Consider the following 72089-nt stretch of genomic DNA (forward strand, 5'->3'; position numbering starts at 1 on the left):
TAGTAATGTAGAAGACGTGTAACCTATTTTATCACTCATATAACATGCTAATAAGTATAAGAACTGGTTTAAGCTTGTTGATCCGACAATTTTCTGTTATAACCCGGTTCGGAACCGAAAGTCGCAAAACTTTGACTTTTGCTTTGACTTCAGTTCTGGCCCAATATGGTATGATTTAGATATGCCTTAGAGCTTCCTTAGGATCAAGTTACATGATGGTATAACCCTCTGTGTTTGGTCCGTTGATTGCTCGATTCGTTTACACGGTTCCGTTAAATGCCTAATGTTAACCAATATGCCCTTTTGACCATAAAACGAGAATTTTGGATATGTGAAAGGAACATAATCTTTGTTACTGATTTATAAACATGTACCTAAATTTGCACATCAGTTCGAGGTCCAGAATAGGAGTTATGCTAAATAGCGCATTTAAGAAACTTTTTGTTAATTAAACGGCGCACTTAGCATAAAGCCTATCTAAACCCAGTTTCGACACCAAACCTTTTACACACTAATGTAACATAATATTTTACGATTTATAAAGATTTTTAATTATTTTTAAACAGCTCATAACCCAAGGTTATGGCGTTGATTCGGTAAATACCGATTATACCCTTTTTGGTTATAAAATGAGTTCTAAATAGTATTTTGACACCAATCCAATTGCTACTGATTTTATATAATAAATGTGGTATTTCGAACCTTATAACCTGATCAGAAAACTAAGATTTCCGGTATGACCCGGAAATCGCTTAAAATGGATTTTTACGCATATTAAACACCTAGTATGGGTTTTTAAAACCATTTTGTCATATAAGACTTATCACCAACTGGTATAACCTGATAAATGAAGATATTTTTCTGATTATTTCAGACCCGAGTCTCAGAATTTAAATTAATCTCGTTTACAATCTTCTAAATGACCAAAATACCCCTTCGGGGCTTAAATTAAGATTTAACTCGTTTTGGGCATATCGGAAGTTATCCTACTGATATCACAACCTATTCAAGGCATATTAACTTAGGAAACCTGTAAACGACTCTCATGGTTACCCGTTACGCTTCCTGCGCGTTCGGTTCGGTTTATGTAACTAGTTTACATAAATTAGCCGAACGGGTCAAACCTAATCATTTTGTCTCAAAATCCAGAATGTGGTTAGATTACCCATATCATACAAGTCTTCAAACTTGTCGGGTCTAAATCACATTCTATTCCGGTCTTCGCTTAACCGTGCGGTTGAACCGTATCTTTCCTTAAAACTAATCGGTCTCAGTTTAGACTTAATTAAAGACCCATTAGGATTCTAATAGGTTATTATAAACCTTCGTTCCAGAATAGGAGACCCGATAAAAGCTACACGCACTTGCTATTTGTGATTGATACTTGCAAAGGTAAATACTTTTAACTTATCTTCCCTATACGGTTTTGGGGTATGGTATATAAAATACCGCTTGGTCGGACATTGAATCTTTAATCGATTAGAGGTTAAATCATTGATATGCTCCGTTATGAAATGTTTTGTTTGCTTAAAGCCTTTGGGGGGTTAATGACCATGTCCCGGATATCCTTGGCATCATTTTACGAAATGGCCACGACCTAAGCACGGGGTGTAGGCGTACACCCGTCAGTGCCAAAAATAAATAATGTGGTGCGTCTATTGATCTTTAACCCGGTCTACGGATCGGGCTACTGAACGCATAAGGAACATGTAATTCTTTTACAAGATTATATACAAATAATTATCCCAAGTTATAAAAAGTTTGCGCCTCGTGCATTCAAATCAATTTTATTAAACTTTTCAAAATGAGTCGGTTGAATGTATTTACCAGTTTAAACTGACGTATTTTCTCAAAAAGGTTAAGTGCAGGTACTACGCGAACTAGGTTGACTTTCTCCTAGCGCCCACAATAAGTCTCGCAAGCTTGGATGTTAAAACTGTTGAACAATGTTTCCTATTTATTTTTGATCCACCTGTGGATTATTTTCAACTATTTGCGATACTTGATATTACAAGTATATTCGGTTGAAATATATCTATCTTTTGCTTCTGCTGTGCATTTAAATATTGTGTTGTTTGACTATAATGTTACCAACTATGTCACGATAATCCCCCACCGGGCCCACCGGTGAAACGTGGAAATATCGGGGTGTGACATCGTATCGGTGTAACAATATTCGTTGCTTGACGGAGGAAGATTGTTGATTGAAATTGAGGATCGTTGATGAGTTCGTTGAGGATTAGTATTTTATGAACAAGAACAAAAATGGAGTTCAACCATGGAAACTGTTGGTTGTTGCTGCTCAGATTCAAGGTGGGAGTTGTGGGTTTGGTAGATGGTGGTGTTAACAGTGGCGGTGGTAGGTGGGGGCTAGTGGCGCCGGTGGTGGTTGGGCATAGATAGAGAGATAGAGTGGGGTGGTGGATGGTGGTTGCAGGGGTGGCCGGCGGGGATGGTGGTTGCAGTGGTGGATAGTGGCTGAGGCGGTGGTTGATGATGGTAGGGATAGAGATAGAAACAGAGAGCTATAGTGAGTTGCAGAGAGAAGAGGAGAATCAGATGTATGGTATGATTCATATATATAAATAATAGTAATAATAATAATAGTATTTTTTTAATAATAATAATAATATTAAATATATAGGTAAAAAGACAAAAATACCCTTGGGTGACCAGTTTTAACAAAAAAAAAATTAACTGGGTAAAGGACATAACGTGCAAGATTTTGAAATATGAAGGACAAAACTCATCAATTTTAAAGGTAAAGAACAACGCCTGAAATTTAGGACAAACATAAACGACAAAACATGTAACTTACTCTAAGAATTAAAACAAACCAAACTCAAGTTTGAGTAAGTCGAGCTTAGCTTTACGAGTACGGGATCCCTTAACCTTTTTGAACATCTTCATCAGCTTCAAATGAGGATGTAAGAATACCTCCATATTTTCTATGAAACGAACCGATACGTTTTCGGTTTATGAAGTTACCGTTTTTGGTCTTTGGACCAATCGACAACAACATAACCACAATCACAATTACATCCGCTACTCAAAGGTAAACCATCTAACGCCCGATTCTATTCATCTAAAGTCGGTTTCAAAAAGGCTAAAACGATTTATTTCAAAAGGTCCATATTGGGCCGAACCCATTTTCACCCTAACCCAACCCAACATATCTGTTTTGCCAAGCCTATTATCCACTTGAGAATCATTGAAAGTTCAAAATGTAACCACACAAAACAAATTTAATGAACTTAAGATATGAATTTCATATGAACTATTTTACTAGAAAAACAATATATATCATTAGCTAGTAAAAGATTAACAGAATTAAAACTATACTCCAAACTTAAAAAAAAAAAAAAAAAAAACCAAGTACTGAAAGTTCACTACTAGTGGAAGGAAGATTCATCATATTACAAACTCGTATTCTTGTAAAAGGGTTAATACTCAATTACTTGATCCAGAACAATGCAAGTAGAATTTAACCAGAACCATCAGGAAACGCGTCGAGCGCGTCTTGTTTGCCATTGAAGTAGAATTCAACAACTGCTTTCATTCTCGGTAATTTATCCGGATGGTAATTGATATGGACAATAACAGGCTTTAACTTCTTCAAATGAGCATCTTTCCTTACTTCCTTAAAAAGAGCTTTACTGTTCATAAAAAGATAACGATCCATAGTTCGTTTAGAAGCATGAAGACCGATATAACCAGGATGAGAAGGAAAGAACAGCTCCTCATTGAACACCGCCTGATCCCAAGCTGGCGGTGGATGAGACAGCCTGTCCGCTACGCGATCTAAAAGCTCAATTGCAGGTATGGTAGGCCTCAAATAAAAAAACCCAGAATTATAAACCCATATTCGTATCGTATGGGCGTATCTAGCCCAACCCATTGCAGGCTCATCGAAAACATCGTTATACCCATAAGCAGTCATGTTATCATGTCCATCAGACATAGACTCCACATCTGAATCCCTGTATATGTGATCGAAAGGGTTTTGTATGTACACGATATCAACATCAGACAACAAAACACCGTAACCCAATTGCAGAAACTCCCTCAAGATTCTAAATTTTAATCCTGAAACAGCATGATTACCTCCTGTTTTAGCAACCGAATCAATACCCTCGTCAGGATCTCTCATGTAGAACGCTACATCGTTTTCTTTGCAAAAATCAACAATCCCGTCATCTAAAGCCACAACAAGATAATTGGTTATGCCTGCTTTCTTAATGCTAGAGACCGAAACCTCTAACATGGCTTTTACGTTAGAATTTGCAAGCGAAACTATAAGCTCTTTTTTGACTGCAACCTTTTCTAATATTTTGGCTAGTCTTGGGTTAACAGTTTCATCGGGGAGAACAGTAGGGTTAGTTCGTATACCCTTAACGGTCCCGAAAGGCCCAGCTTTTTGGGGCTCCCCTACAACTACAACTTGCTGCTCGGCTTGACCGTTTTTCTGCTCAGCTGCCTGCAACTTTTGGGTTAATTCCCTGATTTGCTTCTTTAGCTCATCATTTGTGCTTGATAAATCTGCAATGTCTGCTTTCAACATGCTGACTCGCTCTGAAGATTCACATGAGGTCGATCCAATCTGAAAAAATAAGTTTAATGCATAAGGTCAAGCAGTTGACTTGAAAATCGGTACCCGATTAAAGTTAACTTATTCAGCAAATATCCAGAAAGGATTCCTGAATACCTAAATATACGATCAAATAATTAAATTAAACCACATTTATGAAGTATCAACAAGAGAGAAGTCATATACTGATAAAGGGTTGTTCATAAAGAATATTACAAAATGCCATATACTGTTTCTTAAGTTTGATTTCCAGCAGCACAGGTTTAATATAAGCTTAAATAAATAACTAACTTAGAGTAAGTAACAAGAAGGTCTAAATTAATAGTTAGGTAAGTCAACAACAACAACCATAACCAGTAAATCCCACAAATAGCAAAGCTACTTATAGGGTCTGGGAAGAGTGGGATGTAGACAGACCTTGCCTCTATCCCTAGGGATAGAGAGGCTGCTTCCAGAGAGACCCTCGGCTCCAAAACGAACAACATGCCAACACACCAAGTCAAACAATATAGAAATAGCATACAACATCATTTGGACATAAATAGGTAAGTCATAATAGAAAAACAATTTCAAGTTCTTTCTTACTCTTCTTTTTTTAGAACAGCGGTGTTCTTTCTTAGTTCTTACTCAAATTAACAAAAAGTTTGAGCGCGTACAAACATTCAAATTGTACCCTTAAACAAACATAAATCTATGATTGTGATTTGTGAATTCATTTATACTAGTAGTGATAACGACCCATTTCAATATCCAAACAAATCTCTAAAAAATCAATTCAGGTAAGTTTTACGTCTAACTATAATATACCCAAAAACGCCCATTATACACGGTTGTAGGATACTTAAATCAGCTATAACATAAGTTGAACACAACTTTCATATCTAATACACAATCCTTTAAGACTTTAACCATAAAACTGTCCACATTTTGAAGATCAAACTCACTTACCCAACTTACCAACCCTAAACCCTAAGATCCAAATGAATTTTAACATGTTCAACATCAAACACAATGTGAACCTAAACAACATCCTAATTAAATTAAAAAAAAAAAAAAAAAAAACTACAAACAAATCACATAAATCAAGATAAAAACACGTGATCCAATAAAAACAGTCAACAAATTAGAATATACGCAACCTCACAAACTAAACATAATAAACACATAAACCCTAACCTGAAGATTCGATTTCGTTAACCGGCGATTCTGAAACTCAGAACCGGAATCAGAGTCACCGGAGAACAAACCGTGAGGGTACAAAAGCGCCAAAATGCATCCAATAAGAACCCCGATGACGATTGCAACGACGATTCGAGATCCACGAACAGGTTGTGAGGCGCTTGTGGATCTACGACTTATAGGGCCCGCCATTGTTCACAGAATCGGATCTGTGAGGAATGTTGTGCAGTAGAGCATGCGATTACGAAGGTTTTGAAACCCCAACAATGGTGGTGATTGTTGCAGTAGAGAAGATGCAACTTGGAAGCCAAGATGTTGTTGAGTTTGACTCTATATGTTGTTGTTTTAGTGATTGGTATTTATGATAATCTTGCATTTATTGGTAGTTTTTTTTTTTTTTTTAACGGCTAACGAAATCAATCCCGAGCATTTTCGGGGCACCTACTGACAAACGGAGTACTCTGAGAGTAACCCGAGTCCACCACCAATTCCGGGTAAAACCCATTTGGCTCAAGGATCCAACCCAGGTTTGCATGGGTCTCCTAACATTGTCCACCAGTGTCTCACTCTGTACCAATGTGAGAGTTAAACCTGCATCTCTCAAAAGAAATGCAAACTCTCCACCACTTGATCTAGAGATCATTGACGCATTTATTGGTAGTTTTAATTTGATAATAACTTTTCTTTGGAATTTATCATATAATTTTTATCAAAATAAAATTATAAATATGTTCAACTATTTGATATATTTATACATCGGGCTATGGAGGAGTGTTTACTTCCAAACTATTATCATGAATAAAACTCTAAAAACTGAATAATACATTTGTACATGTTACCTTAAAGTGGTCTTCAAGAGATGACAATCGGGACAAAGCGAGACCTCACCGAATTGGATGGAGGGGTTTGGGAGAGTGAGAGCACCGGATGTGATATACTGAGATCTAGCCTCCCGGCAGGACTATGGGATGCATTCCGTGTGATTAATTAACATAGTTTTTTGTAATAGATGTAAATGTTGTTGATATGAATTTAAACTAGAACAATGGATTAGGATCAAATACAAAGGTTTCTAAAAATAAGAAGTGTACAAATGCTCCTAAAAACCCATTTAAAAAAAAAAAAAACAACATCCATCACCACCCAAAAACCTAAACCCCCACCCCCACCCCCACCCCACCCCCACCCTCACCTCCACCCACCCCAAAAAAAATTAGGGGAGGGGGGGTTAGGTTTTTTGGGGGGTGGGGGGTTTTGGTTTTTTGATGGTGATGTAGTGGGTTTTAGGTTTTATGTTATTGGACACTTGTTACTCTATAAAACCTTCGTACACTTCTTACAATTAAGAGTCTTTGTAGAATAACTTAACCCCTAGAACAATATATTTAGTTTGTCAAGGTAGGGGAAGGTTCATTTGAGAAGAAAATTTAATTGAAAAGAAAAAGAACAAAGGGTAATTTTGTAAAACATTAGATAGTTTTTTCACTTATCACATTTATTATCATTTTTTACTAATTAATTAGTCATAAACACTACTATCCTCCACACTAACTTTTTTTGCCTACACACATTAAAAGTTATCCTACATATTTCGAAATTCATCATACACGTTGAAATTTATCCTACACAATTTGTAATTTATATTACACAACTCGTAATTTATCCTACACTGTAAATTATTTTATTTTATTTTTTAAAATATATATATATTTTGAAGATAGGTTACAAAAAATTTAATGTAGTTAGCTATTAAAGAGGAAGACTACAAATTAATGATATATCTAGATTTACCAATGTACCCTTATAGTAATATTAAATACTTATATTAAATGAAGTAAAATAAAGCATTCTTATTGGTTGAAATTTTTTCTTTTTTATTCTTACAAAAAATTTCTTCTCATTTGAACTCTCCACTTTCAAAGTTAATAATAGTATCACCCATTACATAAACTCTAAAAACCTCAAATACATTCCTTCCACCCCGACCGTTTTTTTTTTTTTATTTATTTCATTCTCTTTAGCACCCTTTATCAACTCGCAATGATAATTCACCCAAAACTAATAAAAATAAGTACAAAGTGATGGATCAGTTTTGAACAAAGTTTACATAGAAACTATATATATATATTATAAAAAAATTTAGAAACTTTTTATATATTATAAAAGTTATAATAGTTCAGTATTAACCCTAAAAAGCAAAACTGCAAAAAAAAAAATCGCACTTTTACCTAAATAAAATTGCAAAAAAATTGCAGCTTTCTCTGTTTGTTTCTTAATGGATATATACACATGTCTCAATCTTTTCACTATACATATATGAATATACGTGTTTAAAATTGAAAAATATTATTGTACATCTATCTCTAAGGGGAAAGATTTAGTTTTAGCTTTAGTGTTTAGCATTACTATTTAGGGTTTAGTTTTAGTGTTTAGCATTACTATTTAGGGTTTAATTTTATGGCTTAACTTTAGGGTTTAGGGTTTAACATTAGAGTTTAGGTTTAGGGTTTAGGATTTAATTTTTATGTTTCAACATAGGGTTTGGCCTTAGGGTTTAGTGTTTAGATTTAGATTTTAGCATAGGTGGCACAGTTTATGATTAACTGGCATCAGGCGGCCTATAGTTCGTACAATCGTGGTCAGCAAGACACGTACGATAATGTGTCTGCATTGATTGGCGAAGCACAGGAGAGAGAAGAGCAAAGGCTAGCAAGTGAGAGAGAATGGAGAGCGCAACAAAAAGCGCATTTGGCAGCTCAACAAGCCTACTTGAATGAGCAATAGGCCCATAGGTTGGCAGAAGAGGTACGTTAGAGGGCATGGAAAGATGAGCAAGATAGGCTCCAGGTTGAGAGAAACACATTGGATGATAGACGGTGGATGGCATTGGGCACTACACAACAGTTGGCAATCAAAAATGCCCACATCCTCCACGATCAGGAACGACATGAAAGAGACTTTGAGGCAGGTCATGGTTATCAGGTTTATGTCTCGTGGACGGACTACTCAACCATTCGGACTAAACCCGAATCTGTTCAGAGGTCGGTTCATTGGCCTCAAGGTGTTGCTTCTAGTTTTGTGCCCATTCCTATGCCACCACAACCTGATGGAGGAAACCCGTTGGATAGCTACAACGAGATGATGTCGGCTCTCACTAGCAAACCATACCCACTGCGAGATGAGAATGGACGATATCAACGATAGGTGGTGAGGTATGTCATTTGTTGTTGTTGTATATTTTATATTTATTTTTCTTCTTTTGTTTATTTTCTTTTTATTTCAATTTTAGTAGTTAAATGAACATTGTGGGTGTGTTCCCGATATAATCCTCACGAGACCTACTCGTCCTCTCGAGTTATTGGGAGGTTTAAAGGGTTTGCGTGCATATGCTAAATGGCACCGTGATTTCTATGAAAGTGAGTTAGGATTGTTATTGTTGTGAATTATTTTTCCACAAAATCGAAGTTTAAAAAAACGAATGACATGCTAAAATTTTCATAAAATTGTAAAAATGAAGTAACTAACCATTTGGTCTTTTGTCATGGTTAATTTCCGGAAATTAGCATGAGGGGTATTCAACGAGAGTTTTTATAAGGAAATTGCGGGTGCTTATTTGCGAATAGTCCGCCTGAGAAGTTAGTCATGTTATGCACATCACATATCATACCATTTCCATGTAAGATTTTGAGCCATTTATACATGATATACATATTTGTTTGGGTGTTTGGTGTGCCATTATTACGCGTATTGTAGAACTTGCAACTCTTGATGCGTTTAAGACCATGGACCGATTACGAGCACAAGAATGATTAAGGCACTAGGATAATCCTTTGTATTTTTACACCATTTTATATCAACCTTACCTAAAATTAATTATGTAGTCGCCAATGTTTTGCCTAAACCTTTCGTTTGATCAACTCATATAGCCCTTGACCCTTTTAACCTTTTTGTTCTTAAACCGAGTGATGAAAATTCGATTTTAGGTTGTTTTGTTTAGTAGTCTTTATATTTCATCTTAAAAAGAATCCAAAAATACGATGAAAATAGTTGAAATCATTCAAAAAATACAAAATGAAGTGTTAGTGGTTCACTGAATATAGGGTGGAGTTTTTCCTTATACTTGAATGTTTATTAGTTTAGTTTGTTTGGATAGTTTGATGTAATAATAAAAATCGATTTTTCATCACCTTAGCCACTTTCAAATATCCCATTCTATATCCTTAGCCTAGCCCCATTACAACCCTTTAAAGACCTTATGACTTGTGTCTTGTTTTTGTGTTAATTGGTGGAGAACGATTGAGTTGCAAGCTTATGCCTATACGTGTTCTAATCGGTTGAGTGTCATTATAAAAATACTAGTGCATCATTGCTAGTTAAAAATTAAACCGAATGGAGAGAATATTGTGAGGGATGTGTATGATGTATTGGCCTTAAGGATGGATTAATCTTGGGTAACCCTCTCATGTGTTTAAAATTGTAATACCCACTTAACAGTTGAAATACTGTTGATTGTGAAAATTGTGAACCGGGTATGACATTAGATCTTAACTTGAAATTCTGGGAATGGGGAGTATATCATTTTTTTCGACCCACGTGAAAGTGAAAAACAAATTTGCTTGAGGACAAGCAAAAGATAATTGTGGGGATGTGATACGTGGTCGAAATTCCGGTGCTTTACGTATTTAAGTTTACATTTTTACGTGAATTTGGGTTTCAAATGATCTACTTTGATGTGATTTGTGTTTTGCAGGTCTCATGGAGTTTAAAGAGCAATTCTGAAGCTTTACGGAGTATCGGGATGTGGCTAAGACCACCCGGATGAAAGTAACAAAGAAAAACGGACAAGAAACTGATCAACATGTCGGCAACAGCCTAGGGCTGCGTCGTCGACGCACTCCGTTGATCAGAAAAGCCCGTAGGTAGAAACAAAGTGCGTCGGGCGAGTAATTGCGTCGCCGACGTCGGATTTCCGCATTGCCGAGCCGGCTACGTGAATCTAGATGCTGAATTTCAATTTTTGTTGACTGTTTGATTGTGTTGGAGAGTATTATTATCACTTTGGAAGAATACTGAGATCAACATTGAATCTTGGAGTCTAAAATAGTTTTCAAAACACCTCTTTATCATCTTAATCTTACACACATCAATCTAACCTGTCTCCTAATCTTCATCACCATCACCTATCAATCATCCAATCCATCATCATCCAATCATTACAACAATCAATTATCAAATCATTATCAAAAACCCTAACCCTAATCCTTTATCCATCACTTTCAAGTTTCAAGGTCAAATCAATATGTCATTCGGTGTTCATGTTCTATTCACCATGAGCGGCTAATTCTCTCAGGTTTCACCCCGGTGTAGATTTTTGTAAGATTTCTTGGGTTTATAACATTTATTTTAGTATTTGATTTATGACTAGTTGTGCTTAAATGTTTATAACTTATGTCAATTGTCTTGCATTTGTATTGAAATTCAAAAATTGTGGAGTGAGTTATGAAATTTGACTTTATGAAATGAGTATGTGCAATTATGCTTTGCTATAGGTTAGAGATTACATGTTCTTGATAACGAAGTGCACTGATGTCCATTATTTATGACGTTGATAGCTTTTGGCACCTATGTGACACCTGTGTCACTACGACTATCACACAAATGCAAATCCAATGAAATATTATGTTTCATACTTAGGGATTTGTATAAATATGTGTATCATTTGCACATATCAATTCTTGTTCGATTTCGAGCTTTAAATCGCTTTCTGGAAAGTTATACGCACACTGGTGCGTAAACGTAATCAGTTTAACGCGACAAACACTCTGCAATAGTGAAGTAGGCTTAACATACCTTAAATAACCTTTACATAACTTAGAAATAAGTTTTAAAGGGTTTGGTATGGCAAAAACAAGTTTATTCGCTTACAGGGACTATTTGCGTCAACTTGCAAAAGTCTGCTGTTTCGTAAGGCAACGTACAGTCCGGAACTTGATCATAAGCTAAACATACCATAAATAACCTAAACATAGCTTAGAAATAAGCTTTGAGTGGTTCGGTGTGCAAAAATATGCTTAAATGATCTTACAGGGACTAAAAGTGTCAAAAACGGCGTAAGTTTGCATTTTCGCGCATATCTTACGTTCTGACCACATCTGGACATCCAAAATTTTTGTACACACTAAAATATTTTTATTTTAGTGATCGGCATGCAAAAATACCATTCGTCGCTTAATTTGGTTCGTTTTCGCGTCCGTTTGAGTTTCGTCGTAATTTAATGAATAACGCGACCGTACGACCAAACGAGCCGACATCCGAGAGTTTTCCGAGCACATTTTGAGTCCTCTAAACTTTATTGACCTTGTAGAGCCTTGAAAATGGCTTAAACGGGGTCAAAAGGGGCTGGAATGGGCTTAAAACAAGTGCAGGGGCCTGAACTGTAATTATTTGAAACATTTGCTGATCTGGGGAGGCCAGGTGGGCCGCGTAAGGATTCCCCCATACCTTACGCGGGCCGTGTGAGAGTGCCAGCAACCAGAAACTTGTTTTCAGCAACTGTTTGATAATTCAGGGGCCAAACTTGCAATTTCTTGGTGTGATGAGCAAGTTAACACCTCCCCAAGGCTTTGTATCTACTTGTGACAATTTTATGGCCTTGATTTTTCCTTGGAGGTTACACAAACACTTGTCATAATCTTGTTCTTCATGCATTGCTATAAATAGCAAGCCATTTCCATTCATTTTGCTCACACTTGATCTAAAACTCTCTAAGTTGGGGTTTTTATAACTTCATACCTGAGAGTTTATAAGATCAAGTTCAAGCAAGGACCTTTTGTAAGCCTTCTTTCATTCTTTTATTGCTTTCTAGCTTAAAAAGTCAAACAGTGTTTGACTTTCAGTTTGACCAATCAATGGTCGATGCAAAGTTCGGTTGAACTTTGCAACGTGATTGTAATCACGATGGTTATAATCCTTAGTGATTATACCTACTGATACCACGTTAACTAGGTGTAGTGACGAGTCAAAGTTTCGGTCAAAATGTGTTTTAGCACGCATTTTGCCACGGAACTACTTTTAGGTATCAAAACACTTTGTTTTGATACCAAATCAGTTTTCTAAGTAGGTTAAACATGTTTTGACATGTTTAACTCGTCACTATTAGTTTTGTGCTTGTTTAGGGTCGTAAGTTAAGCAGTCTAAACAACCGCTTAGACTTTCGAACCCGACCCGTTTGGTCGATCATTAGGATCCGACCAAGCTTGCTTAGTGATCATAGTTGCATAGGGAATAACCTCTGAGGTTATACCTTATGATCACTTAGGATTGGTTAGTCATTTGTTAGTTAACTTATATGCCCATAGGAAATGACCAAAACGCCCTTTTGAAGCATAAATCCGTATTTTGCATATGTGATCAACTTTTTGACATATAATCTGATTTAGTAACATGTTTAGGCATAATTGGGCATATAAGACTTGACATAGCACATAGTTAACCATCCGACCATAGTTTTACGCAAACGACGCATTATAGTAGCTTATACTACCATAATGGGTCGAAGCGGGTCAAAAGCACTTAGGTAGACTTCCAAATCAGAATGTTAGCTCTATTAAATCATACCATATGAGTGCAAATACTCATTTGATTTATAGAACACCATTCTATTCTATCTTCCGATTTAGGATCCGATTGTATGACATAGTGATTCCATACTAAGTGCCATTTGATTTCCCAAGCTTCGTTAGGACACTAAATCAAGGATACTTGCAATCTCAAGTGAGTACATAGTCCCCTCTTTTACTGTTTTCAATTGTTTTGGGGTGAAACGTATATGCCTATTTGATATTTTATGATTTTAAACTATATGATTTCATATGCATAGTACCTATTTCTTTGACAAATTAAACGATTATATATGGTTTTAAACACTGATTTTCAAACTTGTAAAACAAATTGTTGGATTGTACTCATTATAATACATTCACCAAGCCGATTGGTAGTACGATATAGCGCTATAGAACTAGACACCCCATTCCTGTTGTACGGAATGTCAGAAACCAAATTTTAACCAAATAGAAATTGCCTTTGTGGTATTTCTATAGTCTCCAAAGTGTAGCTTGATGCACTAAGGTTTGAATGAATCCAAATCACAATTTCTTTTGTATATTTTGATATACTACCAAAGTATAGCTTGATATACTCTCAAATGTGATATTATTATCCAAAGTATAGCAGTACTGAAAGCAGAGTCAAAGAAGGTGGAAAAGCACGCGAAAGCTTGTGAGGATAATCAGCATCCCTTTGTCCCCCTGGCGTTTGACACGTTCGGCTCCTTGGCGCCGGAGGCAGTTCGATTCTTGTCTAGAGTTCAGCTTGTGGTCCATAGCAACTTTTTGACCCCTCAAGGGCGGGGCTTTGTTTTTAGTAGATTAGGGTTTTCTATTTAGAAAGGGATGGCGGCGTAGTTCGTTGCTCGTCTACCTGCTATTCTTATGTAATTTGCCCTGATGATTGGAATGAATTTATTTTTGACTGAAAAAAAATGTACAAAATCCAACATATGTTTTAACATGCTACTTTGTTATAAACCAAAGCATAGTTTGATATGCTACTGTTTACTAAAGTATATTCTAATGTACTACCAAAGCATAGTTTGATATGCTATTTTCAAACCAAAGCATAGTTGATATGCTATTTTCAAACCAAAGCATAGTTGATATGCTATTTTCAAACCGAAGTATAATTTGATATGCTACCTATTACCTATTTCAAAACTAAAGTATATTTTGATATACTACTTATCCGGTCTTTTCTAAACCAAAGTATATTTTATATACTACAAACCTTTTATCAAACAATGCATTTTAGAAACAAAACTTTTCATAAGGATTCATGGTTATTTTTTGGCAAAACATAAAACCTTTTTCTTATGTTAACTAAAGCCATGAATCTAAATCAACAAAACCTATGTTACTCACAGGCATTTTTATGCTGACGTACCTATTTTCATATATGTTTCAGGTACTGCTATGTGATGATTGTTGATGCATGCTACACATAGGATGGACTTGTGCCTTAGCGACTTTAAAACTGAGAAACAATTATTTGTATTATCTGAATTGTAACAAAACATTGAGTTCAATAATTCAATAAAACAAAACTATTTGATCCATGGTTGTGAAACAATGACTCTGTTACATCACTCCCCGATGTTTCCGCCACGATTTGTTGTTTTACGTGGTCGGGGTGTGACAACCTAAGCCATGTTACATGTGACACCTTGGGTTTTCCCTTCACGATTCACCTTACGTTGTAACCATGCGAGTATTAATAAACGTGAATTATTATATTTGATTTCTCCTATACGTGTATATGTATCTAGATGTATAACTGATAATAAATATATTAACAAGTTATCTTGATCGCACATCTCTTTTACCCGTACACATCACCACGCCTCGCACACTCTCTTCATTACACTCTCTTGGGTTGCACATTTACTGGACCTGGCCCAATTACCAGCCTACAACCAACCCTAGGGAGCCAAAACATGAATTTCAAATTACAATTCAAAGGTCAGATCATAGAGAAGCTGATGAGAAATAAAGATTGATCAAATAAATATTTGTTTTGACATCATCTGTTCTAGAGGGAGATTGTTGGACCTACAAAAGAACAGATGATATTCAAAAGCCAAAACATGACTTCCTGATAAAGAAATAAACAGTTGATGAAGCATTCTCCTCCCAAAGATAGTGAATCTTGAACACTAATCCGAACATATATTGAAGACTTTCAAAGATCTGTTTGAAGCCTTGGAACCACTGTTGAAGAAGAAGAAGAAACCACTGATCAAGGCCAAAACTCTTTTGAAGCAAAGCACTGATCATGAAGACCAAACATCTGTTATGGCCAAACAGATGTTTGATACAAGCCAACAACAGTTTGAAGAACAAAGGTTTATTCAGTGTAACAATATTTAACTTAGAATAGGAAGGTGATGTTTCTCCTGATGAGCTTGGAACAAAAGCGCAACGTCGTGACTTGTTGGTCTACGTAAGAACTCGGGAGCGTATATACTACATATTGTTTCGCAGAAAAATTCTATACATTCACGTGAAGTCCTTTCGGACATATTTAAATACTTGTCGTTCTTGTCTGGAGGGTTACCGGTTGCAAGTTGTTTAATGGCCGATGTAACCTTTTGAAACAGTGTAAAACTCTTCTTCATTCTCCCATCCATGCCTTCTTGAAACCACGGATTATTCGCTTTCACATCGCTCGCAGTTTTTAAAAACAACCTTTTTGACATACGAAACCTATGACGAAAAAAATCATCAATGTATTTCTGCTCCTCGAAAAATAAAATGCCATAAGGTTTTCATGGCCTTTCTCCCGATCACGACGGACATATTTTTTTTTTACTAGATGTGTTCGTGTCTTCTAATTCGGCTTGTTCGATGAGATCTTTGAATAAAAAACTAAGCTACTACCGCTTGAGAAGAAATCATCATCGCTAATGTCGGGTGGAATAAAAAATGGTATTTGATCCACCATTTTGAAAAATAAGGTATAAAATGAGAAGAGAAATGGCTTGGTTTGAATTGTTTGGCTAAGAAGGGTTTTGGTTTGTGAGTAATGGTTTGGTTTAAATAATAAAATGTATTTTTTTTAAATCAACATTCAAGGCATCAAGCCTTTGGTGACTCCTCCCCGCCTTTATACCTTTACCGCTCGATTTTAGGCAAGCCTTAGGTGACACCTCCCCGCCTTTATACATTTAATGCTCGATTTTAGGGGATGGAGGCGGTGATACCGCATGGTAACCCTTCACCGCACACCATCCCCACAAAACACCCATTACGCCCTTAGTCGTTTGCGAGTGAGTAAATTTAATAATGTTTAATCACTTTATCCGATTACAATTGTTTAAGATTGTTAACAATGGAGTTAACAAATGGTCCAAGATAATTCACCACTTTCATACTTGCTAGTCTGATACATTAAAAAGTAAAGTTAGTTCAAATAGTTGGCACCCTCTATATTTTAATCTTACCCACCCCTATAAAGGGTAACAAGTAAAGTTCGTTCAAATAGTTGGCTACCTCGAATCATGATGTTATTTTGTTGACTGATGGCTATTACAATGTTGTTATTATGTTGATTGATGGCTATCTTAATGTTGTTACTATGTTACTAATCTATCCTTAAAACCCTGATATGCATCTGTAGCTAATAATTATTTTCAACTTTAACCAAAAACACCATCGAATTGATAAATTAAATTCAAGTTTAACCAAAAGCTTTCGCAACTAAACTGCATACATATAACCATTGGGTGTCAGCCCAGTGGCCACCGACCCCCACTTTAAACCGGCTTGAGGATCCATAGAGGTCACGGGTTCGAAACCTGGTAACCCCAGGCTCTTCAGTTCCCCTCGAGTTGGCAGGGGTTTCTCCGCCGGGTCGCTAGCTTGGGAAGTGGGATCACTTCCGCGGTCGGGGGTACCTTCATACCTTTTTTTTTAAACTGCATACATATCTCCAAATCGTATATGTTTGGTTCCTTCATACCTTGAAATCTTGAATTGAATACAAGTACATAATTGAAAAGGGAACAAATCAAAAGTAGACAAGTTGAGATAACTTTTAGATGTCACACCATAAGATAACAGTAGATAAACGGTCAATTCATGACATCGCCCATCCCTCCTACGTAGAATACAATTTTAAATTCAACTAAAGATTCATAGTCGTTGCGTAATGAAACATAATATAATTATGTCAACTTGTCTTTTCGAGCCAAGGTAAGGCGTATTTATGGTAGATGGTAGGGAGTATGTCTCCGTGAGTAAGTGAGCTTGACCTGACCAGTAGTTGATTTGAGATAAGAACAAGATACAAAGAAACAATTGTATACCTTCCCATATATACAGCACAGCTAATGTGAATAAAAGATTATGTTTCTACAATTCTACTATCAGTCATATTTGCTCCATAAACTCATATTCATGAGAAATTTACCTTACAAAGAAACTGCAGATGTATCATATAATCTATTGAGGAAAATATATGACACATTCTACTGTCTTCATATAATCTTTTGAGGACAGTATATCAACATTCCATTGTCGTCCAGCGGTTAGGATATCTGGCTTTCACCCAGGAGACCCGGGTTCGATTCCCGGCAATGGAACCTTTCTTAAGTCGCATATTTTTTGTTCAAGTAACTATTTTTCAACTTTGCATCGACTAACTAATATGTATTTTCTGCTCCCTTAACTTATTAATACTCATTTTTAACCTTGATTATGATATAATTGCTTTACAAAAAACCTTGAAACATTTCTCGTTCCGTCCTTGAAGTCTCATTTTATCCAATGCCAGATATACAACTACAATTGCATGATATACAAGACACTTGAGCCCGCAATTACCCGTCTATAACATAGATCAAAAGAAGTGGCATACCCAAAAGTTTATTTTACTAGCGCCATCATGTTTCGATCTTTAGATGTCCGAAAAATATTTTCGGGTCAAGTAACCAAAATTCCAATAAAATTGTATACTATAAGATTAAGAAATATATAAAGTATAAAATAGCTTTAAAAATGAAGCTATATTTATTAAAGTTGGAGTACACTTGTTTTTGTTTTCTAGTTGGCTGATTTTGGCAACAACCTTTCTGATATGTTTTTTTCTTTAGGTATTGGATACTTGTTATTATACGTGTATTAGAGTTATATCTGATTCTAAATGTTTAGACCTTTAGTTTCTCTACTTTTTATGATTTGTTAGTATTATTAGAATCCTTAAGATGTTAAAACATATTTGAAATCACAGAACATCTATACAAGATATACAATATTCGTTTATAGAAAATGTGTTTATAAATCATAGAACATCTATACAAGATATACAATAATTTACATATAACTCACTCAAATCAGAATTTGAGATTAGATTTGGTGTGATATGCAAGTTAGATTTTTATTTTTGTACTATGATATGTAGTGTTTATGTGTTTGCCTTTTCAGATGAAGTGATTGTTTTTTCACTAGTGAAATCCAGGGTTTATGTTGATTTTTATAGAGCTATTTAGAAAATTTGATTTTTTATCCCCCTTCCCAAATTTTCCTTGTTTCCACCAAATATGATAAGAAAATGAAACTTTCTGTTAGGATAAAACAACTGGTGGCTGTAAACTACTAAGGAGATGTTTGGTGTTGCGTTTTCAAAATAGATTATGCGTTTTCAAAATAGATTTTGTGTTACGTTTTGAAAAAGCATGTAGGTACATGCTTCTCCAAAACTGCGTTTTAGAGGCAGATAATCACTTTTTCATCCAAACACTTTTTTTCGATTATTTATGTTTTACAAACGCAATAATCAAATAATCACTTCAAAACGCAATCCCAAACACCCTCTAAACCGTGTGGAACAACTGATTTTTCTTCCTTGTTTCCACCAAATATGATAAGAAAATGAAACTACTAAACCGTGTGGAACAGCTGATTTTTCATTAAAACTAGGTTCATACCCACGCGCGCGTTGCGGCGCGCTAAACCAAATCGTTCTCGATATGAACATTTTGCTTATGCCAATGAAGTTTATACGCAAAAGTTGCTGATGTGAATTATAGTACGGTTTTAACATAGATCACAAAAGTTTTTTTTTTCTTCATGCGTCTGGTACCTAGTCTTCTTTGTGGCGCTAATGACACTAATGCCTTCACTTGTATATATTGGCAAACCGAATAACCTCTGAAACACCCAATAACATGAGAAGTGTTGGAAAAGGATTTACATTACCCCGGGCCATGGTGTTGTTTTACTTGTTGATTATCTCAAGTTCACCCGAATACATTCCGCCTCCATCCTCTGTAACAATAGTTCCAATATTTATTTTAGCCAACAAATAAAATATTAGAAAACCCGGATATCATAATGAAAATATAAAATAAGTATTTGCATCATTTAAGTTTGGAGTCAAAACACATGTCATTTAAATCTTAAAAGTCAAAAGTGGAGTTTGATTTCACGATGGACAGAGTAGTTTAGTTATAAATTCATGCCTGAAGCCTCTAAAGAGGTTTTCATAACAAAACTAAGTGTTGAACACATACCACTGTACCAGTGAAAATTCAAAATAGCAAAGTAAATCAAGAGCTGTCATAGTAGTGTTCCATTACTGAATATTTTTAGCTTTGAAAGTAAAAAATGAACTTGTTATATTCTAATTCATACTCCCATATGAGATAATAAACCCCTTACATCCTAACTCAATTCATCAATATATCGTGCCTTTTGATGCAAATGTCTTCATGTCAAGTAAACATTGTTATATATATAGATACATAAGAAATCTGTTTTGACTCTCAAACAGGTAAACTTGACATTGGGTACCAGTTATGGTAATTGTACTACAAAAATGAAAATGAGAACGTGATTGATGAACTCAATGTACCTGATCACCAGAGAATCTATCGGAATAAGAAGACATGGATTCGCCCGAGCTTTCATCAATGGGGCTTTTCTCCAATGACTTCTTCGGCCGCAGCCAACTTATGTGATCCATTGTTTTCAAAACAGATTGATAAACAAATACTAATACCCACACACACTCACCACCCCCACACTTCAACAACAATCCTATCAATCTTAATCATTTAAACCTAAACTTCATAACTTCAAGTGTCAAAACTAAATTATAATCACACATAAGCAAGTCATCAGATATGAATTGCGTCTAAATTGGATCAGTTTGTGAGGATGAAAAAAAATATTTTAGTACTTTATTGAATAAACTCTTTCTTAACATATTTGATTGGGTTTAGATTCAGGAAATCTGGCGTTTGCTGAATCACAACACCCCAACGACTGCCAATTGTAGTCATTAAAGTTATATGAAACCGTTTTTTCCATTTTCTACCAATTCGTTTATACGGATGATTCACTCACTTTAATGAGGTTGGTTACTGAACCGGAACTCGTTTTGGTTTGTTAATGACTTGTAGTTGACGGCTCAGAATCAGTATTGAGGTTCTGATGGCTGCATAACAGGTTGCTAGTAGCAAACAGTGCACTCACCATCCTTGCTATGCAACATCATACCTATTTTTTACCAAAGTCATCATAGCCGGCAAACGAACTCGGGATGTAACGGCCGAATATAACTTTCAGTTCCATATACCTTTAATTCCAACATGTCCGGTAAATATAACTGGGTTGATAATGGCTGCAACGGGTGTTGCAAAAACAACGACTAACTTACAAACAGTCCCCATTTTGGTTACCAGATCGAAGTCAGACCCAACCGAACCACATTAAATGGGTTTAGACTCATGTATTTAAATAGGGATAGACTTGATTGTTTTCAATCTATTTGCCGGTACAGAACCGTAATCCCAATTTCATTTCCCAAATTCGAACAATAATCCAACAGAGCCAAACATAAGTCACAGAACCGTGATTAACCTAGTGACACGAATACGGTATCACGAAATGGGAAAGAAGCGCGTAATCCCAATTTCATTTCCCAAATTCGAACAATAATCCAACAGAGCCAAACATAAGTCACAGAACCGTGATTAACCTAGTGACACGAATACGGTATCACGAAATGGGAAAGAAGCGGGTGACGTGTGAAGAACTGCCCAAATTGCCCATTCAAATCGAACCACGACTCAAAATTCTATTCATTTAAGTTGTGTTATTAACAGATATATCAAACAACAAATCTAATTTGATTTCCAATCAAACAACAACAACTTGAATCAAACCATGAAGAACAAAAACTAAATCAGAAATTGTATGTAACTTACCACCGTGAAGAACAAAGCGATCAAAACCTTGAGAATAACCAGACCGCCATTTTGAAAAAATCGAACTTAATCATTTACCCAATTTTCTCATCACTGCTTTCTCTCTCTATCAGACTCTCACAGTCACTGACCCAAGAAGACAACGCCGCAACACACACGCCACCTAAGGCGGCCGAACATGACCACTGGCAACGTGTAGGCATGCGTTTCTCTCCATCACATCCACCTACAAAAGCACAAACAGGTTCAAGAACATCACCGGATTTCGTATCATAATAAGTTTAATCCATTAATTCAACAATAAAAACAGATTTCATATCATAAAACTACAAAAAAAACACACAAGAAAATGACGCAAGTTGCTAATCTTACCTGCTGGTGACAGAAAATTAGGGTTCCGACAACTCGCGTTTCGGCAAGAGTATTAATAATCGTCAAAAGTGGTGGCTCGTTGAACAATTGTAATCGGAATCATCGTGTAGATTCTCAAGCACGAAACAAACAGAATCAAGATTATGATTTATGAATCGCATCGATATAATTAAGAATTTGGGGATATTGGAAACAGTTGTGTACCGTGATGTGGGATTTCATGGCTACATGAACCAAATCAAATCAAGAATAAACATCATCAATATGGGAAGTAATCTGGTTTTATGTGTATATTGAGATCGAAATCAGTGGTGGAAGTCCTGGATGATCCAAAGCAGGCGGTGGGGGAGAAAAGGGGGTAAAAGGGGAGGTGATTAGGAAAGAAGCGGGGTGACGTGTGAAGAACCGCCCAAATTGTCCATTCACATCTAAACATGACTTCAAATCACTATTCATTTAAGTTGTGTTATTAATAGATTTAGATTAGATTGTGAACATAACAATGGTAGAATGATCCTGATTAATATTTCATTTATTTTGTTTTAAAAGTAAATTACAAAAACTATCCATTATGTTGACATCAGATTGTAAACTGTATCCTTTACCTTCAAAACGTACAAAAAAAAACATACCCGATGTTTGAAAACTCTTGCACGTTACGTCCTTTAGCCTCACGTAATTAATTTTCATGGTTAACTCTAACCAATTGAATGCCACATGAGAGTATTTTCGTCAAATTACCCTATATATGTATTATATAAATATATTTCTCTCTCTTTCTCTCTTTAAATCCAGAAATACTCATCTCTCTCTCTACATCCATAAAAGCCCTTCAGATTCAATCTCTCTCACTCACTCTCAATCTAGAAAACACTAAGGGGGTGTTTGTTTTTTGTGAAAAGCACTTCAGAACCTCTTATGTCTGCCCCACGCAGACCACGCGCAGACGTTTGAGTCTGCAGCTTGTTTGTTTTTTGTAAGTGATTTCATTAAAAAAACCTCTTCCAAACCTCTTCCTCAAACAGACCTGGCCTCACATCTTCACACCTCTTCCAAACCTCTTCCTGCTCTTTCAAAACGCATCTCAAAAAAACCCTAGCTTGCTTCTTCTCCACAGCGACACCTGCCTCACGTCGCTTCTTTTCCACAGCCTGCTCCGGCGACCCTCATTCTTCCCTTCGATTTCTCTGTCAAATCCGTGATCATTACGACCTGCAACTATTTAGCCATCACCTTGAACCCAATGATTTTCCAACCAAAATCAAAGGATGTCCTGGGTACTTGGCAGCAGCGTTTCTTACGATATCCGAGTGAAACCCAACAAGTTTTTCGGGCTTTGGAGCGGCCTTCCTTCTATCATTAATGTCTGCCAGACACAGATAGTTACACGAGTGAGAGTTTTAGATAAAATATGTGTATGAAAACTCACATGGGTAGTCAAAAGTTACGACTTTGACAACGTTTAAAGCGTTCGCCAGCAAGTTCTTCCATCTGCATAAAACTCAAGCTTGGTGTTCAATAGAAATCTTGCTGTAAGCAAAAATAAAGATATGTGCATACATCTTTTTGCCCATTCAGTTTGTGCTGCTCTAATTTTTATTTCAAATTGCAAAGTTAAAACAATAAGTTTTTGTATTCATATGTACGATTTGAAAAATAACAAACATATTCAGCATTGCAATAGATAAAGGGTTTAATTTAGCCGTTACCTTGAACCCAATGATTTTCCAGCCAAAATCAAAGGACGTCCTGGGTACTTGGCAGCAGCATTTCTTACGATATCCGAGTAAAACCCGACAAGTTTGTTATTTTTCGCTGCCTCTGGCGACCCCTCTTGTCTTTGATTATTATTATTGTTACAAATTTCTGAAAAAAAAGTATGCTTTCTTGTATGTTTAGGCGCCAAAGAAGGAGAAAGCTCCCACACCGTCATCAAAGCCGGCCAAATCCCATTGCGGAACGCAGAAAAAGGTCAATTGTTGTATTTTTTTTTTTAATTTTCATTATGCATTTGTGATCTGTTTTGAGCTACAAATTGAGTGGCCAACACAGTTTGAGAAATGTTGAATTATGTTTGTTTATTTTGGCTGATTTAAAACCTGTATGTTACATGATTTGTGTTTGTTTTTAATGAATGGAGATTGCACAACAGGTGTTTGTTTTTTATGTGATATTTATGTCTTTGTTTTTAATTAATGGAGATTGCACAACAGCTTTGTGTAATTTGGATGCCATATTGTTTTTGATACAGTTGCTTGCTAAATGGTTAGTTTAAAATGGAGCTTGCAGAAGTTAAAAAAACAAACAGTCTTCTTCTTGCAGACTGCAGAGGTTTGGTCCACCTCTTCAGCTGCAGATATGGTCCGCAGACTGCAGACGTTTTACCTCTGAAAAAACAAACAACACCTAAAAAACACTTTATTAAAAATGTGTATGATGTATTCATCTTTAAAAAGCCATTTAATTTGTTGTTTTCTTTATTTCTAGAGTAAATTGCCATTTTAGTCCCTGAGTTTTGTCCAAATTTGCCATTTTAGTCCAGATAGTTTTTTTTTCACCTCTGGATCCCTGACTTTTCCACTTTGTTGCCATTTTGATCACATTGACTAACTTCGTCCAAAAACCCCATTTTTAACCAGGGGTATTTTAGGGATTTTCAATTTAAATCTTTCAAATTGCCATTTTGATCCATTCTTTTTTTATTTTGAAAAAATAAAGAGTAATATATAAAAAAACCTTTAATTTCTAAAAGCAAAATATTCAATAATATATATTAAAAAAACCCCTTTAATTATTATAACATATGTATATACAGATAACTCAAAACAACCCTCACCCCCTCTCTCATCAACCACAACAATCTCCACCGTGCACCACCACTGCCACCGCCATTCACCACCACTCACCACCGTTCACAACCCCACACTCTCTCTCATGCCGCACACGTTCTCTCTCTCTCTCTCAACATTCCACCACTGTCACCACTTACCCCACAACACCTTCAACACCTTCCACCACCATCACCACTGCCACCACTTACCCTACAACACCATCTCTACCTTTTTCGGCCAGATCCACCACTACTCCCCGCATGCCACCATTAATCTCAATGGAAGCTAGTGGCACATTGTTGGCTATATCAACCATTTTTTCCTCTTCACCGGAACAAAACACAGCTGACATGTCGAAATCAAAGGAGAGGAACCGGATTCAACGATTGTCGTTACCACCAACCCCACCATCACCAACGATTCCGCCGGGATGTCGATTAGTATGTTGTTCAACATTAATTTTGATTTTTAGGGTTTATTAGGGAAGATTTGGGGAGACAGTTGCAGACTTATGGGTGATTTTGGTGATTGGTGGTGGGTTTTGGTTGAGTTCTCTATTTTGATTAAACCCCCAATTCATAATCTCATGTTATTCAATCAAATCCCTCGATATATGGTTCAAGAATAGAGAAGGAGGTGATGGTGATGGTCAAGAAAGAGAGAGGAAAAGTATATGTGTGTTTATATAATATCAGTATATATAATTGTATATAATAATAAAGTATAGATTATAAGAATAATATAATAATTATTATAAGAATAAGATTAAAGGGGTTTTTTTAATATATATTATTGAATATTTTGTTTTTAGAAATTAAAGGTTTTTTTTATATATTACTCTTCATTTTTCAAAATAAAAAAAGAATGGATCAAAATGGCAATTTGAAAGATTTATATTGAAAATCCCTAAAATACCCCTGGTTAAAAATGGGGTTTTTGGACGGAGTTAGTCAATGTGATCAAAATGGCAACAAAGTGGAAAAGTCAGGGACCCAGAGGCGAAAAAAAAACTATTTGGACTAAAATGGCAAATTTAGACAAAACTCAAGGACTAAAATGACAATTTACTCTTATTTCTATAAAGCCTCTTCTTCACAATTTTAGATCCAATTCGTGTCAGTGTTACGTGAATCCCCTAATCAACTTCATATCTCCTTTTTCCTTTTCTCAAGTTCATGACACCCATCTATCTCATCGATACAAACACTAACAACCCATTCGCCATTCTTGTGACCACCTGCGACACTGATATTTGGATTAACAACAATCGCTTCAGGAAGCTTGGTGAGGGTCTGTTTGCGAGACCACCACCACAACGACAATCACTTCAGGAAGTTTAGGGGTCATACATAATTAATCAACCCGCAACCACCGTGACGTCCACCACATCCATCCAACCTTTCTTCTCCTGAACACTATCTCCTCTGATCAGATCTGTCATATTTTGGTGGATGGTAAGTTCAGATCTCAAGGATGGTTGGTTTAGAGGGTTCGTTTTTTAGATGAGGGGGTGGTGGCAGCTAGTGCTTGTGATGGCGGTGGTCGGATTTGGCAGTGGCAGGTAAAGGACGATTATGGTGGGGGTGGTGGTGGTAGTTTTTTAAAGAGAGAGAGAGAGAGAGAGGAGAGCGTTGTTCCCGAGTCTTATTTAACAGGGGAAGAGGAAAGAAAAGAGATGAAAATATGAAAAAAGCATGTTCCCGAGATTTTTTAAGAATAGAAGGGAGGGGAAAGGAGGAAAAAGAAAAGAAAATTTGTTAATATATTTATCCTTCCAAATCGGAAAGATTAGGAGAGAAAATCTTATTAATTACTAAATTACCCGCATATCTAATTAAAATGTTTTATGTTTAAAGGATATAATAGTAAAATTGTTCCTTTTTTTTTCTTTTCCTCCTAACTCAGGAACACATAAAATGCTTCATTTCTTCTATTTTCCTTTACTTTTCATTAAACTCGAGAACACGAAAAAAATCACATCTTTTCCTTCCTTTTCTCTTTTAATTCACCCCCCCCCCCTTTGTTAAAGAGAGGGCGAGTGGGTGGTTTATTTGTACATAGATATGTAATTTTACATTTTCAAATTGTTTTATTTATTACTTTTTATGTTTATTAAATTTAAGTAAATAGTGTAAAATACCAAAATAACCTTATATGGGGTCCACTTGGACATACATAATCATGAAAATTAACTAAGTTAGGGCTAAGAACATAACATGTAAGGATTTACAAACATCTTGTACTTTTTGAAGGTAAAGCATACATTTTGCCATCTGGTATTAACATAAAAGACAATTTTTGGATTTTACTCTTGTTTTAATTTGGAGCTCATCAGTAGGGCTGCAAACGAACCAAACGTTCGGCGAATAGTTCATGAACCGTTCGGTTGGAAGTTCATTTGTGTTCGTTCGTTTATTAAACAAACGGACACAAACAAGAAATTCTGTTCGTTTTGTTAAATGAACAAACATGAACAGAGTTCTTTCATTTATGTTCGTGAACGTTTGGTAACATGTTCCTTTGTGTTAGATAGTTCATTGGTGTTTTTAGCTTTTATATATTATTTAAATACTTCAAAATTCCAACAAATAAAATATTTAATCAGTGTGAAATGTATTAAATATTTTGTTCATGAACGTTTGATTGTATTTGTTTGTTACCATTTGTATTCATGAAAATTAGTTTGTGCGCATTTGTGTTCATCATCGTTCGTTTTCATTCGTTAAATTAACAAACGAACACGAACAAGTTCATTTCCTTAACAAACAAACACAAACATAAAATCTCGTTCGATAAGCGTTCATGAACAGCTCGTGAAGACAAATATTTCTTAACAAACGAACAAGGACTTGTCCGTGTTCGTTCAGTTTGTTTGCAGCCCTACTCATCAGCTACAAATTTGATTTTTGAGTCTTAAAATATGTTTTTATTATAAAGTTGTTCATCTTGGTTTCTACTCATCTTATTTTAACATCATAATAATGTGCTCATATTATCTTTGCCATGTATTTTAGACTTCATAATTTACAGCAAAATCTTTGGATTAAACAAGAGACTACACACACTTTTAAAAAAACAGTTGACAAAATGTTTCATCAATATCACGCCTAATTCATAGGAACAGATCATATCAGAAACTAAAACTAGTCAAATTCAATAACGCATATTAAACACCGGTTGATCCAAACCCACCTGCACCTCTAACAGTCGAATCCAGATCATCAACCTCAACAACTTCAGGCATCACAATCTTCTCAATAATCAACTGCGCAATTCGATCACCAACTTTCACTTCAAAATCAACATCAGAAAAGTTGAAGAGTATTACACCAACCGGGCCTCTGTAATCGGCATCAATTACACCTGCCCCAACATCAATAGAGTGTTTCCATGCTAGACCAGACCTCGGAGCTACAAAAAAGTTACACACGTTAAGTAACGGAAGTTCAAAACCATAAACTGAATACAAAAGCATTTAGAAACTTACCAATGCGGCCATAAGTTCCTTCGGGTACTGCTACGCTTAAATCTGTGGGAACCAATGCTTTGCCCCTTGCAGGTACTTTTGTGTCGGTTGCACTGAATCAATTAATCAAAACATAAAAAAATGAATTTACCCTAATCAAATGGCCACGTGAATATCTATTATTATTTTTTTATGACAACTCTTAACTTTCCCTCTGATTTGGTCCCTTTAACAGGCCTAGTTCAACTGTTAAGGGTCCTAACCACTAACAGCAACTACACCTTTCGTAAAAAAAAAAAAAAGATTAGCAAACATTCCAGAAAAATCTTTACGTGATAAAGTTACTTTTAATTTTATTAAAAATATATGAATTTAAACTTTTTAAATATACATTTTCAACATATTCGGTTTCTCAGCGGGTGCCAAACCATTAAACCCGGTTTTTTAAAGCTTAAACCGAACCGCTGCACTCCTAAATCAACCAAACCAGCCAATTCAAAGGGGTTTTAAGGACCAAGAACACAGTTGAATCAAGTTCGTTTTAAGGGAATTGGTACCTCGAAAGATCGTAACCTGCGGCGAGAGACGAGCCTCTGGAAGGTAAAACCGCTTTCTCCGAGAGCTTCTTCACTTTGAAAACAGGAATTTGGTGATCTTCTACTTTCTGAACCTTTGCGGCCGGTCCTTCGGTTTCAGGGTTGCCGTTGATGCTCTGTGCCATTGCTGAAACGAATGATCCAAATTGATGAAAATGGAGATGGGGGTAGGGTTTATAATTGGCCGCTAAAAGGGGAGAACGTGTAATGGCGCCAAGAATTCCCGCCATCTTTAAACCCAACAACATATTGATAGTGGGATGGATATGTTGAATGTTTTTTATATGGTAACCTTATAATTTACTTAAACTAAAATGTATACTTAATTTTGAATTCTATATTCCAAATTTATAGAGTAATTGTGTATGTTACATTATTTTGATAAACTAGTAGAGTAATTATGTATACTTTAATTTTGAGTTGTATATTTTTTATGAACTTATAGAGTAATTGTACATGTTATGTTATTTTGATAATTACTCTACGAACAAAATAATTATGGAAATGTCACCGTATATTTTTGTTTTCCACTTTATTCGTACGTTTTGTACGATTGTAGAGAATCTTTACTCTGTTAAAAATACACTTAGGAGTAAGTTTAGCCGGTTGTTTCATACATGGAGAATTCAAATAAACTTCTCAACCCGACCATTTATCTTTTCACTTTCCTGCCCGACTAGTTTTGTGCATAAAACATAAAAGGCATACCAAGAAACAAAAAAATGGTAAAACTTCTATAAATTAATTTTCGGTAAATTAATGATGTGGATTCGCTCTAGGATCGATTCCTTAACCGTTGAATGCGTAGAACATGAATCTTGTGCGGAATCCAAGAACGTGTGTAGATTGAACACCAAGAAGTAATTAAACTATGATTTCTATTGATTCTAGAACGTTACAGAACCACGAAATCAAACTGACAGAGTTTCCCCTCTAAATCAGCAAAGTTACCATGAACAAGACCCTACACTCCTATTTATAAGCATAGAACATCCTTAAGTATGTAGCTAAGAATGGACCTCCATTCATACGGATGCACAATTACGAATGGACTTGAATGTTACGGATGGACATGAACCTACGAATGGACCTTGAAAGTTACGGATGGACTTGCTGATTCGTCTGAATGGACTCTATGTGCATTCGTACGAATGGACTTTAACATCCTTGAACTTTATAGTTTGCTCAGTTCAGCACTAGTCTTGTCTCATCTGATTAAGCTACGATACGTGATTGACGGAAACGATAGACATATGCACTCACAGACCCCCCCTTGGATATTGCTGCAGTCAATCTCGTAGCTTTCTATCTTCTCTATCTGAGTCTTTTAGAAGCTTTGACATCTTCAGCACCACATGCTCCTCGTTGCTCTACAAGCTCCTCTTGAATCTGCTTCCTGCTTCAGCAGCTCTTTTCAGTTGACTCTCTTTCCAGGCTCCCCCTTTCATTAAGCTTTCGGCTTTTCAGGATCAACACCTGGTTCTACCCCTTGCTTTGAGCTTTTCTTTAGACTCCCCCTTAACCTCAGTTATCAGGATCGTAATCTGGTTCACCATCTGAAATCACAAGTATTTAACAGTGAAAGCTTTTTAGGTCACCTAGAATTGGTAACCTGGCTTTAAGCATTCATACGTATGTGCTTTTTAGATTACCAGGATCATGAACCTAGTTCTATGAAAGATTGACAATATAAAACTATTTTTGGTTCAAGATCGTTTCCTAGCCCTTTAAAAACTATTATCTTCCAGTATCGAACTCTGGCTCAAAGAAAACCATTTAACAGTTTTAAAACTCCAGGATTGCATCCTGGCTCTCTCCCCCTATCAAATAACTATATCTGACAGTAAAGCATCCAAAACCCTCAGTTGATCATCCAAGTCCAAATTAATGACCTTCGAGATTTTCACAAACTGGTTTTGGATTTTTCGATAAAAACCTCAAGTTTCAAATTAATGAACTTGTTTATTTTCAGAAAACTTGTTCTGCATACTTAGATTTTGAAACTCAGCTTTCCAACATCGGTTGTCGAAAATAAAGTAGAACAAAATCTTTTTGAATGTTTCAAAGTTTATGCTAAAACTCACTGAAAAACTTTTTGTATATTTTCTTTAAAGAAATGCAGTAAAGAAATATTTACAGACAATATTTTTGTTTGAGTTCACGTCAGAGGATCATATCAGTTTATGACAAATCACTAGCACTGTTGACCTTTTAAACACTTTAGGTTCTAAATGATTCACTTACATTGTCAGTATACTGGTCCACTTAAATTTTCACACAAACTTCTATTGATTCAAGATACTAGATTTAATATTTTAGGAACTTAACTTATTCGCGTGTTCCACCTCAGAATATACTCCTGCATCAAGATTCCCTAGATTCAGTCTTACAGGTGAATATACCTAATTGATATTTATCTCTGGGTTAGTGCGAGGCCTTGAGAGCTCAGGTATGAACTACCATTCAGTCAAAGAGATGAAGGCTCGACTTTAGGTGTGTTCCACTTAGGAATCTTCTTTACAGCTGCACTTGATTTATATCTTTCGATATTTTTCAATTTTTATGCAGAGGGAAAGCTTTTTAAGCACGCAAAGTATTATATGAGGTCTAGGCCATTGCTGACACAAAATCAGAAGACCAAGTATAATACCCCGGATATCAATAAGTATAAAGACCTAATATCTCATAATCAGACAATCTCTCAAACGAAAGTTCGGAGTACTAGGTCCATATATCCGAGAGATGTTCCCCACGGGATAAGAAAGTTATTGATTTAGGTTTATATCTCAAAATCAATTTACTAAGTGTGTAAAAACCTACTGACATATCATTAGTGAGACCGTTTATCACATTTGAATTTTCATTTCTTTAGCATGCTATGATTGTCTAATGATGTACTATCATTTCCTCTTTTTACTCCCCCTTAAAATCCAAAACATTTAAACAATTTGACAAACCGATGTAGACAACTTTGTCTTGCCATCCATTTTCTGCAATAACATGCTCTGTTTTGCATAAAGAACCCCCATGATTGACAACACAATGATATTTAACAGTTTGAAAGCCATTTTTAACCACTTGTGAAATTAATCATGTTTGTTCAACCGTGAGGGTTTCGGCGTATTCAATCAACATTTTTTTTTTCAAATTTTTGATTTTTTAACAAATTTAAAAACAAACATATTTTTTCATTTTTCAATTATTGACAAAATTAAAACATATATTTTTAGTTTTTAAATTTTTTTATTTTTAGGGTTTTTGATTTATGTTTTATTTATATACAAAAACAAACAAACTCCCTGTTTTTCATTCACAAGGCATCGCCTCCTCTTGTGCTAGGCTGCTCCTCTCTGCTTGTTGACATTCAGCAACCTTCTTGAGTACCTGCACATTCATCTAACTCAATTACTTGAATAATGCAACCCAGGCCTGTTTGACCTTGGGTATTGTGGCACAATATGAATCATTTAACTTCGGAAAATCTTTGTCATTTTAAACAAACACTTTTTCGTTCTTATTTTCAACCTTCTTGGTTGAATCGATTTTCCGTTTGTTACTCACAGAAGTCTGTTTCTTGACCACCCACATTTGTCCTTTTAAACATTCCTTTAATAAAACCTTGATTCATTTTGAATGTTTTGTTTTGACAAATCAGCTTTAGGTTTCCAACATTGGTTTGGCTTTGTCAAATCAGCCGTTGATTTCCAACTTTGTTTTGTCTCAAATCTGGGTGTCTTTGATTTCCAAGTTTGTTGTGATTCAACCTTGGATGACTTCCAAGTTTGTTTTGATCCAAACTTGGTTGACGATGTGTGCAAAATGTAACATATAAATTACATCATATGAGGCATAAAACTAACCCTTTTAGTACTAATGTTGGAAAAAGTGTGTTTTTGTCTTCCTTTTGAATTTACAGGACCAAATGAGCTTAAACGAGCAAAATGTCACACCCCTTTCTGCGGCGGAAGCACGAGGTGTGATCATGAAAGGTTCTCATTGCATACGAAAGGTAAACATACTACATGCTCATAAAAATAACTTCAAATACCAACCATTCATAATTTGAAAACACAAGTTTAGCGTCTACATCGCGACGATGGCATAAAACATTGTCTTAAAAGTTTACATCTTTATTTAATCATAACATAGACGACATCCATAAGCATGAGTAGGACCGCGCGCACATCCACCTTTAGCTACCTGAAATACATGTGAGATTTTGGAAAAACGTCAACAAAATGTTGGTGTGAATTCATGCAGTGATTGTTTTGAATGTTTAATATACTCTAATGATAACATAGTATGAATGTTTGAATGTAACTTGTAAAACGTATCTGTAACTGGGTACTATGACTGTTTGAATGTGTGAGGCTGCTAGTGGTTTGCAAGGCCACTAACATATGTTACGACATAGGAAGTCACCAAACCTAGGCATTTTTGTCAACTTTGACTGAGACACAGAAGCACTCATTGGTAGAAGTAGGCCAAGAGTGGGGTTGCCTGAAACCCATTAGATCTAACCTTTTGTTCCACGGTCTGAATGTATACGTTGATTAATGGTGCTTATTGATGGGAAGTGTGAAACATGAGCCTTAAGTGTATTAGATTGTGTGATTTAATGTGGTTTATGCGATTATATTCGTTGAATATAGTAACTACGAGCTTTTGTGGTGTTACAGGTTAATCGGCATAATTCGGAGAAATTAAAGTGCTTAGAAGCGAAACGGAACAAGCACAGATGATTATTAAAGAGATATCATGTTAAACAGGATTGGTTTCGGGCCAAATGATAGCTTGGAGTTGCGAGAAATATAAAAGTCTGAAGCCTACGGTCTAAAATGTAAGCTACGGTTGACGGAACTTAGTAGCGCACATGTAAGGGTTTAAGGTATTAATAGAAATTGTGAAAATCTAAGCTACTGGCTATCATCTCCTGGGCGATTAGTGGAACACATGCAGCAAACACAAACCGTAGGTTACGGTTACGTAAGTGTAGCCTACAGTCATGAAATAACAAAAGAAACAGAATGTTGATACCGTAACCTACGGAATGTAACCGTATGCTACGGTGGAATGAGATAAGTCAGCGCATGTGTTGTTTGAATTGAGAATTAAATGGGGTTCAAAATCTTTATATATGGGGCCGACATGAAGGACTTTTGGATTTCTTTGATTTGGCCGCCACACAATGGGGCACATCACGTGACCAGAAGGTAAAACAACATCATCATTATATTAGTGGACTTCTTATTGGCAGCCATATTTGGTTTGGGGGCCCAATATTAATGAGATTCACGTGAACAAAAATTAACAACATCATCAAAGTGGGTCGCTAACAAGAATTAACAACACCACTCATCACATCTCACGCAGCCCAAGAGGGTCTTGGGGATTTTTTGGCGGCTGAAGACACCATCAGTTACGTGATGGGCCGCACATGTGGGCCTGAGTGTGGACGGCCCATGCAGGGTACACGCATACAAGGGTTTCGAGAAGCAACATTTTTTTGACGACAAGGGGAGAAGGAAGTCAGCACTTCGGAAGCACACGAAGATCAACCGAACGAGATGAGCGGCTAGTCTAGTGGTTTCCTCCGGATGGAGGGTTTTGTAAGTGGATAATTTTATGTGTTTGTGACAATCGTTTAACTCGGTGATCTAAGCATTCGATGCTTTTCACCTTTGATTTGATGTATTGGTTGTAAACAATTGCATTTATTTAAACCTTAATTTCTAAGCATTCAGTTCCCGAGAGTTCTAGTAATTGGGATATATTTGACATGGGGTTAGGGTTTGTAATCGTAATTGATAATCATTCGATAACCTCCCGTTATGTATTGACTGGAGTACTTAGTCGTTGGTTATCACAATTGATGAATTAAGTTAAACACTTATGTCTATGTGAGTGTTTCGATTAAACACATAATTGAATCTAGCTGCAAAACCTGAAATCTGGAGGAACCATTGTTCTCTCCAACTGTTTACAACCTCGTATTTTCGTAGTTTGTTAGTTAATCAAACAATCAAACCAACAACTGAGTTTTACTTTTTTTTACTAGTAGTTAATTAAAACTGAGCATTACACACTTTCCACAATCCTCCTCTGGTTCGATATCCGACTTACCCTAGCTATAGAGTTAGTTGGTTTTTGCATGTCCATAACGACAGACATCACTTATGGTACCCTATTCGAGACACGATCTAGAATGTTTCACTTGAATGTTTTCGTACCCATCATAACACATGTAAACATTGTAAAATTTTGTAACATGTATTTCACCCGCGAGAGTTATAAAACCAAAAACAGTTAAAGAAAAGGGGGAGCACGAACTCACAACTTTCCATTCCTTGCATCGTAAACTTCACCGGATTTGCTTATAGTGCGTCGTGACCTAAACGTGTTTTATTATCGTTAGTCACTAGACTTGTATCGTACAAGCACAAGTCACTATCTTTTGTATATATATTGTTGTGTTAAAAATATTTTATATTTTTAACTATGTATCTTACTTATATTATTTTCTCAAAAATTAATATAAGTATCTTGTATTTTGCACTTTGCACCCGAATTATGTATTTTGTTCAAAACTTCATTTTATGCCCATAACTTGACCAAGTTATTTATTTCTATCAACTAATATATTTACACAAATATATTTTCTTGTATTTGTCTAAGTATGTTGTATGTGTATTTTTGTGTTTTTACTCCTCAAGAGTATTTAGTGTATTTTCAAGTCCTAATACACTAGCACGTATAATACATACTACATACACTTAGCACAAAATTTGGTGATAAAATAATATATATATTTTTCTCAAAAATATACATACTTAATGTCATTTTTTTTCAAAACCTTGACGAAATCATCGTTTCTTAACTCAAAAAAATTAGGGAAGCCTTGGTAAATACCTTGGTATGCATTTTTAGGGAATAAGTTTCTCAAACTTATATATTTTTCTAAGTGTCAAAATTTATAAAAATTTTGACAGAGTTTCCCCTAAAAATGGAGGTTTCCCATGTTTTCAAAACATGTGTTTATTTTCTTTTAGATCATTAACAATATACACTCATTTTTCTATCTCATGAACTTGAAAATTTATAAAAATGTGTAGTAACTTACTAGGGTATTTAGTAAGTCTTGTTACTCTTTAAAGTGTGTTTGTTTCTTTAAAAGCTTTATTTTTAAAGAGTTTAGTTCTTTACAACTTGTGACAATATTTTCTAAAAATACTACTTCTTGTATTTTTCTTGTTACACATGTGTATCTTTACTTTATTAATTACCAAAAATAAGGTTTATTTGTTTAAGAACCAAGATTAAGTTAAACTTGTATTTTTAACTTGGTTCTTTTGAAAACCCACTTGTAGATCTTTAGATCTACATGTTTAGTGTCTTATTTTACAAGAAAAATTATGTTTACACAAGCTTCAAGTTCATGGTGGATGATTTCATCATCTTTTATATCTCTAACACTTAACCTACTACTAGTTCATGTTCTTGAACGTGAACTAGTATGTGTAGATGATGATCTATCCCACTCTTAATGACAAACAACATCAAATAATCACAACCATACAAGATTCACAAGATTTACACACGTATCTACTCTTTATCCACCATTAATCACTTATGTTCAAGACTTTTATGGAAGTTCTTTAGTGTTCTTAATTTTTAACCACTAAATCACCTATTAACCACTAAAAATAAGAACAAGATGAAGATTTAAAGCACTTACTACTAGCACAAGGCTAGGGAAGTTCAAGAGGGTAAATGAAGTGGATAAAAGCAAATGAAGAAGGTCCTTCAAGATCTGCTTGCACCGAGCTTTGTTAGTGACCTTCTTACACCCTAATATCACCTTAGAATGGATGGATATGGATTGAAAAATGGTGGTAATGTGGTGGTGTATGGTGGCCGTAGGTAATGGAGGAAGGAGAGGAGGTTAGTGAAGGTTGAAGGTGATGAGAATGATATGTGGTTATCCTTTGGTTTTTATGGAAAAAGTTCCAACATCTTTTAATCTTTCGGTTCTAATGTCCACTACTTTCCCAACATGATCCAATTAAATAATCAAAGAAATCCCATGTGGGACCCCATAGTGAACCGTCCTAATGTGAGGGGGGGGGGTATTAGTTGAATTTCAATGGTTAGTTACATAAGCTAGTTAGGAGATTAGTGAAATAATTAGTGGTTTATATGTGTTGTGGAATGTATAGTGCGTTAGGGTGTTCGGGGACCCTAACTAGCTTAGAAAAATAAAAACAATGCGTTTGACATTATTTTTGTGTTCCGGGTAAAGTCCGGTTGTTCAGTTGGATACCGGTTCGTTAAAGTGCTAAATTGCACCGTTTAGTGTCTTTCAAGTGCCCTTTTGTAACCCTTTTAACTCCGACAATTAGGGAAGTATTCTGAATAATAAAACGAAATTTCTGCATGATATTTATGTGTTTAAAAGCTGATTTGAGCTGAATTTAATAAATTTCTGCACTTAAAGTGCGTTTCGGGTGCTTTTTAGTGCGTATCTTGGCTTCCGGATGGTATATATGTAAACCCTTGTATGTACTCTTGGGTTTTTAATGTGTTCATGTAATTGGATCTACACCTAGGCCCTAATTTTAATGTTTGACTGCTTTCTGCAATTCTGTTGACACATTTGTCTTACGGTGAGTTTACTAGTATTTCTGACGCAACGCAGTTCATTAATGTATAATGTAATTCTTGTAGTATAAAACGTGCATGAATTCACTTGTATTGTATGAAATCAGATAATGTTGACACTAAAGCAAATAATTGCAGTCATTAAATAATAATTATAGTGTACGGAAATTACCGGTTTGGTGCCAGTTGTCACAGTCTCCCCCCGTTAAAAGAATTTCGTCCCGAAATTCAGGCTGAACTAACTCTCGCAGGAGTCTTCTTGAACAGGTGGGGATACTTTTCTTTGAACTGGTCTTCACGTTCCCACTTGTACTCGGGTCCGTGTTTAGAGTTCCAACGTACTTTGACAAGCTTGACACTGCTCCTTCTGGTCTTGTTGACTTTCCAGTCTGTAACCTCAACGGGTTGTTCTGTAAACCGGAGAGTGTCGTCAATATGCACTTCATCCGCAGGGATGATCACGTTTTCCTGTGTTGGACTCTTCTTGAGGTTGGATACATGGAACGTATCATGTACTCCATTAAGTTCCTCCGGTAACTCCAACTTGTACGCTACGGTACCAATTCTTTCTAAGATCTTGAATGGTCCGATGTATCGTGGATTCAGATTTCCACGCTTTCCAAATCTGAGTACGCCCTTCCAAGGTGAGACTTTCAACAAAACTTTGTCTCCCACCTCGAATTCTAATGGTTTACGTCTTCGATCAGCGTAGCTCTTTTGTCGACCTCGAGCCGCCCTAATGCGCTCTCGGATCTGTGTAATCTTGTCGGTCGTCTCTTGTACCAATTCAGGACCAACCATTCTTTTGTCTCCAGCGTCTGCCCAACATAGAGGCGATCGACACTTGCGGCCATACAGAGCTTCGAACAGTGCGGCTTTGATGCTTGTATGATAACTGTAATTATAGGAAAACTCAACTAAAGGTAGGTGAGTATCCCAGCTGCCGCCTAGGTCCATGACACATGCGCGAAGCATATCTTCTAATGTTTGTATAGTCTGTTTACTCTGGCCGTCTTTTTGTGGATGGAATGCCGTGCTTAGATCTAGCTGAGACCCAAAGGCTTCCTGAAAGGATCGCCAAATTCTTGAGACAAAGCGTCCATCTCTGTCTGAAATGATTGAGATAGGCACTCCATGACGTGTCACAATCTCTTTTAGGTATATCTCAGCAAGCTTTCCAGTGCTATCCTTCTCTCGGAATAGTAGGAAATGCGCAGACTTTGTTAGCCGATCGACTATCACCCATATCATGTCGTGCCCTCTTGGGGTCCTGGGCAATTTCTTTATGAAGTCCATCGAGATTTGCTCCTACTTCCACATGGGAATCTCTGGTTGTTGTAATAGGCCGGACGGTTTCTGATATTCAGCCTTAACCTTAGCACAGGTTAGGCATTTTCCTACGTAGACAGCAATGTCACTCTTGAGTCTCGGCCACCAATAGTATTCCTTTAAGTCTTGATACATCTTGTCCGATCCTGGATGGATCGAGTATCTCGATTTATGCGCTTCATCAAGGATGACTTCTCGTAGGCCACCATAGAGCGGAACCCAAATACGCTTCTTAAATTATAAGGCTCCCTCTTCATTTGGCGCCATGTACTTCAATGCACCCCGGAGATATTCAGCTTTACGGTTTTCCATCTTAAGGGCTTCTTGTTGTGCGTCACGAATGCGTGAGGTGAGGTTCATTCGAATAGTCATTTCCAATGCTCGAACCCTTAGGGTCTTAACCCTTTCTTTTCGACTCAAAGCGTCTGCTACAACGTTTACCTTTCCAGGATGGTACTTAATCTCACAGTCATAATCATTTAACAGCTCGACCGATCGCCGCTGGCGCATGTTCAGTTCCTTCTGATCAAGTATGTGTTGCAGACTCTTGTGATCTGTGAAGATTGTACATCGAGTACCATGCAGAGAGTGTTGCCAGATCTTTAAGGCGAATACCACCGCACCCAGTTCCAAGTCGTGTGTAGTGTAGTTTCTTTCATGAACTTTCAATTGTCTTGAAGCGTAAGCGATGAGTTTTTGGCGTTGCATAAGCACACAACCCAAACCTTGGTGCGAGGCGTCGCAGTATACCACGAAGTCTTCTGTGCCTTCGGGTAATGATAGTATTGGTGCATCGCATAGCTTGTTTTTGAGTAGTTGGAAGGCTTCTTCTTGTTTAACACCCCAATCATACTTCTTGTCTTTCTGCATGAGGGTCGTTAGCGGTTGAGCTATTTTTGAGAAATTCTCAATAAATCGTTGATAATAGCCCGCTAAGCCCAAAAATTGCCGAACTTCAGTCGGGGTTTTAGGGGCTTCCCAATTCTTTATGGCTTCAATCTTGGATGGGTCTACGTGAATGCCCTTCTCATTCACAATGTGACCAAGAAATTGAACTTCGCGAATCCAGAATTCGCACTTTGAGAATTTTGCATAGAGCTTCTCTTTCTTTAGTAGTTCCAGTATGGTTCTGAGGTGTTGCTCGTGCTCTTCTTTCGTCCGTGAGTAGATCAGGATATCATCGATAAATACAATCACGAATTTATCGAGATATGGTTTGCATACGCGGTTCATTAGATCCATAAATACCGCTGGCGCGTTCGTCAGTCCGAATGGCATCACAAGAAACTTGTAATGCCCATAGCGTGTTCTGAATGCAGTCTTTGGTATGCTTTCCTCTTGTATCCTTAGCTGGTGGTATCCAGATCGAAGATCGATCTTGGAATAGTAGCTTGATCCTTGCAACTGATCAAATAAGTCATCAATCCTCGGTAATGGGTACCGATTCTTGATTGTGAGCTTGTTCAGTTCTCTGTAATCGATACACATCCGCAGAGTTCCGTCCTTTTTCTTCACGAACAGTACTGGAGCACCCCAGGGCGAGAAGCTTGGCCTTATGAATCCTTTATCCAACAACTCCTGGAGTTGTGTAGATAATTCTTGCATCTCGGATGGAGCAAGCCGATAAGGTGCCTTGGCTACAGGAGCGGCTCCTGGAACCAAGTCTATACGGAATTCGACTTGTTGTTGCGGAGGTAATCCTGGTAGATCTTCGGGAAAAACATCCGGGAATTCCTTCACCACAGGAATCTCTTCGAGTTTTGGCTCCTCGGCCTCCTTATCAACAACGTGCGCTAGGAAAGCAACACATCCTTTCCTTAAGCACTTCTGTGCCTTCATGCAACTGATGATTCGTAGAGGCGCGTCTCATCTTTCTCCATGTACGATGAGAGTTTCATCATTCGCCAAAGGGATGCGAATGATTTTCTCATGACCAATAACTTCAGCTTTGTTCTTGGACAACCAGTCCATTCCGACTACTACATCGAAGCTACCCAATTGAATAGGTAAGAGGTCGATGCTAAATCTTCGTTCACCAAGTTCTAGTGTGTAGCCTCTAACAACTTCACCCGATTTGACAAGTTTACCATTGGCTAGTTCTATGGAGTAAGGAATATCCAATCTACTAGACTCTATCCCAAGCATATGTTTAAATTCCATAGACATGAAATTATAATCGGCACCGGTGTCAAATAATATGGATGCAAAGTGATTGTTAACGAGAAACGTACCGGTGACCACGTTAGGGTCCTCGCGTGCGTCCCTTGCTCCAATCACAAAAGCTCGAGCCTGAGCGTTGTTTCTCCTTGGGCAGTCTTTCATGAAATGTTCATTGCTTCCACAGCTGAAGCATCCTTGGTTTCGCCCAGCTTCATTTCCAACCCGGTTATTGTTGCTATTTCCATTCCCACCATCGTTCCCATTTCCAGCACCGTTACGGTTTCCATTCCCATTCCTATTACCATTACCATTGCGGCCTCCAATACCTTTACCCCAACAATCCTCGCACTTCCCAACGCGACAATTTCCCACATGGTGAAAACCACAACGGTTACACTTGGGCAGAGTGCCCTGATACTTCTTAGCTCCAGACTCATTTGCAGCTGCGAAGGTTTTTGCCTCCCTAGGTGGGTTAGTGTCACGCTTCTTGTTGTTCGAACCCTTGTTGCTGCGGGTTGCTTGGCTGAGATTTGAATGCTTCCTTTTCTTGTCACCAGAAGACTCAGCATGCGTCTCGGTATTTTCTGTTGGGTTCAGTGATAGCTTCTGCATACGAACACAATCTTCAGTAAGGCTGACAGCCAGAGTTACAGCCTTGGTAATTATTTGTGGTTTGGCTGAAGTCACCATGCCACGAAACTCTGGGGCCAGTCCCCAAATGTAGCGTTCAACGCGTTTGAATTCCGGGGTCACCATGTAGGGAATCACCCTAGACAAATCATGGAACCTTCGAGTATACCCGGTGATGTCAGCACCCACCATAGTCAAGTGCCAGAATTCCGTCTCCAACCTTTGGAGTTCGGCACGAGAGCAGTACTTTTCTCTCATCTTCTCTTTCAATTCATCCCAAGTCATGCCATACGCGACATCATCACCCAGCGTTTGAACTAGCAAATTCCACCATGTCAGTGCTTCGTCGACAAACAGCCCAGTAGCAAAAGTGACTTGTTGATCCGCGGTACACTTGCTCATGCGGATTGTGGCTTCAGTCTTTTCCGTCCAACGCACAAACGCTACTGCTCCTCCAGTGCCATCGTAGTTCATTGGTTTGCAGTCAATGAACTGCTTGAAGGTGCAGCCTGTAATTGACCCAACCAATTCATTTGTGAGCAATCGAAGAAATAATGAAACAAAGACCGTTCATAAATTTCCCCATGCTTAGCAAATTGTCTTATGGTTACCTTGAGCTATGTGTCCTCCAGATGAATCTCCATGTCTGTTACGCCTAGCATTGCTTGGTCCTCCACTGTCTTGAGTACGGTTCGCCTCGTACTGGGCGATAGCAGCAGAGATCCTTTCTTCCAGTAGAGCGTTCAGTTCTTCAGAAGTCTTTGGCAGTGGGGGAGGGGGAGGTTGATCACGAGCATTCACAGCTCTTCTTGGTGCCATGTTCTGACAGAACATAACATAATAGGGTTAGACATTTGTTTGATATCATCGTACGAGACAGTAGTAGTATATATATATATACGCAGGCATATACCACATAAGTGACATCAAACAATTCGCGCAATTAATTCATACAGCAACAAGCATGTATAATTAGGTAAACACCTTACTTCACATTGGCGGTTCTTGTCTTTATACCCTAAGTCATCACTCCAAAGAGTGTACGTTTGACCTTTTTCTTTCACTGAGGGAATGCATACGCGACAAGACTTGCTGTGGTTTCTGTGCACTGAGTTCCATAATTATGTATGCATCCATAATTACGTAACTCCTTGCACAGTCCGCACAGTTCGTTTTGTCCTCGTATTACTTCCTTCAGATAGGCCATTGTTTCCAGGTAAAGTCATGTATACTAGTGGTATTCTACATCTAGTACATGTATATGCTAATTATCACACAGAATTGCAAGTAATGTCTCAGTTAAAGACATGTGCTACTCCTGTGCACCCTAAGTCTCGTAGTGTCTTTTCTAGACTCATGTAACCAGTTTCAGGCAGTGGATGTCGCGGGAAATTTTATGCAATGAAAACTTTTTTGAAAAATTTTCGTGAGGATCCTAGAGATTGTAGACTAGACTCGATAAGGAATCCTGGTTCACTACAATCGCAGCTCTGATACCAATCTGTCACACCCCTTTCTGCGGCAGAAGCACGAGGTGTGATCATGAAAGGTTCTCATTGCATACGAAAGGTAAACATACTACATGCTCATAAAAATAACTTCAAATACCAACCATTCTTAATTTGAAAACACAAGTTTAGCGTCTACATCGCGACGATGGCATAAAACATTGTCTTAAAAGTTTACATCTTTATTTAATCATAACATAGACGACATCCATAAGCATGAGTAGGACTGCGCGCACATCCACCTTTAGTTACCTGAAATACATGTGAGTTTTTGGAAAAACGTCAACAAAATGTTGGTGTGAATTCATGCAGTGATTGTTTTGAATGTTTAATATACTCTAATGATAACATAGTATGAATGTTTGAATGTAACTTGTAAAACGTATCTGTAACTGGGTACTATGACTGTTTGAATGTGTGAGGCTGCTAGTGGTTTGCAAGGCCACTAACATATGTCACGACATAGGAAGTCACCAAACCTAGGCATTTTTGTCAACTTTGACTGAGACACAGAAGCACTCATTGGTAGAAGTAGGCCAAGAGTGGGGTTGCCTGAAACCCATTAGATCTAACCTTTTGTTCCGCGGTCTGAATATATACGTTGATTAATGGTGCTTATGATACCCTATTCGAGACACGGTCTAGAATGTTTCACTTGAATGTTTTTGTACCCATCGTAACACATGTAAACATTGTAAAATTTTGTAACATGTATTTCACCCCGAGAGTTATAAAACCAAAAACAGTTAAAGAAAAGGGGGAGCATGAACTCACAACTTTGCGTTCCTTGCGTCGTAAACTTCACCGGATTTGCTTATAGTGCGTCGTGACCTAAATGTGTTTTATTATCGTTAGTCACTAGACTTGTATCGTACAAGCACAAGTCACTATCTTTTGTATATATATTGTTGTGTTAAAAATATTTTATATTTTTAACTATGTATCTTACTTATATTATTTTCTCAAAAATTAATATAAGTATCTTGTATTTTGCACTTTGCACCCGAATTATGTATTTTGTTCAAAACTTCATTTTATGCCCATAACTTGACCAAGTTATTTATTTCTATCAACTAATATATTTACACAAATATATTTTCTTGTATTTGTCTAAGTATGTTGTATGTGTATTTTTGTGTTTTTACTCCTCAAGAGTATTTAGTGTATTTTCAAGTCCTAATACACTAGCACGTATAATACATACTACATACACTTAGCACAAAATTTGGTGATAAAATAATATATATATTTTTCTCAAAAATATACATACTTAACGTCATTTTTTTTTTCAAAACCTTGACGAAATCATCGTTTCTTAACTCAAAAAAATTAGGGAAGCCTTGGTAAATACCTTGGTATGCATTTTTAGGGAATAAGTTTCTCAAACTTATATATTTTTCTAAGTGTCAAAATTTATAAAAATTTTGACAGAGTTCCCCTAAAAATGGAGGTTTCCCATGTTTTCAAAACATGTGTTTATTTTCTTTTAGATCATCAACAACAATCATTAACAATATACACTCATTTTTCTATCTCATGAACTTGAAAATTTATAAAAATGTGTAGTAACTTACTAGGGTATTTAGTAAGTCTTGTTACTCTTTAAAGTGTGTTTGTTTCTTTAAAAACTTTATTTTTAAAGAATTTAGTTCTTTACAACTTGTGACAATATTTTCTAAAAATACTACTTCTTGTATTTTTCTTGTTACACATGTGTATCTTTACTTTATTAATTACCAAAAATAAGGTTTATTTGTTTAAGAACCAAGATTAAGTAAAACTTGTATTTTTAACTTGGTTCTTTTGAAAACCCACTTGTAGATCTTTAGATCTACATGTTTAGAGTCTTATTTTACAAGAAAAATTATGTTTACACAAGCTTCAAGTTCATGGTGGATGATTTCATCATCTTTTATATCTCTAACACTTAACCTACTACTAGTTCATGTTCTTGAACATGAACTAGTATGTGTAGATGATGATCTATCCCACTCTTAATGACAAACAACATCAAATAATCACAACCATACAAGATTCACAAGATTTACACACATATCTACTCTTTATCCACCATTAATCACTTATGTTCAAGACTTTTATGGAAGTTCTTTAGTGTTCTAATTTTTAACCATTAAATCACCTATTAACCACTAAAAATAAGAACAAGATGAAGATTTAAAGCACTTACTACTAGCACAAGGCTAGGCAAGTTCAAAAGGGTAAATGAAATGGATAAAAGCAAATGAAGAAGGTCCTTCAAGATCCGCTTGCACCGAGCTTCGTTAGTGACCTTCTTACACCTTAATATCACCTTAGAATGGATGGATATGGATTGAAAAATGGTGGTAGTGTGGTGGTGTATGGTGGCCGTAGGTAATGGAGGAAGGAGAGGAGGTTAGTGAAGGTTGAATGTGATGAGAATGATATGTGGTTATCCCTTGGTTTTTATAGAAAAAGTTCCAACATCTTTTAATCTTTAGGTTCTAATGTCCATTACTTTCCCAACATGATCCAATTAAATAATCAAAGAAATCCCATGTGGGACCCCATAGTGAACCGTCCTAATGTGGGGGGGGGGTATTAGTTGAATTTCAATGGTTAGTTACATAAGCTAGTTAGGAGATTAGTGAAATAATTAGTGGTTTATATGTGTTATGGAATATATAGTGTGTTAGGCTGTTCGGGGACCCTAACTAGCTTAGAGAAATAAAAACAATGCGTTTGACATGATTTTTGTGTTCCGGGTAAAGTTCGGTTGTTCGGTTGGATACCGGTTCGTTAAAGTGCTAAATTGCACCGTTTAGTGTCTTTCAAGTGCCCTTTTGTAACCCTTTTAACTCCGACACTTAGGGAAGTATTCTGAATAATAAAACGAAATTTCTGCATGATATTTATGTATTTAAAAGCTGATTTGAGCTGAATTTAATAAATTTCTGCACTTAAAGTGCGTTTCGGGTGCTTTTTAGTGCGTATCTTGGCTTCCGGATGGTATATATGTAAACCCTTGTATGTACTCTTGGGTTTTTAATGTGTTCTTGTAATTGGATCTACACCTAAGCCCTACTTCTAATGTTTGACTGCTTTCTGCAGTTCTGTTTATACATTTGTCTTACCGGTGAGTTTACTAGTATTTCTGACGCAACGCAGTTCATTAATGCATAATGTGATTCTTTTAGTATAAAACGTGCATGAATTCACTTGTATTGTATGAAATCTGATAATGTTGACACTAAAGCACATACTTGCAGTCATTAAATAATAATTTTAGTGTACGGAAATTACCGGTTTGGTGCCAGTTGTCACACAAAAGGAACAAATATACAGCCAAAACCAACACAAATACAAAGAAAAGGAATAAACGTGACATGCCCGACCCCTCGGCAGCATCCCCAAAGCAAAATCAAGTAAACAGAAGAGTGACAATGGGGCCGTGCCCACTGGACACGGGGGCGTGGTTAGATGCCTGCAGAAAAGACAAAGCTGTAGAAGTTTCCACGCCCCCCACGGGGGCGTGCCCAACTCGACACGGGGCGTGGTCATTGCTAAGATACGCAGAATCTTGCAAAATCTTGATAGTACAGATACGATTCTGCCCACGGGGCCGTGCCCGCTGGACACGGGGCCGTGTGGGGCCCTCTGCTGACAAATGCATTTAATGAAGGAAGAGTAAAGGCTGGCCACGGGGGCGTGCCCACTGGACACGGGGCTGTGGCCAGGGCTCTGTGCAGACTATAAATAGAGGTGCTTGGTTCACTTCAAAGGCATCCCTTGGCAAACCACTACTCTCCAATTTGCCACCACTCCACCACCACTACACCACCAACACCCACCACCATCATCCATCATCCATCTTTAGAGTGTGTAGTAGTCTCGGGATCCAAGATTGATAGTAAGAGTTCTTGCCAATCAAAGGCCATTAGGCCATGTTTGGCTAAGCCTCTTACATCACTTGGTGAAGACAAGTATTTTATGTATTACTTTTGATTTTTAATCTTTCGGCACTTTTTATTTGGTTTTGTATTAATGACATTAATAACTAGTTTCTTATGTTGAAGATGACTTTTCTTTATCATTTGTCCGTGGTGTCTTGGCATTACTTTACTGTCTATATAAAGTAAAAGATTTACACCATTCATGTCTCTACGGGCTATATAGAGGCATGTTGGCTACCTGGTCCGGGGTTAAGGGAATGGTTTAGTAATGTTCTTGCCTTGTTCCGTGTATAGATCATGCAAGGACCTGGTTCAAGCTTACTAGGACCTCCTTCAATACCCACTGGTATTGGATGGCGGGGGTGCGAATGGCTTGAATCCCTCATATGTAAACTACTATTAATACATTAAACCGGCTACTCGGGATTGTATCCCTGCTGACACAAACCACTTAGCCGAGGGTAACGTCACCTTCAAAAGAGGGGCCTACCACTTTTCGCATTAATAACTTAATTAATTATCTTTCAATATTCCGACCCTTTGGGATTGTATCCTTGCTGACTCAAACCACTGGGTTGAGGGTAACGTCACCTTCAAAAGGGGGGCCTACTACTATAACTAAGATAATCTCTTAAAAAGTCTGAAAGTGCAAAAATCATCAAAGTATACCTTAAAGGCGAGTCGGATCCAAGTGATTCATCTTGTCTATCTGCTTTTATTTTATTTTTATTTCTGTATTTTTAGTTTTTAACTTTCATGTTTTAAACCTTTTCTCAAAAATTTAGATTGATTAGACGTTGAGGATAAACAGGTATTAAAAGCTCTTGTGTCCTTGGACGACCTCGGTATCTTACCAACGTTATACTACGCTCACGATGGGTGCACTTGCCCAAGTATGTGTTTACTTTTAGTAGAATATCATGTTTTATAAATTTAAAATTTGACTAATGTGTGAAATGGGCTTAAAATATGAATAAAAATATATCACGCTTTGCACACACCAAGTTTTTGGCGCCGTTTTCGGGGACACAAGGATTTTAAGAAAGTTAGGAATCAACGGCCTAATTATTTTTTCTTATTTTTCTAATTTTTTTAAGATTTTTCTTAATTTTTCAGTTTTTGCAGACTTTAGCACGGGCTGTGCTCAGCCAGACACGGGGTCGTGTCCATCTTTGTTACTGGTAATCCTATTTTAAGTCAGACAGTAGCTGAGCACAGGGCCGTGCCCACTGAACACGCCCCCATGTCCAAACTTCAGTTGCTAAAAACAGAACCGTAAGATCCCGACGGTTGGTAATTTCTGACTCAAACATGAGTGATATTGATTATTTTTACTTTCGCTCCTCTTACGGTGAGTGGTGTCAAATATGTGGTGAATTTCATAAAGATTTAGAATGTTACTTTCTAAATTACACTCGACACTATTTAGACCCATCGTCTCCCTGTAACCTTAAGATGGGCGAAAGTAAAAATGATCCCTATCTCTCCCCGAATGCCCTCAACCACTTTTTTTAGATGACATAACTTTTGAAGAATTATGTCACCTCGAAGAAATAATTCTCCAAATATTAAAAGAGCTTGAGATGAAAATAGATTATTCATCACAAGACGACAATCAAGGAGAATTATTGGGGTTGCATTCGGATTCTAACAACATCGACGATACCGAAAGCACCTCCAACTCTTGTGAGAACTTGAGCGATAGTTGTCCCTGTGTCGATTGTGTCGTGAAGGACTCTCCATCGGTCTCCACCGATGCGTTTATAGACTTGAGCGATTCGACATACACCTTCTTTAACGAGAGCCTGGATAAGGGGAATAAAGGTCGGTTTCGCCCACCGATATTTAGCTTATGTTTTACCCTTTCCGATATCCTCTTGCGTTCCTGTTTAAATCAAGAGCAATTTAGGTACCTTAGGCACTTCGGTGTTATTCCCTCCAGTAAGGAACCACCTGATCCGAATAAATTCCTTAAATAAGACAAAACTTCATAAAACTCTCTAGCCACGGGGCCGTGTCCAGGTCAACACGCCCCGTGCCCACCTAAAAATTGACCACGGGGTCGTGTCCAGGCCACCACGCCCCGTGCTCAGAATACGGACAAAATGTGTCAGACTCTTGTCTGACCACGGGGCCGTGTCCAGCCGACACGGGGCCGTGGTCAGCGTGCTGTCGTTTTCTATAAAGTCAGCATGATTCCTGCACATTTAGACCCATTCCAAAGACCAAGATCTGCTGGGATCTTCACAAATACCCTACAAGGTATATTCCAAAGAAGGTTCTCAACAACCATCTTGTCTTTACCACTTTTGTCTCTTGCCTTCTTCTCCAAAATCTCCTTAAACCTCTATTAAAGCTTGAAACTTCCATGTTTTCAAGCTTTATTGTGATATTTGCTAGGTTTTTAACCAAGGAAATTTATTAAAAATAAGTTTTATAACACTGTTTTAAGTTATTTATGCTCAGAGATGTCTCAAAAGTCAGAAAAATAATTTAAAACACTAAGATTCCTTCATTCAAAATCTGCAGAATGGTGGCCATGGGGTCGTGCTCAGCGAGCACGGGGCCATGGCCGGAGTTACAGTTTCATTATTTTGAACTTTTTGACGTGTTTTCTTAGAATGTCGAGCCAGAACAGCGGAACATCTTCAGCTCACTCGAGAAACAGTCGCAGAGAAAGAAGGCCATAGAAGCAACCCTTGTGCGTTACGTAATGGCGCTAAGAGAAACACTCGATGAGATGACATCCGTAGAGGAGGTTCTAATTGACCGTATCAACTATCTATCGGTGGGGCTGGAGAGTAGCTTCCAAGAGATCAACCTTTTGCACCAAAGGTTGAACATTCTTGCAATGCTGCCTATGGAACCAATCTTCCCAGAAGAAGATTGGAACTTGGCACAAGAAGTTGTTAATCCCACCGGATGGGATGACATTCCCCCAGAACCTCCTCTAGACGCCTTACAAGAGGTTCTGTTAGAGGTCGCACCTCCTCCACGTGAGGTGGACAATGAGCACGTCTTCCTTCTCCCTTGGGAGATAGAGGAATGTCTCAACGATGTGTGAGGAGCACCCTCCGGGAAGAAGTTCTAAAAAGCCTTATTCAACCGAAAAATCATTTTTCGGGTTTTTGTTGTTCTTATAATAAAAACATCTAGGATAGAACTTCTTTGTGGTTTAAAATTTCCTGGATTCTAGGACCTATCCATATATCTTAGTTTTTTTAGTTTGTACTTTTTATTTTTCTAGGAAGTATGTATTCCGCACTATTAAATGAATGATGGTTTGAATTATTGATTGGTGTTTGGATGATGTTATAATGGTTAATCACACTCGAACAGGTGGAGGTTACCAAAGGAACGTTAAAACCACACCCCATGCACGAAAACAGAGCCTCCCGACAATTTTCCAGCATTAAAGCCAGTTCAGCACGGGGCCGTGCTCAGCCCAACACGCCCCGTACCCAGGCTCTGCAGAAATTTGCCCAGTTCAGGTAACTGGACACGGGGCCATGCTCACTGAACACACCCCGTGTCCAGCCTTCTGTTAAATTATGTTACTGTCGATCTGACCACGGGGTCGTGCCCAGACCAACACGGGGCCGTGGCCAAACGCCCAGTAACATAAAATTTTGTTTTTCAACACCTTTTTATACATTCAGTCAACCTAAAAACTTATTTTTAGGACACATTAAGGACAATGTGTAATTTAAGTGTGGGGGGGAGCTAAAACCTTGAAATTTGCAAGTTCCAATTACAAGCCTTACACAAAACTCTATTGGAACCGCTTTCAATTTTTTTTACTTGTCTCGGTTTAATTTGGGAATAACAAGTTCTAAAAAGGTTATATTTTTACAAATTTACAACCGATAGCGTCGTTATAAAAAGAACCAAATAAGAAAATTATGAAAAGTCATGACAAATCTAATTAAAATTTGTTTATATATACTTGATCACATTATAAACCCATTCCCACAACAAGTGAGTTTTGAACCTTTATTGAGCATACAAGCACATATCTTTAAACTAAATGCTCATTTTTCGTTTCTTGTGTGAATAGCCGCTTGACTCTTACGACTCTTGAACTTGCCACGAGGATACATTCCCGGTCCTTACCAACTTAAACCCAAGTAAGTAAATGATGGAGGCATTAGGACTAACCCATTTTCCTTTCAACACCATTATTTTTCAATTTTTTATCATCTACCCAAAGATCCCCCTAGTTAACCCCTTTGAGCCTAAACCTTTTCATTTCAAAACTCACAAAACAAACACCCTTTACCCACCAAAACCCTTTTTCTTTTTCAACCCCTTTTTTTAGTAAAAATCTCGGTTATCTTGTGACGTCTCCTATCAAAAAAAAAAAAAAATGAAAGTCTTGCAATAAACAAATAAGTTCTTCAAAGAAACTTTATTTGAATATGCTTAGTTTGAATAAAGTTCACAAAAACAAAAGGTTTTTACGACAACCGACGCTTTTTACGCTTTTAAGCCCTTTTTACTAACCACTAACCAAAACCACCTACCCTTAGCCCAAGCCTAACCCTTTCCCAAAGTCCTCTTGATATTTACAAAGGTTTATAGTTAAAAAGAAGGAGGTTTGATTGCTTGGCAAGCATATGGTAGAAGTAAGTTCCATGCCGGTCTCGAGTGTTTCACAAAAATACATCTTCGGCCGAGTGTTGAATGATCTCCTGTGAGGTATGTGAACTTGTATATAAATGGAATTTTAAAAAGGCATGTTATGCCCAAACAAGTAATTTTTCTTATAAAATGTTCTAAATAAATCATAACGAATACGATTGTAAATAAACTAAAAATAAAACCCAATAAAGATCTTGGATTCCCGACACTCAAAGACAAGCCCAAACTTCTCTTCTACCTATTCTATTTGGGTGTGTAAGTGTGACAACCCTCGTAATTACATGTATCCGGACAATTAATTAATATTAAATTGTGCTTATTGATTGTGCAGAAAAATTGACTAAATGATCCTGTATGCTTTTCTATGTATTGAGAATTAATTATGTTACAAAAGATGCATAAAAGACATTATACAGTACAATTTAACACATTAACGGAACGGTACTTAACCGAACAACCGGATACTACCCGGGATACCAAAGTTTTATCAGAAACATTACTTTATTATTGTTAACTAATTTTGGTCTCAAAAATCCCCACACACTATAAAAATATGTCATGCACTTACTACTTTAGAAAATACCCTGAACCTTCCAAGTAATCACCTACTTATAATAAAAATTTACAAATAACCCCCCCCCTTCATATTTTCGGCTCACATAGGGGCCCCACCATAATCATCACTAAATCCCTAATAAATATTCCCTTTTCATTTGATTGGACCTCCTTATTTGATGCTCTTGCCAAGAAATCACCATCATTACATGTAGGTTGGGCTAGAGATCACCATATCATCATATCACACACTCTCTCTCTACAAATTCACTTCATCTTCTCCACTCTCTCTCTCCCTCTTGGCTGCACAAAATCGCCACCATCACCATCACATCAACACTCACTCATTTGATCCATTATCAAGTCCAAAACAAGTGCTAGAAGAAGTCTTGTGAAGCTTGGAGCTTGGAGCCTTGAAGAAACATCACACCTTGCATTCTCACGCCATCTTCATCATCATTCTTTGTTCACAAGTTCATCCCTAGCCCTTGTGCTAGTTGTAAGTCTTCGATTTAACTCTTGGTCACTCCTACGTTGATTATCCGAAAGATTGTAGTTGATGTGTAACACGAGAACATAAAAAGAACATGAACAAAGAACATGAACATAAACTTACATAAAATCTGGTTGGATTAAGTTGGTATAAGCATGCATGTTGTTTGATCATTAATTTATTGATAAACCCGTTGTTAGGACACTTGTTGATGCGTTTTTAGTAACATTTATACTATAAAAAGCATGCTGATTAGCATTTTCAGCCAACTTCAACTGGCTGTAACTGGATCATTATAAATCGAAAAACTAATTTTCTGAAGTCTAAATTATGCATTTTCGAAAAATGGATCTAACGGCACTGGAATCATAATTTTTGGACTTGGTTTACTATTTTTAAAGTGTCGTTTTGTAACAGCAGCTAAAGCTGCATTTTTGCTGCTGAAAATATGTGTTATATTCTTCATCATAACTTGAAACCTGAGTAGAACTAGGTCACGAAATCGGTACTGTAGATGGATACTGATGTCATAGTAATTGTCCCACTGGAATTTCGTCAATCTGACTTACAATGAATTTTTAATGAATTATTCCGTAGACTGCAGTCAGAAAGTAATGAATCTGATTGCAGTCTGGAAAATGAATTTTTATAAAATATTGGTGATGAATTGGATCCCGAGATTTTTACACAATAATATTTGGATCGTGTAGACCTTCTGTAAAAATTTAGGGATTTTTGAAGCAAGATAACTATTTTATTAAAATGCCCGAAAACAGCCCAGTTTTGGATAGTAAAGCTGAAACGACAAAAGTAGTAATTTGCGTGCCTAAATGTCGAGTATATTATCTGAGGATGATCTAACATGTCATATGTCAATGAAAGTAATATGTGCAATATCGTATGCCTGTTCTTGAGTAGCTATAGGTGGAATGTTGATATGAGCATGAACTATTGATGTGATGCTTGTTATGTGATAGACGCGTGTAGGAACTTTGTGCTTATTTGAAGTCGCTAATAAACTAAGTAGTAATCATACTAGGACGTGATTGACCGACCTTGACTATTAGCTATTTTTGAGAATCTAACCGAGCAAACCAAGGTGAGTTCACACACTTTCTAAGGCATGGGATTCCCGGTGGTTGGGAATGGGTTAAAGAACTTAAAACGGAATCTACATATCCTCCTTGGGTAGGATATGTACGACCATCTTCCATAGGTAGGATGCCAATATTAATCCTGCGTATTCTCCTTGGGTAGAACTACATACGTTCGTCCTCCTTGGGTAGGACAACAACCTTAAAACTTACTAGACAAAACTCTATCATTAAGTCTCTCATCTTATATCGACTTAATCGCCGAGGCCAATAGCGAGCGGGTCATTAGTTAATAGCGCTATTAGGTTTAACAAACCTCACACCATGCCAGTTGGACGGGCGTGTACTAATGGACTATGGCAAACTGTCAGTGGTGATAGACACTGACGTAGGGCACAACTTATTTTCGTTAGTAGTCGATATCATAACGGTCTAGTAGTTTACACGGGGAAGCCCCCGCTAATTATGGGTATGATTTGGGGAAAGAAGGAAATGGGTTAATCATATTTTCAATTATGGGGTAACCCCCACGGCAAGTAAGTCAACTAAACAAAAACAATGTTTTTGAACCAACTAAAACAAACACCTAACCGTGAACTCACTCAACTTTGTTGTTGACTCGTTGTTACATGCCTTACAGGTCGTTAAATGCTTGGGGCTTGCACGAGGAAGGAGTCGTTGTGGGATACAGACTGTTATGTTCTGTGCCTAACATTTAAATCCTTATGAACTTATTAAACTTATGCTTTGGACTTTAAACTTATGAACTATGGACTTATGTTTCTTTTTGGGAATTACGTTTATGCTTCCGCTGTTTAATTTAAACTTGGATAACTAGCTTTTGGTCACCAATTGTATTGTGCTTGGTTTTATTTACTTAATTACGTTGTTCAATATGATTGGTGGCTTGATCCTGGTCACGTCACGCCTCCAAGCGGTGGTACTCCGCGGGTGGATTTTTGGGGGAGTGACAGATTGGTATCAGAGCCATTGGTTATAGTGAACTTGGTTTTAAAAATAAAGGGAAAAGCTTTTTGGATAAAACCAGACTATACCTGTACAGTGCTTAACGATCCACAACGACGTTTCGCTCCGCGTGCAAGACTCAACATCCTAGGTGATATGGTTTATGTTTATATTACCTACTTGTTAGTTACATGGTACATTGTTCATGGTATACATTAGTTGATGTGATAACTGCTATTTGAACCTTGTGTGCTTACTCTCTTCTGTTACCCCACACTTATGCACGTTGCGATACCTTTCTTACCTGTGTTTCCCTCAATGTGAAGATCATGAGTGGGCGTCTCAACATGACCCAGGGTCAGCTGACGACCTTGATTAACGAACGGATTGCTGAAGCCTTAGCAACCCAATCAGGGAGTCAACCCATGCACACCTAATCATGCATGGGCACCTTTAGGGCGTTCTTGGAGTGCAAACCTTCCACTTTCGATGGCACCGGAGGGGCAATCGACCTTCTACACTGGATCCGAAGAATCGAATATACGTTCGAAGAAAGTGAAAGTCCTACCGGCAAACGAGTAGAGTACGCTACTGTCATGTTGCAAGGGAAAGCGTATTCTTGGTGGAACGCACAAGTTCAGATGCTCGGGTTGGCAGACGCGAATGCCACCCTCTGGAGCGACTTCAAGGATTTGATTAAGGAAGAATTCTGCCACCTGGACGACATTCTGAAACTTGAAATAGAGTATTATGGTTTGAAGATGGAAGGATCAGAGATTGAGGCGTACACAAAGAGGTCCAACGACTTGGCTGCCTTATGTCCTAACATGTCACAACCCATATCTAGACGAATCAAGCTATACCACAGAGGCTTAGTCCTGGAAATCCAAGGGTCTGTAATTGCGGCCAACCTTCCCACAATCCAGCAAGTCGTTCGTTTGGCGCACCAACTCACCGATCAGGCGGTGGAAGAGGGCAAGTTGCCCAAGCGTAACTCTTCCAATGCGAATGCTCTTATTAGTAACAAGTATATTTGGGGTGATCACCAAGGTGAGGGTCCTAGCTCTATACAACAGGCACCGCACAGGAAACTCGGGCTGAACTACCAAAATCAGGGGGGATACCTAGGGAATAAACCGAGATGCCGCAAGTGCCAACGGCACCACAGCGGTTCATGTGCGGGATCGTGTTGTCATCGGTGCAAGAAGATGGGACACATGGCTAGAGACTACATGAGCCCATATCCAGCAAACCGGAACCAGCAGCAGCAGAAACAACAGGGTAGCAAGAAAGGGTGTTTTCGATGCAGAGCTGAAGACCACCTCAAGAGGAACTGTCCGCAGATGAGACAGAATCATGACAACAGCGGCAACCAGGGCAACGGGAACAATAACGAAGACAATAAGGATAACCGCAGGACTGGTAAGCATGAGTTCCTGAAGGGACAAGAGGAAGAAAGAAACAACCACAACGTTGTGGCGGGTAAGTTCCTACCAGACTGTCATACCCTGATATTTCCACGTTTCACTAGTGGGCCCGGTGGGGGGATTATCGTGACGTAGTTGGCAACATTACAGTCAAACAACACAATATTTAAATGCATAGCGGAAGCAAAAGTTAGATATATTTCAACCGAATATAATTGTAATATCAAGTATCACAAACAGTTGAAAATAATCCACAGGGGGATCAAAATAAATAGGAAACATTGTTCAACAGTTTGACATCCAAGCTTGCGAGACTTATTGTGGACGCTAGGAGAAAGCCAGCCTAGTTCGCATAGTACCTGCACTTAACCTTTTTGGGAAAATACGTCAGTTTACACTGGTAAATACATTCAACCGACTCTTTTTGAAAAGTTTAATAAAATTGATTTGAATGCACGTGGCACAAACTTTTATAACTTGGGATAATTATTTGAATATAGTACTTGTAAACGAATTACATGTTTCTTATGCGTTCAGTAGCCCGATCTGTAGACCGGGTTAAAGATCAATAGACACACCACATTATTTATTCATTTATGCACCGATGGGTGCCGCCTACACCCCGTGCTCAGGTCGTGGCCATCTTGTAAGATGATGCCAAGGATATCCGGGACATGGTCATTAACCCCCCAAAGGCTTTAAGCAAACAAAACATTTCAAAATAAAGCATATCAATGATTTAATCTCTATTCGATTAAAGATTCAATACTGGACCAAGCGGTATTTTATATACCGTACCCCAAGCCCGTATAAGGGAAAATAAGTTAAAAGTATTTACCTTTGCAAGTATCAATCACAAATAGCAAGTGCATGTAGCTTTTACCGGGTCTCCTTTTCTAGAACGGAGGTTTATAATAACCTATTAGAATCCTAACGGGTCTTTAATTAAGTCTAAACTTAGACCGGTTAGTTTTGACAAAAGATACGGTTCGAACGCACGATTAGGCGAAGACCGGAATAGAATGTGTTTTAGTTCCGACAAGTTTAAAGACTTGTATAATATGGGTAATCTAAACACCTTCTGGATTTTGAGATAAAAATGATAAGGTTTGACCTGTTTCGGCTAATTTATGTAAACTAGTTACATAAACCGAACCGAACGCGCAGAAAACGTAACGGGTAACCATGAGAGTCACATTACAGGTTTCCTAAGTCAATATGCCCTAAATATTTTGTGATATCAGTAGGATACCTTCCATTATGCCCAAAACGAGTTTAACCTTAATATAAGCCCCGTAGGGGTATTTTGGTCATTTCAAAGATTATAAAAGAGATTATTTATAATTCTGATGTTCGGGTCTGAAGTGATCAGTAAAACCACCTACTTTAACAAGTTACATCAGTAGGTAAAAGTCTTTATATGACAAAAAAACGGTTTTAAACCTATACTAGGCGTTTAATACGCGTAAAAAGCCATTTTAAGCAATTTCCGGGTTAAACAGGAAATCTGAGTTTTCTGATCAGGTTACATAGTTCAAAATACTCTATTTATTATATAAAATCAGTAGCAATTGGATTTGTGTCAAAATACTATGTAGAACTCATTTTATGCCCGAAAAGGGTATAATCGGTATTTATCGAATCAACGCCATAACCTTAGGTTATGAGCAGGTTAGAAATAATTAAAAATCTTTAAAAATCTCAAAATATTATATTACATCAGTGGGTAAAAGGTTTGGTGCCAAAAGTTGGGTTTAGATAGGCTTTATGCTAAGTGCGCCGTTTAATTAACAAAAGTTTCTCAATTGCGCTATTTAGCATAACTCCTATTCTGGACCTCGAACTGCTATGAAACTTTAGGGACATGCTTAATAATCAGTAACGAAGATTATTGTCCTTTCATATTTCCAAAATTCTCGTTCTATGGTTAAAAGGGCATTATGGTCAAACATTAGGCAATTAACGGAAACTTGTAAACGAAGCGGACAATCAATGAACCAGTCACAGAAGGTTATACTATCATGTAACCTGGTCCTAAGGAAGTCCTAAGGCATTTCTAAACTCTACTAAAACGGATCAGAACTGAAGTCAAAGCAAAAGTCAAAGTTTTGCGACTTTCGGTTCCGAACCGGGTCAAAACAGAAAATTGTCGGATCAAACAAGCTTAGACCAGTTATAATACTTATTACCAAGTTATATGAGTGATAAAATAGGTTACATGCCTTTTACATTGTTAATTATGCGTTAATTCAAAAATTAGCATTATGTTGACTTTTTCTAAACAACTTTGACCTGACATTTGATCTAGTTAGAGTGGGAATCAGAGGGTGCCCTTTTAAGGGTTTAATGCCCACATAATTACCAACTTATAACTACCTTTGATTCGACTAATCACTGGACCGTTAATGATTAATCGTTAAGTCAACCGTTAATTACGACGGTTTGACTTTTAAGCTAAAACTAAGTAAAAACTCAACTAAGGAAGGTTAAGCATACTTACTGAAGTCCTATGCACGATTAGAGATGACTTGGAAAGGCACTTGTGCTCCAGAAATGTTCAGAAGACTGGGTATGGGATGAATGATCAAAGTTACAACATGATTGGCCTTTTATAGTGCTTTTGATCCTTTCAGATCATGACAAACAACTCTACCAACTGTCACACCCTGGCTTTGCGGAAGCGTGGTCAATTTGGTGTGACTTCTTAATACCATAGCTTAATCATAACCAAGCTATATGAATTAAAAATATGCAAGATCATCCATTAAAATAAAAATACCATAACATTGTCTTAACGGGATAACACCCTAACAACCATAATCTTGTTCACCAAACATTACAAATTCAATCTTAACATAAACATGATTCAAGGACTGTGACTTGTCCAGGAAAGAGTCACATTCCCCGAACCCTGGATGACCTCGGAGACTAGTGCAGCGGGAAAACATGCCATACCGTGCCAGATCTTTTAATTCCCTGAAATACATGTAAGTTGAAAAATCAACAATAATGTTGAGCGAGTTCATGCGAAAGTGAGTAAACAAACCTTTGTATTTATCAAAAACCCTGGTATGTAGCAAATAAGGAAAAAGAGATCACCAATGGTTTGCAAGGCCATTGATATGTGTGAAGTGCAAGTAGGAAGACTCAAACCTAGCGGATTTATGCGTCGGGCACTAAGTCACCCCGAGGTCCGTTATGCTGGACCTGGGGCTGGGCTCGCTACACCCAGATAGATCTACCGCTCCTGTCCCTCGGTCCTACCATGAGGATTAATGGCCTCAAGTTTCTGCCTACCCACTCACATGATCTAAGTAACAAACCTCCTTACGCTAACCATACCATGTATAAAGTATTCATAATCAATGTAACATGTATTTCACCCCCGCAGTTTAGAAAACTGAAAACAGTTAAGAGAAAAGGGGGACATGAACTCACAGTCAGTGCGTCTCTACCAAGTACTCCGAATGTCAGCTGTGCGACGACCTACATGTACTAATTCTATTAGACGGATGGCCGTGCCTTAGCTTTATAGTTTGGGTTTTTGGGAAATAGTTAGACAACCATTCCGTGTTTATATTTTGCATGTACTTGGTAGTTAATCTCCTTCCCTAGGATGGGGGATTTAATACATGTGTATTTGTATTATATCATTAAGTCCCACTTAATATATTTTTACTTCTACTTCCAAAATATAAATATTTTTCTCAAAAATATTATATTTTCACTTCACATAATACTTCCAAAATAATGCGTTGACAAAACACGCGTTCATGAATATTTCCGTATAATGCGTAAGTTACGTTTTAACGATTAAGTGGTAATAATAATTACCGGTGTAACTTATATGTTTGTCGTGTAAGCGTTTGTATTGTTTTGGAGCTGTTATCGTTCGAAATATTATTTTTACTCTAAAAATAATATTTATGTATTTTCACAAAATAATCATAAACAGTGTGGTGAAAAATTATATTTACCAAATATATATTTATCACGTTTAGTTTTGTGAAAATCCCACCTCCGAATATTTGTAATTAAAGTCGTGGCGAAATATATTTTGAAAACATGTCGAAAATAATTCTAACACTTGTAAATAATTCTAAGTGTTAGGTTTTAGAAAAATCTCGCCAGAGTTTCCTCTGTAACTGGAGGTGGCCACGCTTTCAAGCGTATCATTTTCTTTTACAAAATCACTTCAACACTTCTTTAAATCAACCAATCAATTTCCGACACATCAACTAGTCGACAAGTATGTAAAATCGCATGTTCACATGAACTTGTAGTTTTTCTGAAAACTATAATGTAGATCCCCTTATATTTGGTGGATCTTTATATAAAGTAGCTTAATCTTGTAAAAACCTCGTTTTTAGAATAAATCATCCTTTACAACTTCCTGTCATCTTTTGCAAAAATTATTATTTTGTCGGATCTTTCATTTCACAAGTGTTTATACGCTTGTGGTTTGTAAAAATCACACTTGTTAGTGTGTTATCAGTCTTTTAGAAAACATGATTTTCTCGACACTTGGTCCTTTGAAAATACCACTTGCAGATACGTAGATCTGCTAGTTTTAAACACTATTTTACAAGTAAAAATACTTTTACACAAGTTCATGTTTCTCGTGTGGTAGAGTTTCACCTTTTAACCCTTGTGCCGATAGAAACAAGCTTATGTCAAGATCTATGATCTTAACAAAGTCGGGTTAAACGATGATCCAAGCTACCACAACGTAGATCGGGCCTCAATATTCACAACTTTCAAATACTACAACTTTTACACAAGTATTAAGCTTTTAACCAACAATATTCATGTTTTAGTAGACTTTAAAGATTCAAAATGCAAGTTTCTGAGTTTTAACCGTTACAAATCTTATTAACCACTTTAGAATGATCCGAGTATGAGTTTTAAGTGTTATACCTCTAGCTCGGGGCTAGGGAAGAATCTAGGCGAAAAGGTGGTGGATAAAAGCAAGATAACGAGGTCCTTCCACTTCCGTTTGCTCCAAGGCTCCTAATGCGTGACCCGAAAGACTTGTAGATGCTTGGAATGAAGAGATCAAAAGCCGAAAATGGATGTAGAAGGGGGAGGGGGTTCGGCCGAGAGTTAGAGAGGGCAAGGGAGAGAGTGTTTTGGGTGTTATGTTGTGTGAGTAATCTCTAGAGTTTAGTTTAGATTTTATAGACAAAATTAAGTTCCTTAATCCATTGGTCACTATGTCTTCAAGATATTAGGCAACAAAATAAAATAATCAAACTTTTGTACCCTTGTGTTCCCCTCTAGTTGGCCGATCTCAATGGGGGGGGGGGGTCTTGGTTCGATTTCAAGTATATAGTTAGTGTTTAGTTACTCTAAACCAAGTTAGATTTAGGGGTTAACTCGGTTAGTGGTGTGATGTGTTATAATGCGGGTGTTAGGGTATTCAGGGACCCTAACTGGCTCAGAAAAAGACCAATAATATTATTGTCAATATTTTCATGTTCCGGGTATAGTCCGGTTGTTCGGTTGGATAGTAATCTGTTAAAGTGCTTAAATAAGCTTTTAAGCGTCGTTAATAATACTTTTAGTGACACAATTTATTTCCTATGTGTCAGGAATATTTCCTCATGTTTTGTCACTTTATCAGTTAGCCAGAAGCTGGTATGTTAATAAAAGTGCTGTGTTTCGTGCTTAGAGTACGTTTTAGGCACATCCAATCATTATTTCTTATTCCTAGAGACGCAGTTCTACAACCTTTGTATCCCTACACTCACTATGGGTGTAGTAAAATATTTCTGGCTCATACAGGCCTTAGAGGCAGTGTCTGCCTGATGCTGGCTTTATCAGCATGTTCAATAGGTTACCCGTTCTAATGCTACTGTGCTTTAGGGCATCATGTTTGTCACTAAAGTTCAACGTGTAAATAATGTAGTGACGGAAATCAAAGTATGATGCAGGAATATACAAGTACTAGAAATCAAGTAGCAGTTCGTCAGCAATTTCAGTTAAGCACAGTAATTAAGCAGCAATTAATTATTAATTAAATCGTACGGATACCTGGTTTAGTGAGGGTTGTCACATTCTCCCCCCGTTAGAAAAATTTCGTCCCGAAATTTTAAGTTCTGCTTGTAGAAGCAGGGTTCTCAGGAAATAGGTGGGGGTATCTCTCTTTCATTCGGTCCTCACGCTCCCAGGTGAATTCAGGACCATGTCTAGCATTCCAACGAACTTTGACGAGCTTGACACTGCTCCGGCGGGTCTTGTTAACTTTCCAATCCGTGACCTCGACAGGTTCTTCAACGAAGTGGAGCGTGTCGTCTACATGAATTTCGTCGGTAGGAATGGCAACTGTATCTTGCGTTGGACTTCTCTTCAGATTGGATACATGAAATGTATCGTGAACACCATTCAGTTCGGCAGGTAGGTCCAACTTGTATGCTACTAACCCGATTCTCTCCAAGATCTTGAACGGTCCAATATACCTCGGATTCAACTTTCCACGCTTCCCAAAGCGTGCCACCCCCTTCCAGGGTGATACCTTCAACAAAACCATCTCACCAACCTCAAACTCTAGAGGTTTCCTGCTTCGATCCGCGTAGGCTTTCTGCCTGTCACGTGCCGCACTGATGCGGTCTCGTATCTGTGCGATCTTATCTGTGGTTTCCTGTACCACTTCAGGACCAACCAACTGTCTATCACCTGCGTCAGCCCAACAAAGCGGTGATCTGCACTTGCGCCCATATAAAGCTTCAAATGGCGCGGCACCAATACTGGTGTGGTAGCTGTTGTTGTATGAGAACTCAACCAAAGGCAAATGCTTATCCCAGCTACCGCCCAAATCCATCACACATGCTCTCAGCATGTCCTCCAATGTCTGAATCGTCCGCTCGCTTTGGTCGTCGGTCTGCGGGTGAAAAGCAGTGCTCAGATTCAACTTTGAGCCAAAAGCTTCCTGGAAGGATTGCCATATCCTTGACACGAACCTTTCGTCTCTATCAGAGATAATCGAGAGAGGTACTCCATGGCGTGTAACAATCTCTCTCATGTAAATTTCGGCCAGTTTGCTCGTATTATCCTTCTCTCGGATAGGTAGGAAGTGTGCTGACTTCGTTAAGCGGTCCACTATTACCCAAATAGTGTCATGGCCTCTTGGCGTTCTTGGCAACTTCGTAATAAAATCCATAGAGATTTGTTCCCACTTCCACTTGGGAATCTCTGGTTGCTGCAGAAGTCCCGAAGGCTTCTGGTATTCCGCCTTAACTTTGGCGCAAGTTAAATATTTGCTCACATAAACAGCCACATCGCCTTTCATCCTAGGCCACCAATAGTAATCTTTAAGATCCTGGTACATCTTATCCGCTCCAGGATGGATAGAGTACCGCGACTTGTGAGCTTCATCGAAAATAACCTTCTTTAAACCACCAAACAGAGGAACCCAAATCCTTTTCTCAAAACACAACGTTCCTTCCCTGTTTCGTACCAATAACTTCTCCATCCCACGGAGATACTCTTCTTCAAGGTTTCTTTCTTTGAGAGCTTCCTTCTGCGCGGCACGAATGCGCAGAGGAAAGTCGGTTCGAACAACCATCTCCAAAGCCCTAACCCTTATGGGCTTGATTCTCTCTTATCGACTTAGGGCATCGGCGACCACATTCGCCTTCCCTGGATGATACTTAATCTCGCAGTCGTAGTCATTCAACAGTTCTACCCATCGTCGTTGCCTCATGTTCAACTCTTTCTGGTTGAATATATGCTGGAGGCTCTTGTGATCTGTGAAGATTGTGCACTTCGCACCATAAAGGTAGTGTCTCCAGATCTTTAAAGCAAAAACTACTGCGCCGAGTTCCAAATCGTGTGTGGTATAGTTCTTTTCATGTATCTTCAGTTGGCGTGATGCGTAGGCAATAACCTTTTGACGTTGCATCAACACACAACCCAATCCTTGACGCGATGCGTCGCAGTATACCACAAAATCATCTGTACCTTCTGGTAGTGCCAAGATTGGCACGTTGCAAAGCTTATCTTTCAATATCTGAAACGCTTCTTCCTGTCTGATTCCCCAATCAAACTTCTTGTCCTTCTGCGTGAGGAGCGTTAATGGTTGAGCGATCTTTGAAAAATTCTCAATGAATCTTCGGTAATAGCCAGCCAAACCCAAGAATTGCCGAATCTCGGTTGGCGTCTTTGGCGTTTCCCAATCCCTGATCGCCTCGATCTTGGTGGGATCCACGTGGATTCCATCTCCATTCACCACGTGCCCAAGGAATTGCACTTCTCTTAGCCAAAAACTCGCACTTAGAGAATTTGGCGTATAGCTGTTCCTTCTTTAGCAGCTCCAGAATGGCTCTTAAATGCTGCTCGTGCTCAGCCTTCGTCTTTGAATAAATCAAAATATTATCGATGAACACAATCACGAACTTATCCAAGTACGGCTTACAAACTTGATTCATCAAATCCATGAATACTGCAGGTGCGTTTGTCAAACCAAATGGCATAACGAGAAACTCGTAGTGTCCATATCGAGTTCTGAAGGCTGTCTTTGGGATACTCTCCTCCTGTATCCGTAACTGATGGTATCCAGATCGAAGATCGATCTTTGAATAAAAGCTTGAACCTTGTAGTTGGTCAAACAGATCATCAATCCTTGGCAGAGGATATCTATTTTTGATCGTCAGCTTGTTCAACTCTCTGTAGTCAATGCACATATGGAAACTACCGTCCTTCTTCTTGACAAACAAAACTGGAGCTCCCCCAAGGCGAGAAGCTCGGTCGGATGAATCCCTTGTCTAACAACTCTTGAAGTTGTGTCGACAGTTCTTGCATCTCAGACGGAGCAAGTCTGTAGGGTGCCTTAGCCACAGGCGCGGCGCCTGGAACTAAGTCTATGCGGAACTCCACTTGTCTTGGAGGCGGCAATCCAGGCAAGTCTTCTGGAAAGACTTCTGGATATTCCCTCACGACAGGGATGTCTTCGATCTTTGGCTCAGCAGCCTTCTTATCTACAATGTGTGCCAGAAAGGCAGCACATCCCTTCTGCAAACACTTTCTTGCCTTCAGGCAGCTAATAATCCTCAACGGCGTCTCACGCTTCTCTCCGTGAACAACAATGGTCTCACCATCATTGGTCGGGATACGAACGACCTTCTCATGACAAACTATCTCGGCCTTGTTTCCTGACAACCAATCCATTCCTACTACCACGTCGAAGCTTCCCAACTGGACTGGTAGTAAGCCTAGCGTAAACCCGTGCCCTCCGAATTCCATCACACATCCTTGGACAACTTCACTGGTCTCCACTAGTTTTCCATTTGTTAATTCGCTCGAATATGGGACGTCTAACTTACTAGGCGTCAAACCAAGAATATTCTTAAATTCTAGTGACACGAAGCTATGATCGGCACCAGTATCAAACAAAATAGATGCAAAAGTTTTGGTTGTTAAAGAACGTACCAGTAATCACGCCTGGATCCTGGCATGCTTCACAAACTCCGATGCTGGGTGTTCTTTCACGGTCTTGTTTCAACTTCGGGCATTCTCTCTTAAGATGCCCAATGTCCCCACAATGGAAGCATCCTAGCACTCAGCCATTTCCTTTCCTGCTTCCACCTTGAGCGTTGTTACGGTTTTCTCCTTGTCTGGGACTCTTCATCCCACAACCATCCTTGTTGTGCCATTTTCTCCCGCACCTAGGCTTCCGACATCCACATTCATGGTGATACTTACACCCAGCACGTCTTGCTTTAGTTTCTAAGTAAATCTTATCATTGGCCTGTCTGTTGTTAGGGCAATCTTTCTTGAAATGCCCTTTGTCTCCGCAGTCAAAACAACCTCGAATAGATCTTTGTTCATCATTATTCGTTCGGGTATCTTCGGTAAGCTTCCTTTTGTTCTTTCCAGACGACTCTACCTGAGTCTCCCTATCAGGGTTTGCAAGTTTTTCTAGTCTAATGGCTTCCGTAACGAGTGCCAAACCCATCTTGCTTGCAGCAATAGTTGTTGGTGGCGTAGATGCTGCCATCAAGCTCAAGACTTGTGGTGCCAGTTCCCAAATGAACTGTCCCAATTTCCTCATTTCTGGTTCCGCTAAGTGGGGAACAACTCGTGCCAAGTCATGAAGTCTTTGCATGTATCCCAACATTTTTGGACCTTCCATCATCAGGCTCTAGAATTCCCCTTCCAACTTCTGGGTTTCCGCTTGGGAGCAATACTTCTTATGCATCATTCCCTTCAGTTCATCCCATGATAATGCATATGCTGCGGTTTCGCCCTTTATTTGTGTAACACCCCCAAAATTCCACCTGCGGAAACCCCGCGAGGCGTGTTACGCATCAGAGTTCGAGCCACCAATCACATTGAACCAATGATAAACATTTAAATAAGTCATGACATTAATTACCAAAATAAGATGTCAACATGATATCAATTCTCAAAAGTTGTGTAGCGGAAGCATATAATAAATCATTTGGCAATTGTTTCGTAATAACACTTAAACCAGGGTATCAATATAAGATAATCCGAAAGCCTCGATCCATTACCACTCCAGCACTCCCAAATAGCAAGTCCATGTTCCAAACATTAATGACCTACAAGCATGCAAACAAGTGTGTCAGACTACGCTGGTGAGTTCAAGGTTTTGTTAACATGTTTTGTTACCAGATGTATGTTAATGCGGTTCAATGTTGTGATACGATGTCGTTCACGTTAGATACCCTAGGGAGTGTGCCCATATGTATCCGGGGAGTGTGTACCCCTTAACGACCGATGCTATGTTGTCTTCGTTAGATACCCTAGGGAGTGTGCCCATATGTATCCGAGGAGTGTGCCTCTAACAACCATAGCGATACCCAGATAATTAGTTCACGCCCGTCCTTACGGCCCGGTGTGAGGTTTCCCACCTAATAGCGCTATCAACTAATTACCCCATTGCCCTCCAGGCAATCCGATGATAGATCCCATGTTCAATAACCAAAACCGATTAAGTTGTTTACCCAGAGTTTCCCTTCCAAATGTTTATCAGTTGTCCCAAAACCACCGGGACGCATGCTTGAGAAAATGCAATGAACTCACCTGGGATTTGCTCGGTATGTTTTATCACTTTGTTTCACGTTGATCAACCATATCCTAAAGTGATTATCGATAACTATCAGTTCCGTATACACATGAATCACGTATTCTACATTCACATTGCACAAGTAATTTACAAACATCATCATATAAGTTGCAACAGTCGTTCATGAAGTCCAACAGTAACATATGTCTTACTTTCACACAATTATCACATTGCACTTCATGTACTCATCAAGTGACACATATTAGATGTTTAGCACGTTCACGGGTTCATATTACAAGTTCACATTCCAAGATATTCGACTAACATGCCAGATCATTACACGTATCACATAACAGTCAAGACATTAAACAAAACCATGTGCGGCCCAGGCATTCGGGCCCACACGTCTTGTGTGACCCGAATGACCTTGTGCGACTGAACCACTTGTGCGACTAGTCCGCTTGTGCGACTGGTTTGGATTGTGCGACTCACACCACACCCGGCCCAAATATCTTGTGCGATTTCCCATATGTCCGGCCCATAAGCACAAAGACCCAAGTGTTTGTGCGACTGGGTTGAGTTTGTGCGATTGGTTTCATTTAGTCGTGATTCTAGGTGTCAGTTACACAACTGGCAATCATTCATGTAATTTAATAAGTTACCAAATCCTTCCAGAATTTCCCATAATTACCCCCATCAATCTCGATCATACGGTTGTGATTGAAATGTTTCTGCCTATCAATTACTACCAAATCGACACATTACAAGAACTCTAATCATTTAGCAATTACATTCATCATGACTAACAATATTCAAAACAATACAAACATCACATAACCTTACACATACTCGATTTATTATGCAAACCATCATTATAAACTAGTTACGAGACTTCATGCCAATTACAAGATCATCAGTTAATCATCATCATGTAAATCAATATCTACACCACCTTAACCATAGTGAATCATTTGTCTCGCAAACCCTAGATCATCATTCTAGCAACCCACTGATCAACCAACATGTTTGCAACCAATATGCCAAGAAATCAATCTATAAATGATTAGACATACACTAACCTGCTTGTGAGACATGAGAGGTGTTTCGGCCGAGATGGGGCTGCCGTCCAAGGAAGAGAAGAGGGGAAAAGGAGGAGAAGTTTAGGGTTTAGCGTAACTTGTGTGTTTTAAAAGTTATGAGAAATCAATCCCCCTATTGGGAATGTGTATGCGCACATTGGGGACGGGCCGGCTCAGCTTTGGGCTCAATTGATTAGGGCCGAGACCATGCTAAGGAGTGTGTGGTTGTGATAAGTGTTGTGCGATCCGAAGGGTGTTGTGCGAGTGGAAAAATTATAAACCAATTAACATTTAGCAACAATTTACATAATACATGATCATAAACCACTCATAACATTACATTTAAATAGCATACTCATTTAGTCACGTAATGTTCATACATGCCGCATCAAACACATAGAAAGGTTCTGGAATACGAGTTGTCACAATTTGAACCTGAAGGTTCCACCATAGTCGAGCTCCATCTTAAAACAACTCAGAAACGTATAGGACTTGTTGTTCTGGCGTACAACCACTCATTCGAAAGATGGAATCCATACTTTCAATCCATTTCACAAAAGCTATGGCACCTCCAGTGCCGTCGAACTTCGGAGGCTTGTAATTGAGGAAGTGCCAGTAGGAACAACCATTATCTTCTGAGGTGCCTCTGCTAGGTTCGGAGCGTAGGGCCTCGTGCTGTGCTATAGCTGCAGCAATTATCTTCTGAAGTTCCGCTTCTGAGGTGGGCATGTGCATTTCGCGTCTTGGTGGCATCTTCTAAAAGATGTTTCACGTAGGTTAGGTCATAGCAGGTGAAATGCACGTATGTATTCAACAATATCAGCACATAACATCTCATGTTATAAATAAATCAGCCACATAACATCTCATGTCATAGAGCATAAACAATAGATTACTGCGATTGCATTGCCACAAATCGAGACCACAATGTAAAGCTTACACGTACATAACTGTATCATACAACAATAATGACTTAGTAGGGGACGACCCTAGGCAAGTCGTGCGATTGCTGGACATGTTAAGGAATCTCTGGTCTGTCCATTTTCAAATTCCAGAACTCCACCTTAAGCTTCTGAATTCCAGTCCTAGAACAACATTTCTTCTCAATCATTTCCTTGAGCTCGTCCCAGCTCAGTGCATAAGTAGCACCCGTGCTAAGGGCCTGAACCTGTTGGTCCCACCATGAGAGTGTGCCGTCTAGAAATGACCCCGAGGTAAAGGTATCACTCTGTTGGGGCGAACAGTTAGTCTTTCTTAGAATGGAGTCAATCTTTTCGGACCAACGAACAAATGCAATGGCGCTCCTCGTTTCGTCGAAGTTCAAAGGCTTGCAGTTCAGGAACTGCTTATAGGTGCGGTCAGCTGGGGGGGGGGGGGGTTATTACCAGTTGTGCCATTGCTGTGCTAAAAGCGGAGAGCTCCATGTCGTGCAATTGCCTGTGAGTTGCGTTTTTGCAGCTCGGCTTCTATCCTTGGCAACATACTGGCGTTTGTGTCACGCCTGGGTGGCATCTTCTTCTGCCAAAATGGCATGAAGTGGGTTAGACAACTTTCCAATTGTCTATGAGATACATAGCACCATAATCCATCATGTACTCACCCAATTTTACACATAAATATACTCAATGTATGGGTGGGGAAATAAATTTTCTGAGCCTTCACATAGGCTTGCCAATATGGCTTGTTGCTTGAAATGGAATGAACTCGAGGCTTCATCGCCTTGGTCATTCGTGTTCGAGTTATTTCCTGCTACATTGGTTTTCATTAGCTTGACCCGCAGAGTCAACCAGGATTTCTGTGCACTACAAGTCGTTATTACGTGGGCCCCCGTAATAATAAATTGTCTTGCACAGTTACCCCAAATTTTCTCTCGTCCAAGCAGATGATCAATCAAGGAGCAACAGCAGGTGCATCGGCATGAACCAGGTCATGCTCCAATGCGGTGTTAGGAGCAACGCCTGGCTCAAGGGCCACGGCTGGCTCCGGATCAACCAACTCCATCTCAAAATCAGCTGGATTAACCATCATAGAGGGTTACAGGATCCTCCAAGGGCTGGTCTAAGTGTATGAACTCAAGGTCATGGTCTGGATCAAAACCGGGTGGAAGAACAAGATCACCCTCAATACCGTGATCAAACTCAAAGCTGTGTGCGGGAACCGGTGCAGCTGATGATGCCGTATCAGGGTCGGCGTCGTGTGAATGGTGCTGCACTCCTTGTATATGCGAAAATGTGGATGTCAGGAACTCAAATGAGTCTGGGACAGGGGAATGGGCATGAGTTTCCCCTGCAGGAGCGTCCGCAAGCAGTAGGCTAATACCAGCAGCAATAGGGCCTCACCCTCGAATGGGTCCTCCTCTAGTAGATCATTATCGTCGTCAGAGGCCACGTCGGGGGGGGGGCATATCAACAACAGGATAAGCGGCAAGGGGCACAGGAGCAGGGATCACCGCGAGTGGCAAATTCCCAACAAGATGGCCATCAGTAGGCTCTGCTACGACTTCAGGCAGCGCAAAAGGGCTGAAAGTCGTCATTGTCTATGCCGGTAGTATCGGAAATGTACTCCTCGTGCTCCGATGAAACTATGTCGTCTGATACTATGGCCATGGGATTCGTAGTGTCCATCTTTCTAGTACATGATGAAGGCATGACGTTTGTAACACAAACACACATACGTATAATAATCAATCATATATTCATATAAATATGTAAGTCAACAATAAACAATCAAATAATTCTCCTACTCCCACTAGCCTCCCAGTCTCCTAGACTGACATTCCTAGTCCCACTAGCCAAATTCTTCCCAGTCTCTAAGATTGCTCTATCATCCACCTCGACCTCCTAGATCGAGCCTCGGCCTCCATGACCGAGCCTCAGCCTTCATGACTGAGCCTACTCTTCCTAGTCTTACTGGCCATCTACCTCGATCTCTAAGATCGAGCCTCAGCCTCCAAGACCGAGCCTCAGCCTCCAAGACTGAGCCTAAAATATTAAACATCTACCTCGATCTCTGAGATCGAGCCTCGGCCTCCAAGACCGAGCCTCAGCCTCCAAGACTGAGCCTAAAAATAATAAATAAACATCTTCCTCGATTTCTAAGATCGAGCCTCGACCTCCAAGACCGAGCCTCAGCCTCTAAGACTGAGCCTAATAATGAATAAATAAAATGTGCTCAACATTGGTTTGTAAAAACGTTTTGGATCTGGACTTAAGTGGTATGCAGTAAAAATGTTTTCGTGAGAGCCCTAGTGATCATAGTCTAGACTCGAGAAGGAATCCTAGTTCGCTATGATCAGAGCTCTGATACCAAGCTGTCACACCCTGGCTTTGCGGAAGCGTGGTCAATTTGGTGTGACTTCTTAATACCATAGCTTAATCATAACCAAGCTATATGAATTAAAAATATGCAAGATCATCCATTAAAATAAAAATACCATAACATTGTCTTAACGGGATAACACCCTAACAACCATAATCTTGTTCACCAAACATTACAAATTCAATCTTAACATAAACATGATTCAAGGACTGTGAACTTGTCCAGGAAAGAGTCACATTCCCCGAACCCTGGATGACCTCGGAGACTAGTGCAGCGGGAAAACATGCCATACCGTGCCAGATCTTTTAATTCCCTGAAATACATGTAAGTTGAAAAATCAACAATAATGTTGAGCGAGTTCATGCGAAAGTGAGTAAACAAACCTTTGTATTTATCAAAAACCCTGGTATGTAGCAAATAA

General features: G+C 38.3%; 2 protein-coding genes, 2 long non-coding RNA genes and 1 other non-coding gene across 6 annotated transcripts; 2 read left to right on the forward strand and 3 right to left on the reverse strand.

The window, feature by feature from the left end:
- Positions 1-3286: 3286 nt before the first annotated feature.
- LOC110872822 (arabinosyltransferase RRA3) lies at positions 3287-6113 on the reverse strand. The gene is made up of 2 exons (XM_022121700.2): positions 5765-6113; positions 3287-4600 (listed from the first exon to the last, which is right to left on the reverse strand). Exons 1-2 carry the CDS (start codon positions 5957-5959, stop codon positions 3485-3487), a joined length of 1311 nt encoding a protein of 436 aa, XP_021977392.1. The 5' UTR covers positions 5960-6113; the 3' UTR covers positions 3287-3484.
- Positions 6114-17888: 11775 nt separating this feature from the next.
- On the forward strand, positions 17889-17960 carry TRNAE-UUC. The gene has a single exon. It is a non-coding gene; the product is annotated as a tRNA-Glu (tRNA).
- A 1295-nt stretch (positions 17961-19255) lies between these two features.
- LOC110872823 lies at positions 19256-22475 on the reverse strand. Of its 2 annotated transcripts, none has more exons than XR_002554716.2 (3): positions 21960-22475; positions 20231-21813; positions 19256-19644 (listed from the first exon to the last, which is right to left on the reverse strand). It is a non-coding gene; the product is annotated as an uncharacterized LOC110872823 (long non-coding RNA). The 2 variants fall into 2 exon arrangements; XR_002554717.1 differs by having other exon boundaries at positions 21588-21813; positions 21960-22438.
- Positions 22476-23322: 847 nt separating this feature from the next.
- On the forward strand, positions 23323-24108 carry LOC118481314. The gene is made up of 2 exons (XR_004865410.1): positions 23323-23491; positions 23859-24108. It is a non-coding gene; the product is annotated as an uncharacterized LOC118481314 (long non-coding RNA).
- A 3705-nt stretch (positions 24109-27813) lies between these two features.
- On the reverse strand, positions 27814-29097 carry LOC110872824 (deoxyuridine 5'-triphosphate nucleotidohydrolase). The gene is made up of 3 exons (XM_022121701.1): positions 28814-29097; positions 28278-28369; positions 27814-28201 (listed from the first exon to the last, which is right to left on the reverse strand). Exons 1-3 carry the CDS (start codon positions 29080-29082, stop codon positions 27957-27959), a joined length of 606 nt encoding a protein of 201 aa, XP_021977393.1. The 5' UTR covers positions 29083-29097; the 3' UTR covers positions 27814-27956.
- Positions 29098-72089: the final 42992 nt, after the last annotated feature.

Source organism: Helianthus annuus, chromosome 8 (assembly GCF_002127325.2).
Source record: "Helianthus annuus cultivar XRQ/B chromosome 8, HanXRQr2.0-SUNRISE, whole genome shotgun sequence".
In the NCBI taxonomy this organism is placed as follows: Eukaryota; Viridiplantae; Streptophyta; class Magnoliopsida; order Asterales; family Asteraceae; genus Helianthus; species Helianthus annuus.

Coding starts and splice junctions, on each gene's coding strand:
- LOC110872824 (XM_022121701.1), bottom strand. CDS start 29,082: ATGGCGGGAATTCTTGGCGCCATTACACGTTCTCCCCTTTTAGCGGCC. Junction 28,370..28,813: donor GCAGGTTACGATCTTTCGAG/GTACCAATTCCC, acceptor TAATTGATTCAG/TGCAACCGACACAAAAGTAC. Junction 28,202..28,277: donor AGGAACTTATGGCCGCATTG/GTAAGTTTCTAA, acceptor ACTTTTTTGTAG/CTCCGAGGTCTGGTCTAGCA.
- LOC110872822 (XM_022121700.2), bottom strand. CDS start 5,959: ATGGCGGGCCCTATAAGTCGTAGATCCACAAGCGCCTCACAACCTGTT. Junction 4,601..5,764: donor TAACGAAATCGAATCTTCAG/GTTAGGGTTTAT, acceptor TTATTTTTTCAG/ATTGGATCGACCTCATGTGA.